A 72089-nucleotide genomic window follows, 5' to 3' on the forward strand; every position below is an offset into this window, starting at 1 on the left:
CGAGACCTATTGCATTTACACACACACACACACACACACACACCGAGCCCCACACACACAATCCTTTGGTGAATATGTAGTGTTGGAAGGGGTCCACAGGGGGCACAGTGGCGGGGAAACGAGTGGGACAGAGGGCAAAAGGGGCACAAAAGCGAAAAAAACGAGTGGCACAGAAGGCAGAAGGGCACAGAAAAACGAGAGGAACAGAGGGCAGAAAGGCACAAAAAACGAGGAAAAACGAGTGGCACAGAGGGCAGAAGGGCACAAAAAAACGAGTGGAACAGAGGGCACAAACAACGAGAGGAGCAGAGGGCAGAAAGGCACAAAAAAAGAGGGAAACGAGTGGAACAGAGGACAGAAAGGCACAAAAAAAGAGTGGAAAACGAGTGGCACAGAGGGCAGAAAGGCACAAAAACGAGTGGCACAGAGGGCAGCAGGGCACAAAAGACGAGAGGAGCTGAGGGCAGAAAGGCACAAAAAAACGAGTGGAACAGAGGGCAGAAGGGCACAAAAACGAGAGGAGCAGAGGGCAGAAAGGAACAAAAAAAGAGGGAAAACGAGTGGAACAGAGGACAGAAAGGCACAAAGAAGAGGGAAAAACGAGTGGCACAGAGGGCAGAAAGGCACAAAAACGAGTGGCACAGAGGGCAGAAGGGCACAAAAGAGCCACACACCGAGCCACACACACACAATCCTTTGGTGAATATGTACTGTTGGAAGGGGTCCACAGCGGCGGGGAAACCAGTGGGACAGATGGCAAAAGGGGCACAAAAGGGAAAAAAAATGAGGGGCACAACAAAAACGAGAGGAACATAGGGCAGAAAGGCACAAAATACGAGGGAAAAACGAGTGGCATAGAGGGCAGAAGGGCACAAAAAAACGAGTGGAACAGAGGGCAGAAAAAACGAGAGAAGCAGAGGGCAGAAAGGCACAAAACAAGAGGGAAACGAGTGGAACTGAGGACAGAAAGGCACAAAAAAGAGGGAAAAACGAGTGGAACAGAGGACAGAAAGGCACAAAAAAGAGGGAAAAACGAGAGGAGCAGCGGGCAGAAAGGCACAAATAACCTGTCTCGGTGAGGAATCTAGCTGGGCGTGCGGGAGATGGTCCACTCGTTCTCCGGATGGAGCTGAAGCGCCAGTTACAGGACATGCAGCCGGACCCCTACTCTGCGGCCCTGTAGAAAACAGCGCGTGCAAGAGATGCCATGAGCGAAAGACTCGCCACGGCGTGCGCGCAACACTCACCCAGTCTGTCTGTGCGCGTGCACCTGGCCTGTCTCCTTCTTCCCAGTTCTCAGCAAGGTATCTAGCTGGGGTTATATACAAAACCCTAATCTGTGGCTACTCTAGTGGTGGGCAACGTCCCCTTCTACAATACGCCCCGTTGAACAGTGGGGAAATGCCAAGCTGAGACATACAGAAAAGCCATCAGCATAGATATGGGAAATACATTGTCAGAAAACACATGCGTTGAACCTACTGGAAAGCAAAGGGTAAGGCAAGTGATCAGGTGTGGTGGCTGACTGGCAGGGGTGGAGGCAGCATAAGCTGTGTTTTTCCATATTAGGTTTAAGTTACTATAAGAACCCCTCCATTAACCAGAAACACTACCAGCACCCACACCCAGTGCATTTACTCCCACTTTCACGCACCGCACCTTCATTGTATTTGCCCTTCAACCAGGTACATATGAAAAAGAAACCCTGATGCAGGGCCTGCGGGTGGCGGGCGATTCATGATACAAAGTTAAATTAACCAGTGCACTGCTACCAGCAGTGGGGGCGAGGGGTCCACCTGCACGCAGCGTTGAAACGAGGAATCCAGTCAGGTTTTTTTTTTCCAATGGAAGCCTAAATATAGCGGCGCAGCGCGGCATCTCCTTGGTGACCGGCGGCTCCTCACCTCATCGTGGCTGCTGCTGGGAGTCCGGGCGGGGGTGGCGGATCCTCTGGAGTCCGACCCAGGGTGTCGGTGGTCCCGGGCGCCGCGCCGCTACCAGGCGGGGGCAGCCCCGGGCCATTAACCGGCTGCAGGGGGTGGCGGAGTGCGGGGCACCTGCATGCAGCTGTGTCCCGGTGGGCTGGGGCTCGCGCTCCTCGGGCTCTCGTGTCCTGCCCCCGCGGCGGCCTCCTACTCCTGCCACCAGCTCTCTGGCTCCTGCTCGCTCTCCTCTCGGGCTCTGCGGGATGGAGAGGAGGAGCAGGGGCGCGCGCAGCCGAAGGGATGGAGAGTGGGAAAGGGGGGCGCGCCGACGGTCCCCGGGGATGGGCTGACAACACGGCGTGCGCGCAACAGTCAACCAGTCTGGGCGCGTGCACCCGCCCTGTCTCCCTAATGAACGCACTTGGAAGGCAAGGCATCACAACACTCTGCGCGTGCCCCGGTCTGTCTCCCTTGAGAGGCATCTCAGCGACTATAGATCTCGCCTGAGCGAAGCAGCGCGCTAACACCAGGCTCGACCTAAAAAAAAGGGAATAGCTTCTTCTGTTGCCTTTAGCGAATAATTATCGAAAAATGTGGAATAAAAAAACTTGCAGAGCTTGTGATCTGCTCCCAGTCTCTTCCCAAAGCACGCATTGGACATCCGAGCAAGGGGGCTGCTATTGGCTGCCCATGTAGCAGGCGGCTAGTGATTGGCCCACGCCTGCTGCCGGGGTCTTGCAATTGGACTGTAGAGTCACACGTGACCAGGGGGAGTCATGCGCTTTCCGGGAACCCGTCAGGTAGGATATAAACAAAACAAACCCAAGGAAAGAAGCATGGAGGGTCCGGGGCAGCGGAAGCAGCAGCGGAGGGGGTGAAGAGCATTACCGGAGAAGGGCAGACCAACAGCAAGTGAGTGCAAGGGGGAAGAAACAGAAAATGATATTTTGGGAGGGTGAAAGGGACCTCCAGACTCCCTTTGCGGGCTGCAGTGGGGCGAAGATCCCTTTCGACCCCACAGCTAGAAATAGTGCTGTTGGAAGGAAATGGGCGAGTTAAAGGTGTTGAAAAGCAGGAAGAACGCCTTGTTTCAAGTGCAGATCCCGCCACACCCCCTTAGGCTTCACAGAGCTCTAGAAAAGTCCAGGTAGCCTTGCGGAAAACAGAGGATTGTGGACACAGTCTCCGTATTATGCTTCGGGGTTGTAACTGCTAACTCCTCCTCTGCTTCCCCATCCGGAAGAGGTGTTAAATAGAGGAGTACATTTGTGGAAAAGTTAAAATAGATGCAAAGGAGGGCAGACATAAATTTCCCAATACCCCACCCGCTGGTGATAGGGCTGCTGCACTGCCAAGAGAACACGTGAGGCATCAGACAGACTGGGGCACGCCCACACCATGGCACTGTACTTCATAAAACAGCCCTCTGCCGGGACAACCACTTACCCAAAGGCATCAGAACATCTTCAGCGATGGCAAGGTGCATGGAGGAGGGAGTATAACTTTAGTTCGGAGTGTAACTCACAACTTATCACCTATAATAGAGAACCGACAACAGTCCGCTCTCGCGCTTGGTTTGTGCTATAAGACTTTCTGTCGCTTTGTAAGAAATGTAGTTGCAGCTTTTTAACATTACGAGGCCCCGTCCTACTTTGGGGGTTTGGGGATTGGCTTCCGTGTAGGCTTCTCTTTGAAAGGTGAGGCCCAGCCTCGCCACTCGCTAAAGAGTGCTGTAACTCCGACACCTTGTTTTCGGCGCAGTCATTCTACCGGGTCTGCAGGAATAATCAGGATCCGGCAGGTTTTATTACTCGCTCCCTAATTCACAGGTTGCTTGCAGCCACATACCCATTTCTGGAACACTAGCGACCATCTCAGCCCTCACAATTAATGGTGTTTCGTTCTTCTGACAGCAGGCACCCCGCCCGCTGTTATTTCCAATCCTCAACTGCTGGCCCTTGCCCTGTCTAATGCAATAGATTTGTCCTGTCTTGCTGTCGAATGCTAGAGAAATGTTTTCAGAGACAAAGTACGCCGCAACAGGGTACCCACAGTAAGCATGTCTAGCACCTCATGATACCACCCCCCCAATGACAAAGAAGAGGTGAAAGGGACGAGAACTACATTAAATCATGTGGTTTCCCTATTGCAAGAAGGTGGATGGGAAACAGTGCCTGGATTTCTTTGGGGATAGTCTTACAGTGAGAGAATTCTAAAATGTTTTTAATTTGTCTGCCCATGCAAAATACGTTATTGTAGGTAAAATATACTGTGGTATAATAAGTGCTCAACTGATGAGGGGGCATAGCATGAAAATAGTTTTTCCTTGGTCCTTTTTGCATTTTGCTATAAAGGGGGCGTGGTTGAACCAATGGGAAGCGGACTGCTGCATGCCAAGAGTGGGAAATCGACTGTGGGAATGAATGAGCTGTTTGACAAAGAGCTTTGCAAGTGGACATGGTGCTCATTTAGTGGTTTTGCAACTACGTTATTTTGTAATTTTATGATGGGGCGTTGGGACCCGAGCCAGGCACAGGTGTATTATTAAATGTAAATCAGAAAGATTTTTAAGTAACGGACTACCAAAGGTAGGGGCTCTTAGAAGGTAGGGTGGGTGGTAAATCGCCATCAATGATAGTAAGGATGCACCACCCATCATCCGTAGGAGTCAAGGAAGAAAAGTATGGATCCTTTTACTGGTGGGATGACTGATCAAGGGTCGTGCGGGGGAGTGGGGTCTGTATAGTGGAGTAGTGACTAACCAGTGGTAAGAGAAGCAGCTAGGAAGGCGATGTGGCATCTATAGATGTAGCATAGATGTGAACATTTCAGAAAAGTAAAGTGGAACATTTTAAGGAAATACTCAGAATAATGTATTTTCCTCATTGACTTTTATTGTATCGGGCAATTTCAGGCAGGATACAGACAAAATTAAAACCTTTTTACTTACAAAACCGGGAGTCTGGCCTGAATTAGGTCTAATGGCATGTATAATGTAGCTGGGGGGGGGTGGTGGTCCAGCAGTTGAGCCCCTATGTTAGGGACATCTGTTGTGAGAAGAGGACGATAACTCCGAAATCGGATCACGCTGTTGGTTATGAATCCTCCTCACGCTGAACTCATATTCAGGCACTGTTGTGGTACATCCTTGGACCTACGTACCCTATCAGCCCCCAATGTTCCGGGCACGGGAGGGGGCTGGGCCTTGCCTGGGAAATGTTTATGTGTTGCCTCATACAAACCTGAAAGGCAGAACATCCTGGGACCCGGGCGTTGCTGCTCGTAAGCGGCAGCCAGTGCGGCCAATGCGAGAGTGAGGACATCAAGGAGGCAGCCAGTGGCAAGCCGGAGCGGTAAGTGTGGGTGGGGCCTGTGGATTGTGTAATGCTAGGCTGCGCTCCTCTAGGTCTGACGGCCATGTTGGATTTTTGTGGTGAGGAGGAGAATGTCAATGGAGCTCGATGGGCCGCAAAGCGAGGGTCTAGGGGCTCATTTTTAAACTCTACTCCATTTCGGGGAGCTCTTGCCTTCAGACTCTTAAAGAAGTACTGTGGCGGTCTGAACGGCCCATTCATTTCCTGGAGTCACATCCCGGGGTTCCCACCTCAGGATATAAATGCATATTTTCATAATATTTGGCCTCTCCAAAAACAAGCTAGAATTAAGTAATAGTAACGCCTACTCGCCTCGCATTTTACTTGTAATAAGATACTATTCCCGAAGATGTCGCAGGAGGTAGATAAACTCAACCAAAATGAACAGTCTATATAACGTTAATAAGTGACACTCCTTTCGAATTGCAACTAGAATATACAAAGAAAAAAGTTAATAGCGATCCACCATCGAGATTCATTTAATTCTTACGTGTAATTAAAACATTCCCCGTTTACTGCCACCCAGTACCTTCGGAATATACACATTCACCTGAGAAAAACGTGTATCATCTTCCTGATAAATTTAATATACACATTTAATTATGAAACATTGATAGCATCTTTACGATTACAAATCATTGGCAAAGTCTGCAATGCCCAGGCTATAGAGCATGATTCAAAGGCAATGGATGAGCCAATAGTCTCAAAGGCGAGACCTATTGGCTTTGCCAATGCTTGTTGTACAGGGGGGGGCGGCGGCGGTGGCGAGGTGTGTGCGCGTGCGTTAGGCAGCTGCGGATGCGGTAAGGGGGCGGCAGCGGCGGGGTGTGTGCGCGTGCGTGTGTCTGTGTGTGCGTGTGCGCAAGCGCGTCCCAGAAGCGCGTCCACAGACCCCGACCCCAATCGCTATCGCTGCGCGTGCCCCGGTCTGTCTCCCTTGAGAGGCATCTCGGCGACAATAGGTCTCGAGAGCGAGACCTAAAAAACCGCACACCTGAGGACCATAATAATGAGTGAAGCACGAAGGGAAGCTGTGGGAGCCTGAAGCTGGTGCACTCTGAACTTTGCCTCTGATGAAAGTGCGAGAATGCACTGAAACGCATAAGGCATAACAAATGGACAAAATAAACAGAGCTGTAACCCTGTTCCTTTGGAAAAATAAAGGTGATACCTACCAATTGGAGGAGTGCGTCTTGAATGCAGGGGCATTTTTGGGTGAGATTATATGCGGCGAGTCCAGCCGTACAAGTTCGTACCGCCCTGAAAGCAATGGAAGGGATCGTCGGACCTGAACACTCAGGTTGCAAAAGGACGGCGCAGCTGGTTCCATGCACTGTAGGAACAAGTTTACAGCCCTGTAGCCCACTGGAGGGCTGTTAATGGTCCATGGAAATTGCTTCAGAGACACACAACCACTGGAGGTTTTGATTTGGCAGAAATATGACTACAGTTCCCAGCGTGCCTTGAAACAGATATTAAAAAACGGCACACCTGAGGCCCATAATAATGAGTGAAGCACGAAGGGAAGCTGTGGGAGTCTGAAGCTGGTGCACTCTGAACTTTGCCTCTGATGAAAGTGCGAGAATGCACTGAAACGCGTAAGGCATAACAAATGGACAAAATAAACGGAGCTGTAACCCTATTCCTTTGGAAAAATAAAGGTGACACCTACCAACTGGAGGAGTGCGTCTTGAATGCAGGGGCATTTTTGGGTGGGATATATATATATATATATATATATATATATATATTAATATATATATATATGTATATATATATATACACACACACAGTAAAAACGGCAGTTGGTGACATCGCAACCCACTTGGGATATAAAAAGTGTTTACTGTCAGTGATTGCATGGCGACTCACATGAGAAAACCTAGGCACTACAGTTACCAACAGGCCACGTGGGTGGCCATGCCCACCTGGGCGGGGTGAAAACCTTTGAACTGCTGATATCAGAAACTGTCAAGCCTTCACTGTGCACGATGCCCTGAGCCCCTGAGGAAGTGCTGTGAAAGCATGAAAAGCTTAGGGAAGGACTTCAACATTTAGCGAGGCATGTCTGCTGTTTTGGACTTTGCTTTCCTCCATCAATAAAGAAAGCACATAAAATGTACCTGTGTGAGGCCCTCTTTCTGCAGGCAACTGTTGGTTGAGAAATATATATATATATATATATTCACTGAAAAAACCATAGGTTTCACACATGTTATAGTTAGCTGGACATTTCACTCGTGAAAAACCAATGAAATTCCCCCGTTATAGTTAGTTCAGCTAACTATAACTCGCGCCCCCGCAATGCACTGCTGATGACGTCACATATTACATCACTCATGACATGGTCAGTGACATCACTCATGACATCACTGATGACATCTCAAATGACATCACTGATGACATCATCCAGTGAATGTGTATTTTTCTGAAAATTAAATATGTTTTATATATGTATATCTCACGGACGATGGAAGAATAAATGGGTATATAAGTGTCTAAATGGATGATTTGTTTTTGAAAAATTGATTGTATAACTGACTGATTAAGTGTATCTTAGTGAATACATGGCTTACTGAGTAATGTTTAAATATGTAAATATCTTTATCAGTCTCTCACTTTGTGTATAAGTTGCTGCATGGGTTGGTGAGTAGCTACATGGGTGTTTATATAGGTTATTAGTTGTTTTTTTTAGTATCAGTGTGAGTGTGTGTATGGTTCGGTGGGGGGTATTACGTACTGCATAGGTACATGAATGAGTGACTCACTGTTTTTATGTGTTGAAGACAGCATGTCTGCAGGACTGTATGGGTGGATGAGTGTGTGCATGGGTGTGTTAGTGAGTGAATGACTGTCTCAATAGTGTCTCTATGAGTAACTACATAAGTTTTAAACTAGTATATGTGACTATTGGTGTATATAACTGAGTATATGTGAGAGTGAGAGATTGAAAGAGTTCCTGTATGAATAAGTATGTGTTTCTATAAGTGATTGTTTAAAAGACTAAGTATGTGTAAGTTCCCGTAGAAGTAAGTGTGGTGGTGTGTGTATAAATGTATATGCAAGCAAATGTATGTTTCTTTCTTTATTTTCATGAGTGACTATGTGTGTCAGTAACTCTGTGGATGAGTGGCATTGTGTAACAGGATGTATAGGTGTATGAGTACATATGATGAGTGAGTACATGTATGAGTGACTGTACAGGACTGTTGGTGAATGAGTGGATGTGTATGTGGATCTTAGAATTACTCAAGAGGTTGTTGTAACTGGTATTGGTATGTCCATTTTTTTGAAAATTTTAGTATTTTTGAATGTGTGTATCAAAGGTTATATTAGGGTGAGTGGAGGTCTGCCACTCTGTCACAAGGATGATGTCATCAGTGATGTCATTTGAGATGTCATCAGTGATGTCATGAGTGATGTCACTGACCATGTCATGAGTGATGTAATATGTGACGTCATCAGCAGTGCATTGCGGGGGCGCGAGTTATAGTTAGCTGAACTAACTATAACGGGGGAATTTCATTGGTTTTTCACGAGTGAAATGTCCAGCTAACTATAACATGTGTGAAACCTATGGTTTTTTCAGTGAATTTGCAAGGTTTTTTAAATGCTAATTCCTAACTATAATGTGTGTGAAACCTTTGGTTTTTTCAGTGAATTTGTACGGTTTTTTAAATGCTAATTTTTGTATTATTTAATTAAAAAAAAAAAATGTTATATTAAAAATAAAATTCCTATGTATTCATTTATATATTATCTGTATCTTTTTTGTTGTTTTTGCTTTTTTAAAAAAATTTCTATTAGGATAAAGTTGAACAGTTTTTTTATTTTTTGCAATTAATTTTTCTCCACTTTTTTTTTTTTTTATATAAATTCTTGGAGTGCGTGCTCTGAGCGCGCTCCTAGTACAATTTCGTAAGTTTTTTATGAATACCGCTGTACGTTATTTACGTACGCAAATATACGTTATAGTGCGCGCTGGGAGCGCGCACCCAGTACATATGCGTACTACGTACGCATGCGTGCGTGCGTCCTACACGCTCCACGTGGTTTACTTCTGCATACGCTAAAATTACGCGCAATAACGGTCGCGTATACGCGTGTTCAACGTATGCGCGCTACGTACGCGCATATGACGTATGCACATGCGCTCCTACGCGTTCGCGCATACGTAATCACGAGGTGCGCGCTCGGAGCTTGCGCAGTGCGCGCACCTCGGGTATATGCATAATAAAACAGCACTTCTTATTGGTTATCATTACTTTCAGTTTCTGATTGTTTCAACACCACACCCAATCCCCTCATGGCAAGTCATGTGATCAAGAATCATCACTTTTGATTGGTTTGAAGTACTTTCAGTTCCAGATTCTTCCCAAACCACACCTACTACCCTCATTATTAGTTCTGATTCCTTGGGAGAAGGAGCTATTATGTTGTTGAGAGACAATGGCTGAACAGCAACCATCTTCAGACAGTGACCAGGACACTCTTGAGAGGCAGAGGAACAGGAAGCAGAAAGACAGCTTTATATGGCAGTTTTTCACTTTTCCAGAGGGACAAAAAAAGGTAAATGCACCTAAAGTTACATGTGTACTTTGTCAAAAAGTCTTGTCACGTGGGAATCCTAACAAGAAATATTCTTTTAGCATTCACACTATGTTGAGGCATGTTGACAAAATGCATCCAGTGACTTTTCGTCGAGCTTCTGGAGCAAACCCTCCACCTGCTCTACCGACGACATCTGCAGCAGCTCAGCCGAGCACATCTTCGGCAGCTCAGCCGAGCACTTCTTCTGCAGTGGTGCCTTTGCCTTCTTCCACACCTCTTTTTGGACCACCTTGTTTTGCTAGGTTGTCCACACGCTGCACTGATTGCGGTAAACTTATTTCTGTGGGTGAGACCAGTCTTGATCTCATTCAGAGAAAATTTGATGCCCATGAGTGCAAGTAGGCCATAGATGTTTTTTCTTTTTTTTCGTTTTTCTCTTCCTGTTTCCCTCCATTAACTCAAGGGCTCTTTTAAGAGCCACTTATAAACTAAACCCCCCAAAAAATTTTTTGAGGGATTTATTTAATTTTTTTTTTGCGCGCACCCAAAGGTTTTTTTAATTTTTTTTTTTTTTAATTTAATGTACAAAAAGAGGTGAAGAAATGGAAGCATGAAAAGGGAGGATTGAGTAATACTAATATTTTTCACTTATTTTTTAAAAAAAATAAATTGTTTCTAAAAAAAATTTTTTTAAAGTATTTTGCAAGGGAACAGAAATTTTTTTTTTCTTTTTTCTTTCCAGTTCTGCAAAAAAAGAAAAAAAGTATTAATATTCAAGTATACATTACAAAAAGCATTACATGTTTTTACATATTTTACTAAGCAATTTTTTGCCCTTTTTTTGCTGTTTTCAGAATTTTTTATTTTTCACTTAAAATAGTGAAAACAATTGTATTCATCATTTAACAGCGGGCAAAAAAAAAACAATCTGAAAGATTGCTTAAAAAAAGCCCTAAAACTTTCCTCACTAAAATATACCTTGTTAGAAATATTACATATATATTACAAGTACTTCTCTAGATGAATAAAATTTTTCTAGACAAACCGTCTTTAAACCTTGTCGCAAAAGCACACATGCCAAAATAATTTCTGTCAAAGGAGTCCACAATTGTTTTTATTACTTTTCCTTTAGGCCAAATAGTAATTTCAAAATCCTTTTTAAGTGATATCTTCAATTATAATCCTTTAAAATTACAAAAAATGCTTTCTTCAGATGCAGTTTTTAGTTTTCAAAATTTAGGTTTCAGAAAAATTAAGTAAGAATTGGGTAAATCATAAGGCAAACGTTGCTTGAAAATCAATTGGGAATCATTACACAGTGTCCAGCCTTTTTCACATTTAAGATAAACTGTGTAATGCCCAGAAGTTATAGTAGGTCCTTCATGAAAAATTATTGCAACTGTAACAAAAGTTTTTCCAGAAATTGATAATTGCTGTCCTGTAAACTTCTTTATTAAAGTGTCCAATTTTGAACCATCAGCTCTACAACGTTGCATCATTAAAATTACATACTGACCATATTTCTGTAAAAATAATGTAGAAAACATGTCTGATTTACATTCAGAACATTCCATGTTGTGATTGGCATCTTTAACTAATTTACTAAAAGTCACTGATTTACTTTGTGGTAATGGTAAAATTATGAACCTTTCTGAATCAAAATTACTACTACATGTGTTCATACAGTTTTCACAGCAATGTTCCCATTTGTAAGAGACACCAAATAAGTTTTCTACTTCTACTCCTTCATCTTCTAGTACACTCAAAATATATATTAAGAATTCCTGAGCATCTTGCTGGACATTTTCTTTAAACTGTGTAGAACCACAACATACATCTAAAAGATTTCTAACATCAGTAGCACTTTCTATTTCAGTTTTATCATTACTCAGCTTCTCATAAAGGAGACTCAGCAGAGAACACAATCTTTTTCCATGATTTACTATTATCTGTTCTAGCAACTTTTCAAGATAAAATACAACATTCAGCACTACATTTGCATAGCAGTTGACACCAGAGCTATTTTCAAAATGGCAACCAACAACCTCTTCAACACTGTCCTTTTTCTTTTTCCTTGCTATCACATCACTGTCCTTTTTTTTTGTTCTGTTCATCCACATTACAGATATTCTCAAATCTCCTTTTCCGACAAACAACATGTTTTTCAATCACAGGATACTGACCTAAATGAGGAGCATAGGTTCTTCTTAATCTGTTATACTCCTTTACACAGTTTGTATCAGCACTAACTTTTGAGTCATCAAAGTCTATCAAAAATAAACCAGATAATGTTTTCACTCGTGACAAAGCAACACATGCCATACCTTCTTTGAACACAGTAGAACCAATGTTTACAAAAGCACTATCTACAGTCAATCCTTGAGACTTGTGAATAGTTACAGCATATGCTAGAGAAAACGTAAACTGCTTCCTACGTACATATAAGTCTTTCACAAGCATGAAACGAACTGAACAACGACAAATGTCTTTAACTTCTTCTATCTGATCAAATTTTATTTTTAAACATTCAATTCCATCTTTTTTCTGGTAATTAATAAAACCCACAACTCTTCCCATAGCTCCATTCACTAAACCTTTTTCTACATCCAAATTTCTCCTTAAAATCACTCGACAATTCATGCAATCATATAGATTTTTTTCTAATCCAGCTGTTTTGGAAATATTCTTCTCTAGTGAATCCAATTTATTTTTCAGTTTGCCTGTTAATGTAAAAGTAATTCTTTCATGCTGAATTTTGTCCTCTGCTTCCATTTTCTTAATCTCTTCCTTTTCCAATTTCAAAAGTTCCTCATTGAATATTGAGCACTCACGTAGTGTTGACATTAAGCAGATTACAATATTTTTTTCTGCAATGTTCTGGTATATTTTCTCTGCAACTATTTCTTCATTTGGAAATAAGTTATGTAGCAACCGACTCTGTAATGCTTTTTTGCCAACTTCTGTGAGTAGTCCAATTCTGATATCTTTCAGAATACTTGCATAATCTTCGTCGTTTGCTTGTCTCATATTGGTAGTGAGTTCTTTGTACTCAAAGAACGACCAAATATTCGCATTACCAATGCTTCCTAATGACTTCTTCGTGTCTTCATGTGTCACAGTATTAAACACTGGTTGTCCTTTAACTGGAGTGAGCTGCAGAAGATCCCCAAAAACTATGACATGTTTTCCTCCAAATAACACGTCATAGTCTCTCTTAAGAATTTGTTGCATTCTTAAATGCACAAAGGCAAGCATTAAATTTGAAACCATGCTCACCTCATCAATAATGAGAACTTGCATCTTCTTCAACACTCTTGAAACTTCGAGGCATGCTTCTCCAGTTAGCTTGTGGTATTATATTTTGTTCTCATGCTCCACTGGTAACATTAGCAAGCGATGTAAGGTAATTCCTTTTATGTTATAGGCTGCTAACCCAGTTGGAGCAGTTACCACACAAGACAAATTTGAAGCTGTTTTTTGCTGTAGGTAGCTTCTGATGACTTTTATTAAGAAACTTTTACCAGTTCCAGCTTGTCCACTCACATACATCCTGATTGGTTCAAATGATGTGCATGAGCACTCTTTCTTTTCATGTAGTAATCCATGATCAATTTTTTTGATGACTTCTTCATAAATTTCTTTTTGTTCTTCATTCAGTTGTTGTTCCAGATTTAGTAAGTCGATTGAATCTTCCTGTGCTTGATTCATAGCCGTTTCTACTTCAGTCATGGCTACTGCAGCTTCATTTTCTATGATTGGTTGTCCTAGGGGATCTTGACTAAGTGTTCCTGAACTTTGGCTGTCTTGAGAACTGTCTCTAGCTACTTCAGCTGCAATTTTTGCTTCCTGTTCATTTTCTTCATTTAACATTTGGACATAAGTTGTGAAAGTACTGCATTCTATACTGTCTTTGCTAGCATTAAAATAATCTTCATAGCTTTGAAATTCTCCCAGTAGTTCGTCCTCTGAACGCCATGGTTTAAACAGCTGTAAAAGAGCCAAGTAGTAAAATTCCTTTTTGTCAGTAGTTTCGCAACTGAGCTTCCTGTGATTTATCAAACTTCCTTTTGTTTGCTTCACCAAACATCCTTCCTCACCAATGACTTTATATTTTCCATTGTTGATGTCTTCTGTGGCTTTCCGTGAATAAATGTAGTTCTGCAGCACTTCATAGAGACACATGTTCTCAAGATGATGACTTCTCTTTGGGTAATATGTGTCCAACATATTTGATTTCAAAATATCTGTACTTTCTGGGTCATTCTCGGCCAAATATTCAATTTCTCCAACAGATTTCAGTACCCGATTTCTCATTCCTGCAAGGCCTAAGCTTACCCAAATTATTCTTCTGGATTTCGAGTAAAGACTTGCAGATGATAACCTATCTGAGCATTCGTAGGATCCAATTTCTCGATGCGATAACATCTTTAAACTGAAACTGTACAGCTTCTTACTGACAGTCTTCTCGTGAGAAATCTCTTCCCACATTTCCTTCAATTCTGTTTTCTCAGATTTAGTGATGTAAGATGCCACATACCGAGCAACAGCAATAGAATTGTCTGCCACATACTGAATATCCATGTTAGCATTCCACATGGATAAAATGACTGGGTTGAAGTCATTTATAAATTTTGACTCTTCATTTCTTTTTAGGTTGTAGGTATTTTTGGGAGATTTTCTGGTTATAGTATGTCGCACAGCTGACATAAAAGTGTTGACTCTTCCTTTTCAAAGAACAGGTCTAGGAAATCCAAATCGACACTTTGTGTAGAATTTATCTTTCGTCTTGTACTTCCGTCGACAGTATTTTCCACACCGATGACTTTGGAAACGTAAAACTTGCTCTTTTAACTTTTTCTCTTCTGTGCTTTTAGGTATAGCACATGTTGCATATTCTTCAATGAAAGATAACACTGCTTCATCAGTATCTGTTCCAAACTTTGGGGCATCCTTGATCCACAACAGCATATGAATATGAGGAGCACCTCTTGCCTGGTACTCTTTTCTCCAAAAGAAATCCACTACTTCTCCAAGAGGTGGATTTTTTTATTGCAGATGAAGGACATCATAGCCTCAAATCTATGATTGAAATATCTGCAAACATTAACTGGATCCAATGAGCACAGTTCTCCAGCTGTCTTGTATTCAATGTTTTTAATGTTTGAATTTGCCTCTCTTAGAAAATCCAGTAAATCATCCCAAGCGTACTCGGCACAGCTTAGGGTTAGAAACCATGTAGGAGTTCCTAAACTCCGTAACATGCATTTTAATTCCCCATGGCGTCGGTACCAATATTCATTTGTCCCACGCTGACAAGCCATCAGATTGATCAGTTGTGTTTTCAAATGATCATCTCGGTGCTGCACTTTCTCCATAAAATCCTTAGCAGACACATTTTGTAAATGTACTCCACTTTTTAAAATGTGATTTACTGCATAAGATAATGCAGACAAGTCGCTTTCAAATAAAAGATGGAACAAATAAGGAATACTTTGACGAAATCTTGGATCTTCTGCATATAGTCTTGTAGTCCGATACTCAGAAGCTGGAATCTGTTCTGGACGTTCATCGTATCGTCCTCCTTTTCCTGTAGGAAACAGCTGGGGAAAACATCGAGCTTCCAAGCTCTCCTCCCATACACTCACGGGAGTTCCTTTTGCTTTCTTCATCTGAAAGAGATCAATAGTGTCTCCAATAACTTCTTTTGAATGAAGAGGATGTATGCTAAAATGTTCATAAATTTCTTCTTCCTTTGACTTGTCCACTTTTTCAATTTGACCAGTTGGTGTTTCTGTGTCTTCTTGTAAATCTTCTTCTTCTTCTTCTATATAAATTGATTCATACCATTTATTATTTTTTTTCAAATACAAATTTGCTCTTTGTACTTTTCGTACATCCACCAGCTCCTGCCAAATCTTCTTATTCTTTGTAGGTACACCATTAACCAGAATTACTAATGGTTCAGTTTCCAAAGTATCTGCATCAATAGTTTCCATATTTTTTTTCAAATCCAAGGGCAAATATACCACTCTTCCTTTTAAACCTCTCAGTATATCAGAAGGAGGTAATTTACCAGTTTTGGGCTCCATACGTACTATGGTCTGGAACGGATGAACACATTGAATGAGTATAGACTCATATGTATTTAATTCAGAAAGTTCGGCAGGAATAGCATCCAATTCTAAATTATTATGTACAGCTCTGGTCGGCATTCTATTTTCTTCTAACTTATTATAACAGTATTCACAAATTCGCTGATCTTCACCCAATTCAAAACAATTTTCAAGAAATATATATGTTGCAAAATCCTTCCACTTATAATTATCTTCATTTTCACTTTTTTTATACAGATCAACATTCCTTGTTTGAATTTTATAATGACTTCTGCGGCAACAAATACAAGTAATATTTGGTCTTTCATTAGAGGTGATAGTAAATTTTGTCATTTCATCCTCAAAATTTTTAGTAATAATGAGTTCTACATTCTGTTCCTCATTTTCCTCATTTACTGTGTCCTTTTCTGCACTTTCTTGTTCTGGACCAAAGTAACAAAACTGAATCTCATCAGTAACCTTCACTACATCTGATACAGATCCACGGAACAGAGCATTATTCAACTCATTCAACTTTACTGCTGGACTTTTAGCAAAATACAATGTTCTCACAAACTTTCTCATTTCAGTATGATGAACAGCCAGCATCCTAAAATGATGAAAAACACTTTTACACACTTTTCTAGATAGACAAGCCAGAGAATGTCCCTGCAAACCAGTATTTTCTCTCACTCTGCATGGATCTAGTGTTTGAAGCACCTTCATCTTCGGTTTTACACTCTTTTTACTATGTTCTCTTAGAAAGTCACGTAATTTATCAATAGATTCCTGACGCACAGTACAAATACTACTACAGTTCCAAGTGTACACTGGGGCTTTTGGACGTCTCCCCATAGCCTCAGCAGCCATTACTTCTTCCTCATTTCTTGGGACCATTTTCTCTTTTTGCATCACACAACCATCCTTAACTTCATATGCTCTACCATTGGTGTCAACTGCATGCAAGAAACTATTACTTTGAAGATAACTCTCTTCATTAAAAAATGGTTCAGTACTTGAACTGTGTTTCCATTCTCCCAAGAACACTTTACAAAAGTTACTTTTTTTCACTTCTCTTTTCCTTTTGCTTTGTGACTTCATTGCATTCACTAATTTTTCTAATCTACGCATCCTATTCAAAATTAGAATAAAAAGTTTTCTTTTTATTTCCAAAGCCTTACTTACAATATTTTCTATAAAAAAAATTCTTAATAAATTTTGTTTTTTTCTTATATTTTTTCACATCCTTTAGCAAATTTAACATCACTCTTCTATGAAACATTTTTCGACTAATGTTTTTAAAATCTAATTTTCGTGTTAAATCAGTTTGACATATTTCTGATTGTACATTAGCTTTTTTTTTTGCTGTTGACTGTGTTGTTGCTTTGTACATAAAACTCTCTTTGTTTTACAGTTATTTTTGCCATTTTTTTGTTTTTTGAAAATCTTTTTTAAGAAATCTCTGCTCTGCTTACCAGTAGACTTTTTCTTTTTGCCATCACCAGCTTCTCCTGCTATTTTTTTTTTCCCAGTTTTGTCCAGATATACTTGTTGTTGCTTTTCTTTCCTCTTTCTTGTCCTTAAAGGCATTTTTTTGTCACTGTTGCTCAGCAATACCTGCAAGGAACTAAAAAAAAATCCTTTTTGTAATTATAATTCATTAAAATATTTTTTTTTTACTTTTCATTTATTTAAAATGTTTTTCCATTTGTCTCTCATTTGTGATTTACTAATTTGTGCACAGTGCTAACCACCACAGTTGAAAAAAACCAAGCTGCCCCTTTCCTGCAAGTGCATTTTTTAACAGAACAACTGCAACACAACTTATATCTGTGGCCACAATTCCTGTGCGCACACAGCCTCATGGTGTGCTTCTAAGCAGAAAACAGAATTTGATTTGCAAATTCAAAGCACATTTACTACTCTGGTAGATGAAGTGATAATTGCTGTTACAGCCTTACACATTTTCCTTGTAGATCACAGAGGCAGAAAAGAGCACATTTCCTAACAGCTACTTCATACCATAAGTATCTGCAACCTGGGTGAGTGTTTAGAGTAGAGCAAAGAAAATGAGGCCTTGGTGACGTTGAATGTATTTGCATTACACACAGTCCTGAGTAGTACGCATGGGAGTGTTGGAGAAGCTGCTGCGTGTGTCCCAAGAGTGTGTTTCTGCAGAGTATGTATTGTCAGCTGCAAGAGACATGAGCAAGGAGATTTCCAGAACTGCGTGAAGACTGCAGCGATGTACGTAACAGTGCATGTGTGCTAAGGGATAATTTGTGTAAACACAACAGGCTGCCCCTTTCCTGGGACTGCAATTCTTACTGAACAACAACTTCACAAACAAAATCTCTGCCCACAATTCCTGTGCGCACACAGACTCATGCTATGTTTTTTCGAACAAAACAGTGGGGCACATGCATCAACAATGCCATTTGCGATTCCTTATTAGCGAAAAATAAGGAATCGCTAATAAGGAATAGCAAAAGGCTATGCATGTAGGAATCGCTATTCAAATAGCGATTCCTCAACTTTCCTTAATTGCTACTAGCAAATTGCGAGTAGCAATTAAGGAATGCCATCCCAATCATTCCTATGGGCCTCCAGGCCCATAGGAATGAATTAGAGATTGCATGAGCAAATAGCGAGTACCAGTAGGTTCTCGCAAATTGCTCATGCAATTTCAAGGGTGCAAGGGTGTCAAAATGACACCCTATTGCACCCCTGAAATTGATATGTGCACATATGTTGCACACACACATGCTCTAAGGGCATGTGTGTGCGCATCATGAAACTTTGAAAAATGCACTAAAGTGCATTTTTCAAACTTTTAGCAAATTACCATGCAGTTCATCTTCATGGTAATTTGCTCCCCCTATTAGTGAATTCGCTAATTTTTTAACTTTCATGCATTGCATTTAAGGAATCCCAAATTGAGATTCCTTAAATTAAGGAATCTCAATTTGGGATTCCTTAAATGCTATCGCTATTTAAGGAATCGCTATTTAAGGATTCCTTAAATAGCGATTTTTGCTTTTGAGTTGATGCATTGGGATTGGGTAAATACCGGGAGCTATTAGCGAATCGGTATTTTACCGACTGGATTTTGGCTTGATGCATGAGGCTGAGTGTCCCTGAATAGTACCAAATTACTGTTACAGCCTGACACATTTCCCTTATCATTTACAGAAGCAAAAAAGAGCACATGTCCTAACAGCTCCTTAAGACCATGACCATGTGTTATAGGGTGAGTGATTAGACTAGATCAATTTAAATGAGGCCTTGGTGATGTTGAATGTGTTTGCATTACACAGTGCTATCTGAAACAGCACACAGAGCTGAGTACTACAAATGAGAGTGTTGGAGAAGCTGCTGCGTGTGTGCCAAGAGTGTGTTTCTGAAGACTGTGTATTGTCTGGTGCAAGACAGATGAGCAAACAGACTTCCAGAACTGCATGAAGACTGCAGGGATATATGTAACAGTGCATGTTTGCTAAGGGATAATTTGTGTAAACACAACAGGCTGCCCCTTTCCTGGGACTGCATTTCTTACTGAACAACATCTTCACAAATTAAATCTCTGCCCACAATTCCTGTGCGCACACAGACTCATGCCATCATTTTACACACATAACACAGGCTGCCCCTTTCCTGGGACTGCATTTCTAACTGAACAACAAATTCATAAATTAAATCTCTGCCCACAATTCCTGTGTGCACACAGACTCATGCCATCTTTTTACGCACATAACACAGGCTGCCCCTTTCCTGGGACTGCATTTCTTACTGAACAACATCTTCACAAATTAAATCTCTGCCCACAATTCCTGTGCGCACACAGACTCATGCTATGTTTTTTGGAACAAAACAGTGTCCCTGAATAGTACCAAATTACTGTTACTGCCTGACACATTTCCCATATCATTTACAGAAGCAGAAAACAGCACATGTCCTAACAGCTCCTTAACACCATGACCATGTGTTACAGGGTGAGTGATTAGACTAGATCAATTTAAATGAGGCCTTGGTGACGTTCAATGTGTTTGCATTACACACTGCTATCTGAAACAGCACACAGAGCTGAGTACTACACATGAGAGTGTTGGAGAAGCTGCTGCGTGTGTGCCAAGAGTGTGTTTCTGAAGACTGTGTATTGTCTGGTGCAAGACAGATGAGCAAAGAGACTTCCAGAACTGCATGAAGACTGCAGGGATGTATGTAACAATGCATGTGTGCTAAGGGATAATTTGTGTAAACACAACAGGCTGCCCCTTTCCTGGGACTGCATTTCTTACTGAACAACATCTTCACAAATTAAATCTCTGCCCACAATTCCTGTGCGCACACAGACTCATGCTATCATTTTACGCACATAACACAGGCTGCCCCTTTCCTGGGACTGCATTTCTTACTGAACAACAACTTCATAAATTAAATCTCTGCCCACATTTCCTGTGTGCACACAGAGTCATGCCATCATTTTAGGCACATAACACAGGCTGCCCCTTTCCTGGGACTGCATTTCTTACTGAACAACATCTTCACAAATTAAATCTCTGCCCACAATTCCTGTGTGCACACAGACTCATGCCATCATTTTAAGCACATAACACAGGCTGACCCTTTCCTAGGACTGCATTTCTTACTGAACAACAACTTCACAAATTAAATCTCAGACAACAATTCCTATATACACACAAACTCATGCTGTGTTGGTAGGCATAAAACACAGGCTGCCCCTTTCCTGGGTTATCAATTCTTACAGAACTAATGCTTTTTTCAAATGTGCTGCCATTTTCCTCTCTTTTCTTTCAAAGTGATTTCTGCTAAATGCTAACCATCACAATTAAAAAGAAGCTGTCCTTTTCTTTCAACTGCAAGTCTTACTTTTCAACAGCAACACAAATTAAATCTCTGTCAACAATTCTTCTCTGCACACAGACTCATGGTTTGATGGTAGGCACAAAACAGTATTCCTCATTGTTACCAGTACACATTAACTTATTTTACATATTCAAAACAGTTAAATATCTCCCAAAACAGAAAATGTAAATCACAACTTCAAACAAATAATCACAATTCTTTTTTTTATATCTAAATTAACCACAAACACCCCCTCTCAAACTCATAACTCACCTGTAAAATTAGTTAGTTGTGAAAGAAATGTGGCAGTCACACAGCAGTTTATCAGACCAGAATCTCTGAGCTGAACACCTCTCTCCTCTCAGCAGAACCAGTTAATGGCACAGTTTCCCTCTCTTTTTTCACACATATACATGTTAATTTCAAATCTCAGTGCTTCCCACATTTTTTCAAATGAAATCACACATTTCTATTGGTTGAAAACTTCAACCCCTTTCCAAATGTACCCTTCCCCCAACTTGACTTCTGCCTGCTACCATAGCAACAGGTCCTGGAACACAGGTGTGAGCAGAGAGGTCAGAAGTTCAGCAGACAATGTTTCATTTCCAAAGAGCAAGAGTGCTTGACTTTTCAAACCTAACAGCAAATCCAAACTAATGTTCTTTGTTCACACATTTTTCTGAACCAATACAAAACATGCTTTTTAAAATTTAAACATACAGCCTAGTTTTTAGTGTAGAATGGGTTGAAACAGCCAATGAGTTCTTTTTATAAAAAAAGTATGTGTGCCCCCATTTTTCAACTGTCTTTCATTTCGTTTTGCCTTTGTACTGAAAGACACCTCCTGAGTGCATCCAGATCTCCTTTGAAGATGTTCACAGTGTGGATTGTAGGTCACAGCTATGTCTTCTGGAGTGAAAAATTTGCAGAAAAAAGAGGTATGGTGAGAGACCTTGCTTTGTCAAATGTAGACATTAAATGGATTGGTCAGAGAGGGTTAAAGTGGCACCAATTAATGCCTTTGGTGAAAACCTTTCTACATCTCCCACAGCCTAACCTTATTATTGTGCACTGTGGTGGAAATGACCTAGGCACTTTAACTGGGGTAGGTCTGGAAATGCTTATTAAGGACACCTTTGTGCAATTGATGTCGCTTTTTCCTCAATCTGCCTTTGTATATTCTAACATATGCCAAAGGCAAAAGTGGAACTGGTCCAACCAATTTTGTCCTCAGATTGACAAAGCAAGGAAGCACGTCAACAAATCTATTTCTGCTTTCCTCAGAGACTATGGTATGGGTTCTATATACCACAACAACTTGCGTTACAACATGCAAGACATTTATAGAGGAGATGGTGTACACTTCACTGATGAAGGCAACAGAGTCTTCCTCTTGAACTTTAGACTCTGCATCGGTACTTACTTGTAGGTACCAAAAAACAAACAATAAACACAAGGGCTCTCGGCGATATTTTTTTTCAAAATATAAATCTTTTTTTTTTTGCCCTACAAGGTCCTACTGTGACCCCCTTACAATGCCTAGTGGGTCAATATCTCCCCACTCTGCCCCCTTTTCAAGTTCTCCCCCTTTGTTTATCACCCCCTCTTTATGCGAGAGCCAAAATGGCGGCCGCCGCTTCCTGATTTCCACCGATTCGAATGGTTACTGACATCTAAGAACCAATCAGAAGTGCGCTCGCGATCGGCAAGGTGCGCGCACAGGACTTGCTCAGTGCGCGCACGGTACGCGCGTACAGATATATATATTGATTTAAATGCTAATTTCTCAGGAAATACTGAACAGATTTACACCAAACCTGCAAAAGGCACTTCATGGACCTTATGGCTACCTCTCTGCCAAATTTCACATAATTCTGTTTAGCCGTTCGGGCTGTAGCTGCGACTAAAGTCCCTATGGAAAAATGCATGGGGAAAACGCGTTTTTGGGACCCCCCTTTTTTCTCAGCCCCCGCTTGATGAATCCCCCCGAAACTTTCAGGGTAGGAGCTGAGCAGAGCGCCCCATTAGTTTTGAAAATTTCGCGAGGATTTGTCAACCGGCGCCAAAGTTATTCAAAATAGAATTTTGAGATTTCCTATGGAAACACGGTCCTAAGTATAACTACCTACTGGCGACCGCCAGTAGGTAATATATATATATATATATATATATATATATATATATATATATATATATATATATATATATATATATATATATATATATATATATACGAATCACTCTCCCCCAGCATGTAGAGGAGTAGAACATACGCGGGACTCAAGGCAAATTGCAAAGTTCCTTCTTTATTTTGGAGTTAGCATGACGCGTTTCGTTTTAACATAAACTTCTTCAGGTGCCGCCAAGGAAATGGTAAGTACTGATCCCGCCCTCTATTTAAACAGGATACCTCGCTCCGATTGGTTGAGCATCCCTGGTGTGTAAGCACTGGGAAGGGCGCAGACCCTGGACTGGATTTTACTTGGAGCAGACACCATGCGTTAGTACTGGCCCCAGTGGGCGGTGTCTGCTCCCTTCTCCCCAATGCACACCGAGTCCTCTTAAGTTGGCGGTATTGCAGTTCACCAAGTCCCTCACCCCGCCGCTCTGCTTCCCAATAAGAGCTTGTGCTTGTCGCCTCACTAGGCAGCATAGTCCCTCATGAGGTCGTGGTCCACCGATAGTGGCTGAGCTGATCACAGGTAAGCGGCGTGTCCGGACACTACCACAGAGCCTGTAGTTTCTTCAAAAAGTTGCCACTAGAATCGCCGGACTCTGAAGGGGTGGGTGCTCTTTATGACGCTCGTGGCTGCATCCCCAAACATACGAACCACTCTCCCCCAGCATGTAGAGGAGTAGAACACACGCGGGACTCAAGGCAAATTGCAAAGTTCCTTCTTTATTTTGGCGTTAGCATGACGCGTTTCGTTTTAACAAAAACTTCTTCAGATGCCGCCAAGGAAATGGTAAGTACTGATCCCGCCCTCTATTTAAACAGGATACCTCGCTCCGATTGGTTGGGCATCCCTGGTGTGTAAGCACTGGGAAAGGCGCAAACCCTGGACTGGATTTTACTTGGAGCAGACACCATGCGTTACTACTGGCCCCAGTGGGCGGTGTCTGCTCCCTTCTCCCCAATGCACACCGAGTCCTCTTAAGTTGGCGGTATTGCAGTTCACCAAGTCCCTCACTCCGCCGCTCTGCTTCCCAATAAGAGCTCGTACTTGTCGCCTCAGTAGGCAGCATAGTCCCTCATGAGGTCGTGGTCCACCGATAGTGGCTGAGCTGATCACAGGTAAGCGGCGTGTCCGGACGCTACCACAGAGCCTGTAGTTTCTTCAAAAAGTTGCCACGAGAATTGCCGGACTCTGAAGGGGTGGGTGCTCTTTGGGACACTCGTGGCTGCATCCCCAAACATACGAACCACTCTTCCCCAGCATGTAGAGGAGTGGAACACACACGGGACTCAAGGCAAATTGCAAAGTTCCTTCTTTATTTTGGCGTTAGCATGACGCGTTTCGTTTTAACAAAAACTTCTTCAGATGCCGCCAAGGAAATGGTAAGTACTGATCCCGCCCTCTATTTAAATAGGATACCTCTCATCGATTGGTTGGGCATCCCTGGTGTGTAAGCACTGGGAAAGGCGCAAACCCTGGACTGGAATTTACTTGGAGCAGACACCATGCGTTAGTACTGGCCCCAGTGGGCGGTGTCTGCTCCCTTCTCCCCAATGCACACCGAGTCCTCTTAAGTTGGCGTTATTGCAGTTCACCAAGTCCCTCACCCCGCCACTCTGCTTCCTAATAAGAGCTCGTGCTTGTCCACTCAGTAGGCAGCATAGTCCCTCACGAGGTCGTGGTCCACCGATAGTGGCTGAGCTGATCACAGGTAAGCGGCGTGTCGGGACGCTACCACAGAGCCTGTAGTTTCTTCAAAAAGTTGCCACGAGAATCGTCGGACTCTGAAGGGGTGGGTGCTCTTTGGGACGCTCGTGGCTGCATCCCCAAACATCCGAACCACTCTCCCCCAGCATGTAGAGGAGTAGAACACACGCGGGACTCAAGGCAAATTGCCAAGTTCCTTCTTTATTTTGGCGTTAGCATGACGCGTTTCATTTTAAAAAAAACTTCTTCAGATGCCGCCAAGGAAATGGTAAGTACTGATCCCGCCCTCTATTTAAACAGGATACCTCGCTCCGATTGGTTGGGCATCCCTGGTGTGTAAGTACTGGGAAAGGCGCAAACCCTGGACTGGATTTTACTTGGAGCAGACACCATGCGTTAGTACTGGCCCCAGTGGGCGGTGTCTGCTCCCTTCTCCCCAATGCACACCGAGTCCTCTTAAGTTGGCGGTATTGCAGTTCACCAAGTCCCTCACCCCGCCGCTCTGCTTCCCAATAAGAGCTCGTGCTTGTCGCCTCAGTAAGCAGCATAGTCCCTCATGAGGTCGTGGTCCACTGATAGTGGCTGAGCTGATCACAGGTAAGCGGCGTGTCCGGACGCTTCCACAGAGTCTGTAGTTTCTTCAAAAAGTTACCACCAGAATCGCCGGACTCTGAAGGGGTGGGTGCTCTTTAGGACACTCGTGGCTGCATCCCCAAACATACGAACCACTCTCCCCCAGCATGTAGAGGAGTAGAACACACGCGGGACTCAAGGCAAATTGCAAAGTTCCTTCTTTATTTTGGCGTTAGCATGACGCGTTTCGTTTTAACAAAAACTTCTTCAGATGCCGCCAAGGAAATGGTAAGTACTGATCCCGCCCTCTATTTAAACATGATACCTCGCTCCGATTGGTTGGGCATCCCTGGTGTGTAAGCACTGGGAAAGGCGCAAACCCTGGACTGGATTTTACTTGGAGCAGACACCATGCGTTACTACTGGCCTCAGTGGGCGTTGTCTGCTCCCTTCTCCCCAATGCACACCGAGTCCTCTTAAGTTAGCGGTTTTGCAGTTCACCAAGTCCCTCACCCCGCTGCTTTGCTTCCCAATAAGAGCTCGTGCTTGTCGCCTCAGTAGGCAGCATAGTCCACCGATAGTGGCTGAGCTGATCACAGGTAAGCGGCGTCTCCGGACGCTACCACAGAGCCTGTAGTTTCTTCAAAAAGTTGCCACGAGAATCGCCGGACTCTGAAGGGGTGGGTGCTCTTTGGGACACTCGTGGCTGCATCCCCAAACATACGAACCACTCTCCCCCAGCATGTAGAGGAGTAGAACACATGCGGGACTCAAGGCAAATTGCAAAGTTCCTTCTTTATTTTGGCGTTAGCATGACGCGTTTCGTTTTAACAAAAACTTCTTCAGATGCCGCCAAGGAAATGGTAAGTACTGATCCCGCCCTCTATTTAAACAGGATACCTCGCTCCGATTGGTTGGGCATCCCTGGTGTGTAAGCACTGGGAAAGGCGCAAACCCTGGACTGGATTTTACTTGGAGCAGACACCATGCGTTACTACTGGCCCCAGTGGGCGTTGTCTGCTCCCTTCTCCCCAATGCACACCGAGTCCTCTTAAGTTAGCGGTTTTGCAGTTCACCAAGTCCCTCACCCCGCTGCTTTGCTTCCCAATAAGAGCTCGTGCTTGTCGCCTCAGTAGGCAGCATAGTCCACCGATAGTGGCTGAGCTGATCACAGGTAAGCGGCGTGTCCGGACGCTACCACAGAGCCTGTAGCTTCTTCAAAAAGTTGCCACGAGAATCGCCGGACTCTGAAGGGGTGGGTGCTCTTTGGGACACTCGTGGCTGCATCCCCAAACATACGAACCACTCTCCCCCAGCATGTAGAGGAGTAGAACACATGCGGGACTCAAGGCAAATTGCAAAGTTCCTTCTTTATTTTGGCGTTAGCATGACGCGTTTCGTTTTAACAAAAACTTCTTCAGATGCCGCCAAGGAAATGGTAAGTACTGATCCCGCCCTCTATTTAAATAGGATACCTCGCTCCGATTGGTTGGGCATCCCTGGTGTGTAAGCACTGGGAAAGGCGCAAACCCTGGACTGGATTTTACTTGGAGCAGACACCATGCGTTAGTACTGGCCCCAGTGGGCGGTGTCTGCTCCCTTCTCCCCAATGCAAACCGAGTCCTCTTAAGTTGGCGTTATTGCAGTTCACCAAGTCCCTCACCCCGCCGCTCTGCTTCCCAATAAGAGCTCGTGCTTGTCGCCTCAGTAGGCAGCATAGTCCCTCACGAGGTCGTGGTCCACCGATAGTGGCTGAGCTCATCACAGGTAAGCGGCGTGTCCGGACGCTACCACAGAGCCTGTAGCTTCTTCAAAAAGTTGCCACCAGAATCGAAAGACTCTGAAGGGGTGGGTGCTCTTTGGGACGCTCGTAGCTGCATCCCCAAACATCCGAACCACTCTCCCCCAGCATGTAGAGGAGTAGAACATACGCAGGACTCAAGGCAAATTGCAAAGTTCCTTCTTTATTTTGGCGTTAGCATGACCTGCTTCGTTTTAACAAAAACTTCTTCAGATGCCGCCAAGGAAATGGTAAGTACTGATCCCACCCTCTATTTAAACAGGATACCTCGCTCCGATTGGTTGGGCATCCCTGGTGTGAAAGCATTGGGAAAGGCGCAAACCCTGGACTGGATTTTGCTTGGATCAGACACCATTCGTTAGTAGTGGCCCCAGTGGGCTGTGTCTGCTCCCTTCTCCCCAATGCACACCGAGTCCTTTTAAGTTGGCGTATTGCAGTTCCCCAAGTCCCTCACCCCGCCGCTCTGCTTCCCAATAAGAGCTTGTGCTTGTCGCCTCAGTAGGCAGCATAGTCCCTCACGAGGTCGTGGTCCACCGATAGTGGCTGAGCTGATCACAGGTAAGCGGCGTGTCTGGACGCTACCACAGAGCCTGTAGTTTCTTCAAAAAGTTGCCACGAGAATCGTTGGACTCTGAAGGGGTGGGTGCTCTTTGGGACGCTCGTGGCTGCATCCCCAAACATACGAACCACTCTCCCCCAGCATGTAGAGGAGTAAAACACACGCGGGACTCAAGGCAAATTGCAAAGTTCCTTCTTTATTTTGGCGTTAGCATGAACGTTTCGTTTTAACAAAAACTTCTTCAGATGCCGCCAAGGAAATGGTAAGTACTGATCCCGCCCTCTATTTAAACAGGATACCTCGCTCCGATTGGTTGGGCATCCCTGGTGTGTAAGCACTGGGAAAGGCGCAAACCCTGGACTGGATTTTACTTGGAGCAGACACCATGCGTTAGTACATAGTATTATCTACTGGTGGTCGCCATTAGATAGTTATAGTTAGGACCGTGTTTCCATAGGAAATCTCAAAATTCTATTTTGAATAACTTTGGCGCCGGTTGACGAATATTCAAAACTAATGGGGCGCTCCGCTCAGCTCCTACCCTGAAAGTCTCGGGGTGATTCGTCAAGCGGGGGCCGAGAAAAAAGGGGGGTCCCAAAACGCGTTTTCCCCATGCATTTTTCCATAGGACCTTTAGTCGAAGGTACAGCCCGAATGGCTGAACAGAATTATTTGGCAGAGAGGTAGTCCTCAGGTCAGGGAAGTGCCTTTTGCAGGTCTGGTGTCAATCTGTTCAGTATTTACATAGAAAATAGCATTTAAAAGCATATAAATATCTATACGCGCGCACCGTGCGCGAGCGAAATTCTGATTGGTTGTGAGAAGTCAGTCAACATTCGAATCGGTCAAAATCAGGAAGTGTCGGCCGCCATTTTGTCTCTCGCACTGAAAAGGAAAGGGGGAAAAAAGGCGGAAAACTTGAAAAGGGGGCAGGGAAGAGAGTACCTGACCCCCTAGCCTTTGTCACAGAAGGACTCCCATGGGTGAAATAAATTTTTTTTTTTTTTTATAAAAATCGTGGGGTGCGCACACGGTGCGCGCACGTTGCACGGTGTGCGCAGCGACCGTGCGCCCAAAGCGCGCGCATGGTGCGCGCACGGTGAAAAACCTTAAAAATAATATATATTAATAAATACATAACTTAGCATTTAAAAACGTACAAATTCACTTAAAAAACCATAGGTTTCACACACGTTATAGTTAGGAATTAGCATTTAAAAAACCTTGCAAATTCACTTAAAAAACCATCTGAACTAACTATAACGGGGGAATTTCATTGGTTTTTTACGAGTGAAATGTCCACCTAACTATAACCTGTGTGAAACCTATGGTTTTTTAAGTGAATTTGCAAGGTTTTTTAAATGCTAATTCCTAACTATAACGTGTGACAAACCTATGGTTTTTTAAGTGCATATATATATATATATATATATATATATATATATATATATATATATATATATATATATATCTTGCTCCTTGGGGTGTCCAACATGCGGGTCGCACTCGATCCAGCGTGCGCCTTCCCCAAAGCGTTCAGTAGCGTGGGCAGCTGTACGTCTGAATTTAAAAGCACCTGGTCAGCCCGACGCGTTTCGAAATTTTCTTCCTCAGGGGCCGTCAGTAAAGTGCATGAAGGTTACTTTCATCCCACATTTCACACATCGGCAGGGGCGGATGAAAGTGAAAAGACGCTATTAAAAGACCTGGAAAAGTACAAGCGCTTGGAAATCACCAAGTGGTGGGAGCATTGCTCATTAACCAAATATGCAGAAGTTGGACGGGTCCCGAGGGGTCTACGTATCCTTTTAGCCCCAAGTTATGATAATCCCAACCCTGTAATGTTAAAAGAGTGGGCGCAAAACAACCTGGAAGCTTCCATGACCTCAGTCCGCATTTTAATTAAATATGCAGCAATAGACCGGGTGGATATAATCAAAAAAATAGAAAACATCGAAGAGGAGCTTAAGAAATCTGCTAAAATTGATTATATCAAAAGTGCTAGAACTGCCATTGAAGAAAGACTGCGCAAGCATGAAGAAAAAATAAAACAACGTAAAGCACATAAATTTGCCAGGGACGAAGCAGATTATAACAACGGGCAAATCTTCACATTCGCCCAAAAATACAATAATGAAAACCGCAAAAAATTTGGGGAACAGAAGGGTAAAAGTAATGTGGAGACCAATGTGCAGAAATCTGCTGTAACAGGAGGAGCAGCGGCAGACAGCGCTAGTTTTGACTCAATTTCCATCTCAAGTGAATCCAGCATAGAAAGCGGAGAGAGGCCCACGCCAGCTATAGTACTTGATGCAGGAGAGGAATTGGATTTTTTAGTAGCAGAGAGACTGCGGTCACTGAGACCGAGAAAGGACAGCAAACAACAGCAAAAAACACAAGAAAAAACAGACGAAGAAAAGAAAGAAGAAAAATCAATAAACAAAAGAGGAAAAAACAAAAAGAAGAGCAATTGGACACGGAAGAAGTAGACTTGGATAAAACCATAATCAATCTGTCCAAAGTGCCTTTGTCTAATGCTGAAAAAATGTTGCTGTCTTTAGGTCTCAATTTTTGCGGGGGCTGAGAAAAAGGGGGGTCCCAAAACGCGTTTTCCCCATGCATTTTTCCATAGGACCTTTAGTCCAAGCTACAGCCCGAACGGCTGAACAGAATTTCTTGAAATTTGGCAGAGAGGTAGTCCTCAGGTCAGGGATGTGCCTTTTGCAGGTCTGGTGTAAATCTGTTAGGTATTTCCTGAGAAAATAGCATTTAAAAGCATATATATGTATATAGGCACGCTCCGTGCGCGTACAGTAAAATTTACCGTACGCGCATGCTGCCGTGCGCGAGCGCGATTCTGATTGGTTGTTAGATCTTAGTAAACATTCGAATCGGTCGAAACCAGGAAGTGTCGGCCGCCATTTTGTCTCTCGCAGTGTGAGGGGATAAAAAACAAAGGTGGAGAACGTGAAAAGGGGGCAGGGTGGACAGTTCCTGACCCCCTAGCCTTTGTCAGGTGGTCCCAGAAGGACCCCTAAGGGCCAAAATGTATTTTAATTTTTTCACGAAAAATTCGCGGAGTACGCGTAGCGTGCGCGTACGGTATAAACGGAAAAATTCCGCGAATTGCGCAACGTGGGCGCTCGGTGCGTGAAGCGCACCGAGCACCCACAGCGTGCGCATGATGCGCGCACGGTGAAAAACCTTAAAAAAATAAATAAATACATAACTTAGCATTTAAAAAACCGTACAAATTCACTGAAAAAACCATAGGTTTCACACACGTTATAGTTAGGAATTAGCATTTAAAAAACCTTGCAAATTCACTATAACTCACGCGACCGCAATCCTCTGCTGATGACGTCAGATATTACATCACTGATGACATATGTGTGTAATATATGTATAGCTAAAAATTAATGGAAGAAGACATGGGTAAATAAGTGTCTAAATACAGTGATGTAATATCTGACGTCATCAGCAGAGGATTGCGGTCGCGTGAGTTATAGTTGCCTGCACTAACTATAACGGGGGAATTTCAATGGTTTTTCACGAGTGAAATGTCCAGCTAACTATAACATGTGTGAAACCTATGGTTTTTTAAGTGAATATAGATATAGATATAGATATATAGATATTATCTACTGGCAGTCGCCAGTAGATAGTTATAGTTAGGACCTATTTTCCATAGGAAATCCGCAACATTCTATTCCCAATAAGTCTGGCACCGATTGACGAATCTTCGCGAAAGTTTCCAAACTTTTGGCCAGCTCCACTCCGCTCCTACCCTAAGAGTTTTGTGGTGATTCGTCAAGCGGGGGCCGAGAAAAAAGGGGGGTCCCAAAACGTGTTTTCCCTATGCAATTTCCCATAGGATCTGTTGTTGCAGCTACAGCCCGAACCGCTGAACGGAATGACAGCAAATTTGGCAAAGAGGTAGTCCTCAGTTCAGACTCGTGCCCTTTGCATAAATGGTGTGAATCTGTTCAGTAGTTCCTGAGAAAATTAGGGTAAAAAAGTTAGTGATATCTATGGCCGGGGAGGATCCGCGGACCCTACCCGCACCGTAAGCACACCCTCCCCGAACCAAGCGCGCACCCTCCCGATCGCACGCTGAATGCTAATTGGCTGTCGAGTCTCTCTCTACATTCGAAACCAGGAACTGTTGGCGGCCATTTTCTGCCTCGGTAGAAGCGAGGCTGAAGAAGCAAGGTGAATAAGTGTGTAAAACATATAAAGGGGGCAGAGTGGAAATACTCTGACCCTTTAGAGGTGCTTAGGGGGTCCCAGAAGGACCCCCTGGGGCCCCCTTTTTAAAAAAAAACAAAACATTGAAATACGCGCACGGTGCGCGCATCCTAACGCGTTGGGTGCACGGATTCTCACGCGTTGGGTGCGCGGATCCACGGCAATGTTTTTTGAAAAAAGACAGGAAATCATTGGTTGTGTGACTACTTTCTACACTGAAAGGTAGGGTGTATATTTCTGTTTTTTAAAGGTATTATTCTTATTGGTTAACAAAAACAGATTGTAAGGAACATTATATATGATAAGCTGATATGTTGAAAAGTCAAGCACACTTCCTGTCTTGTTTAGTAATATTGTGTGCTGAACTTGTGACCTGTGAGCTCAGTGCAGTGTTCCATGACCTGTTTCTATGGTAACAGGCAGAAGGCAGATTCGGGGAAGGGTTGAAATGTATTTCAGTTGGAAAGGACTGAAATGTTTAACCAATTGAAATGTGTGTTTGCTTTTGAGTTTATGTGTGAAGGATTGTGATTTGATGTTTACATGTATATGTGTGGAAAATGAAAGGGAAACTTTTCCATTCTTTGTTTTTGCTGAGAGGTGAACAGTGCAGAGATTCTGTAAAAGAAAATATGGTGAGTGATTGATATACTTCTTAATCTACAAAAGAACTTGAAAGATGAGTTATTTAATTGTGAGGGGATGTATGTAGACTATTTTGATTTTAATCAGACTAATGTATTTCTCCTGCTAAAGTGTAGGGAGTACTTTTTTACTCTACAATGTGTGTGCATATAGAAACCATTCTGTGATAAGCATTTGTGTTTTTCATGTGTTTGTAGACAGATAACTGTGCTGTTTTTATATTCTGGTAGAATAAGAAACCAGTCATTGTTTATGAATTAGTGAAATTAGTTATGTTATGTTTCTATACTAAAATGTAGTACTACTTCTAGATGAAGAAATGTGTTTTGGTTTAGTGCAAGGGATAGTGTTGTTTGTCTAGAATCACACAGTGAATCTGTGTGCATTTGGAAACCACTGTGAGAGAAGCATTTGGTAACATCATGTATTTGCTGTCAGATAACTGTTTTAACTTGTCATGTTGTGAAGTTTTAGTAGCATTAGAAGACAGTTATGGCTTATGCGTTGATTAAATGAGTCATGCTTTGACACTGATGTGCTGTACTTAAATATGTAGATTGTGTTCAGTACCATTAACTCTTCTAGACTAGTGAATGAGTTTTGGTAAACTCTTAGGATAGTGTTGATTGTCTAAAATCACACTGTGAGTCTGTGTGCATTTTGGTAAGGATTGTGAGAGAAGCATTTGGTAACATCTTGTATTTGCTGACAGATAACTGTTTTAAAACCGGTCATGTTGTCAAGTTTTAGTAGCATTAGAAGCCAGTCTTTGCTTATGCTTTGATTAAATGAGTCAGGCTTTGACACAAAAGTGCAGTCCTGAAATATGATGATTGTGTGCAGTTCCCTTATCACTTCCACTGTAGTGAATGATTTTTGGTAAACTCCTCGGTATAGTGGTTGTTGTCTAGAATCACACTGTGAGTCTGTGTGCATTTGGGACCCACTGTGAGAGAAGCATTTGGTAACATCGTGTATTTGCTGACAGATAACTAATTTAAAACCTGTCATGTTGTCAAGTTTTAGTAGCATTAGAAGCCAGTCGTTGCTTATGCGTTGATTAAATGAGTCAGGCATTGACTGTAAAGTGCAGTCGTGAAATATGTAGATTGTGTGCAGTTCCCTTACCACTTCCACTGTAGTGAATGAGTTTGGGTAATCTGCTAGGGATCGTGTTGTTTGTCTGGAATCACACTGTGAGTGTGTGTGCATTTGGGAACCACTGTGAGAGAAGCATTTGGTAACATCGTGTATTTGCTGACAGATAACTATTTTAAAACCTGTCGTGTTGTCAAGTTTTAGTAGCATTAGAAGCTAGTCATTGCTTATGCGTTGATTAAATGAGTCAGGCATTGACACTAAAGTGCAGTCGTGAAATATGTAGATTGTGCGCAGTTCCCTTACCACTTCCACTGTAGTGAATGGGTTTTGGTAATCTGCTAGGGATAGTGTTGTTTGTCTAGAATCACACTGTGAGTCTGTGTGCATTTGGGAACCACTGTGAGAGAAGTGTTTGGTAACATTGTGTATTTGCTGACAGATAACTGTTTTAAAACATGTCATGTTGTCAAGTTTTAGCAGCATTAGAAGACAGTTATGGCTTAGGCGTTGATTAAAGGAGTCATGCTTTGACACTGATGTGGTGTACTTAAATATGTAGATTGTGTGCAGTACCATTAACTCTTCCAGACTAGTGATTGAGTTTTGGTAAACTCCTAGGATAGTGTTGCTTGTCTAAAATCACACTGTGAGTCTGTGTGCATTTGGGTAAGGATTGTGAGAGAAGCATTTGGTAACATCGTGTATTTGCTGACAGATAACTGTTTTAAAACCGGTCATGCTGTCAAGTTTTAGTAGCATTAGAAGCCAGTCTTTGCTTATGCTTTGATTATATGAGTCAGGCTTTGACATAAAAGTGCAGTCCTGAAATATGAAGATTGTGTGCAGTTCCCTTACCACTTCCACAGTAGTGAATGATTTTTGGTAAACTCCTAGGTATAGTGATTGTTGTCTAGAATCACACTGTGAGTCTGTGTACATTTGGGAACCACTGTGAGAGAAGCATTTGGTAACATTGTGTATTTGCTGACAGATAACTAATTTAAAACCTCTCATGTTGTCAAGTTTTAGTAGCATTAGAAGCTAGACTTTGCTTATGAATTGATAAAATGAGTCAGGGTTTGACACTAAGGTGCAGTACCATTTACTATTCTGTTTACTGTGGCAGATCTGAACATTTAAAAGTTTTACCTAAGCACTGTCCTAGAAGTAGTCTGATTATTTAGTCAATTTCTAAGTACCAAATATATTGCTTCAAATGTCTATGCAGTATGCATGTAGTGTTCTAACATACTATACACTTGTCTTTTACACCTTCAATTCCCTAGTCAGTATCCATACACTTCCAGGAAACATCCTGTCACTTCCTTTGCAGTCCTCTAGAGACCCATTCAACAGCATGTACTAATCCATTCACTGTGTCAAAACCCAAACACTTATAAATTCAACAAGACACTCTCTTTCCAGTACTCTAATGATTCAGTCACTGCCTAAGTATTCATGCACTGAGCCAGGTCTTAGCACATGGACTTCTTCAAACCCCTATCCACTATGCATGCAGTCCTCTAACCACCTACACACTTGTCTTTCACACCTTCAATTCCCCAGTCAGTATCCGTTCACTTCCAGCAAACACCCTGTCACTGCCGTTGCACTCCTCTAGTGACCCATTCAGCATCATGTACTAATCCATTCACTGCACCAAAGCCTAATAAATTTACCCAGGCACTCTCCTTGCAGTACTCTAATCATTCAGTCAGTACACAAGTACTCATCCAGTGACCCAGGCCTTAGTATATGGACTGCTCCAAACCCTTATCCACTATGCATGCAGTCCTCTAACCACGTACACAATTGTCTTTCACACCTTCAATTCCCTAGTCAGTATCCATACACTTCCAGGAAATACCCTGTCACTCCCTTTGCAGTCCTCTAGTGACCCATTCAGCACCATGTACTAATCCATTCACTGTGCTAAAACCCAAACACTTATAAATTCACCAAGATACTATCTTTGCAGTACTCTAATCATTCAGTCAGTGTCTAAGTATTCATACACTGAGCCAGGCCTTAGCACATGAACTGCTTCAAACCCCTATGCACTATGCATGCAGTCTTCTAACCACCTAGACACTTGTCTTTCACATTTTCAATTTCCTAGTCAGTATCCATACAGTCCAGCACTTGTCACTGCCTTTGCACTCCTCTAGTGACCCATTCAGTACCAAGTACTAATCCATTCCCTGTGTGAAAAGCCTAGCACTTATAAATTCACCTAGGCACTCTCCTTGCTGTACTCTAATCATTCAGTCAGTACCCAAGTAGTCATGCAGTGAGCCAGGCCTTAGCACATGGACTGCTTTAAATGCCTATGCAGTATGGATGCAGTCCTCTAATCACCTACACAGTTGTGTTTCACACCTTCTATTCCCTAATTAGTATTCATACTCTTCTAGCAAACACCCTGTCACTCACCCAGTGTGTCTCCTTATAGTACTGTAATCATTTAGTCAGTTAGCATGTAGTCTTTTATTGAGGTAGGCTTTAGGGCACGAACTGCTTCAAAGTAGTATGCACTATGCATGTAGTGTTTTAACGATCGTCACACTTGTGGTTCAGGGCTATAGTTTCTTAGTCAGTTTTTATATAAAATGTGTTTGTACAGTAATGGAATAGTATAAATTTGAAAGTTATTAATATACATTTATTTGTGATTCTTTTTTACAGATACAGAACAGGAGTGTTTCTCATCTGTTTGCACTCTTCTCGTGCAAGATTGTTTGGATGAAGGGTCCTTAGGTGTTTCATCATACTTGCTGTGCCGCACGAGTATCTTTTGTTAGGATCCCTTCGTAACAGAACTCTTTGGCAAATCTTGCGAGTGACGAAGGTGGCATTGGTCTCTGTTTGCCCCTTGGGAAAAGTAAAAAATGTCCTCACCACTGAAGAAAAACGTTGTGGGCGTGGTGCCTTCTGCAAAAAAAATTCCTCAGATTCGGTAAATATTTTAAAGCGGCAACATTTACAGTTTTTGTAAGTTAAACTTATAAAATTTTGTTAGCTATATGCTTTTTTTACATCTGTGACTTATTTCTTGTGGTATTTTGTTGAGAATACCATGTTGTTTGTTTTTTTTACAATCTTTCTGATTTTCCAGGTCTGTCGTCGACATCCATGGTCCCCACAGGAGTGTTCCGCCTTGTTGTTTTGTATTATTGTTGTTACATTTTGTTTATTAGTTTCTGGTTCATATATATGTTAATAAAAAAATAAAGTTTGAAAATAGTTTATCGTTTATATATTTATTATTATAAAAAATAAAGTTTGAAAAAAAAAAATAATAACGTTTTTGGTTGTTCTCTTAACTGCTGTGTGACTCTTTCTTGTTCTTATTACTGTTATTTGATGGAGTCCACCATGGTGTTACATTTTGGGGCACTTATTGCTGGAATACTGGTGATATCTGCAGTTTGCACCAACTTCTGAATAGTGTGTTAGATTTATCTCAACTTTACTTCCGTTAAAGTGCTGATAATGAAATGGAGAGTAGCCGTTCCCGTGCAAAAAGACACGAGGTGCACCTTTCCGATTTATTCTAAATACTAAAATCCTGTATTGAATTGCACTGAGGTATTGGCTGCACTTACAGTGTACACACAAAATCTATTAAGAAATCTCATTGCATTTATATTGATTGGGAATAGTGCGTCAGGTGCTGGATCTTGACGAGATACACTGCTCAGTTCGTATATTGTTCTGCACACGAAACAAATCACATCACAACTTTCACACCAATTGCAATGCGAAACAAATTCCGGTGATAAGACACGTTAGCACCAGGGATTTTACACCTGCTTTCTGCTGGTGTTATTCAGGACAACTACCAGCACCATGAAAGGGAACACAGCCAAGAGCCACACCAGAACACCCATAGGTGCCATAGAGTCAATGAGCATGATACAGGGATACCCATGAGGGCCAGAAGACTCATCTCAACAACTCCAGGACCGCCAATGCCCCCCAAACCCACATCTTAGTAAGTGTGTCCCTGTGGTCATTGTCTTAGCATGATAGGCACGAGCCCTGCAACATCACAGTGTGCTGTCACCTCAGCGTTGGCAGTGAGCCTGCATGTGTAGCTACGTACGCATCCTCCTGCATGCACAACTGGTGTGTGCTGGTCTGGGGTTCACAGGTCAGTGCAAAGGTGTGCCTATCCGACAAGGGGAACGGGGTGTCTCGGACATGTCCGTGTACAGGAAGTGCGGTAAGTGTGTCTCTGTGTTCTGGTGTGGCCTGCTACAAGAGCCGCAGCAGTCGATGTTGTAAAGTGGCATGCAGCACCTCCAAACGGCACTGTGATGTTGTAGTTGGATTGTAGCAGGACATGCGCAAATAGGCATTACAATGGTGTGCCGTACGAGTGCACGAGATACAACAGCGCACCGTACAAAAGTGTGGGGGCTCATGGGAGGGAGGGGCAGCCGTTTGGCAACATAACACACAGTGAACTCAACCATGTGCCACATGCTGGGCATCTCATCCATGATGACCACGGTCGCAGACATCCCACAACACCAACGACTGGCCTTTGTACACATCCTGTATGAATGCGGCGTGGTTTTCACTTCTATGCTCGTTCAGTGGTGTGATGTTGGCGGGTTGTGTGACTTGTGCTCCTTGTTGGTGTGTTTCATTTTGGCCATTGCTAGTCTATATGTGTGTTGTACCTAATTTTGCATGTGTGCCATTCTGCCCATCTCCCTCCTCCCCCCACTACCTGCTTCTTGCTCTTCCTAGTGCTGTTGTGTCTATAATTTTGTTACGCATTAACCACCACAAGGGCAGCCCAAACCACCTGAACCAGGGGCATTCAGTAGTTATTCCAAACAACAGGTTCAGAGTGTACAATTCACAATAAATTTAAACAACAATTAATGAGACATGAATTATATGTATAACAATGCACTCATTGAAATACAAAAAAAAAAGAAGAAAAGAAAAGAAAAGAAAAAAGGACAAAGAGGCCCTAATAGAAAAACCATACAAAATGTATTCAGTGAGACATATCAACAGGGCTCAGTGTTGTAAGCTGGTACACATAACATATAAAAACATATACATAATAACCAGACAAGTGGCAGACAAGGAGATGATTACATAAAAAGCGGAGTTTCAAAACTTTACGTAAAACTCCAACAAACAAAAAATGTGTCCTCCAATAGTTGCAGCCACAATAGCGTCGACGGCGTTTCGACCTTTGGCATTAATCCACGGTCATCTTCAGGACATAAAATTTACTGAGCATCCCAAATGAGCAATCTAAAATTGCAAAAGATAGCATAATAACATTAAGTACATTTAAAAAAAGGGCCCAAAGAAACATTGTTTTAGAGAGAGTGCTTTCCAAAAGAAAGGAGAAAATAGGGAAGAGAAAGAAGGCAAAACAAAATAAAAAGATTAAAAGGAAAGAAACCATCAACCATACCAAGTTAGTAATTATTAATAAATGGCAACCAGTGCTCAATAAATTGTGCTAGCCGTATAGAAAATATATACTAGCCAGCCAAAAACATATGTGTGCATTCAATTCCAGCACCATGTTAGCTTAGAGGCTTCAAGAATGACTTACTAATATCTCAAACAAATTGGATATTGCTGTAAATTCAATTCAGCAACAGAGGCTTCCAAGTCCGATTAAAATAATGGCGATTTCATGGGGCCACAGAACGAGTAAATCCTCTTCAACTTGTGCCCGTACTAGATCCAAGCTGGACAACAAAAAATATATAAGGGGCAAACTCATTTTCAGTACTAACCAATGTAACCATTACAAAAGCAATAATTAGTTCGCCTTAATACCTAGTTTAAGTTGCACGAGCTGTGCTGACTGTGTAAAAACAGTCATGCAGATGTAACAAATTCAATCAATCAATCAATCAAGACATATGTATAGCGCGCTACTCACCTGGAGGGTCTCAAGGTGCTGGGGGGGGGGGGGGGGGGGGTCCGCTACTGCTCGAACAGCCAGGTCTTGAGTTGCTTCCTGAAGGAGAGGTGGTCTTGGGTCAGACGGAGGTGGATGGGGAGGGAGTTCCAAGTCTTGGCTGCCAGGTAGGAGAAGGATCTTTTTTCCTTGGTGGCTCTTCGGATGCGTGGAACGGCGGCGAGGGCGTGGCTGGTCGATCGTAGCTGGCGGGTGGGAGTGTAGAAGGTCAGTCGGTTGTTGAGGTACCTGGGGCCCAGGTCGTGGAGGGCCTTGTGTGCGTGGGTGAGGAGTCAGAACGTGATTCTCTTGTTGACGGGGAGCCAGTGCAGGTCTCTCAGGTGTCCGGAGATGTGGCTGTATCGGGGGATGTCAAGGATGAGTCGTGCGGAGGCGTTCTGGATGCGTTGGAGTCTTTTCTGTAGTTTGGCTGTGGTTCCGGTGTAGAGGGTGTTTCCTAGTCCAGTCGGCCGGTGACGAGAGCCTGGGTGACCGTCTTTCTGGTTTCGGTGGGGATCCATGGGAAGATCTTTCGGAGCATGCGTAGGATGTTGAAACATGATGATGAGACGGCGTTGACTTGTCTGGTCATCGAGAGGGAGGAGTCCAGGATGAAGCCCAGGTTGCGTGCGTGGTCCGTAGGTTTGGGTGCGCTGCCCAGGGCAGGGGGCCACCAGGAGTCGTCCCAGGCAGAGGGTAATGATCCAAGGATGAGGACTTCCGTCTTGTCTGAGTTCAGTTTCAGGCGGCTGTTCATCATCCACTGGGCTACGTCTTTCATCCCTTCGTGTAGGTTGGTTCTGGCGGTGGCTGGGTCGTTGGTGAGGGAGAGGATCAGCTGGGTGTCGTCGGCATAGGAGATGATGTTGAGGTTGTGTTGGCGTGCGATGGCTGCGAGGGGGCTCATGTAGACGTTGAAGAGGGTGGGGCTGAGTGATGATCCTTGTGGTACGCCGCAGATGACTTCGGTGGCCTCGGATCTGAACGGGGGAGGCGGACTCTCTGGGTTCTTCCGGCGAGGAACGAGATGATCCAATCTAGTGCCTTCTCTTGGATTCGGACGTTGCTGAGGCGCTGCACTAGGGTGCGGTGGCAGACAGTATCGAACGCTGCGGAGAGGTCCAGGAGGATGAGGGCCTCTGTGTCCCTGTTGTTGAGCAGGGCTCGGATGTCGTCAGTGGCTGCGATGAGGGCGGTCTCGGTGCTGTGGTTGGCTCAGAAGCCGGACTGCGAGTGGTCAAGGGATCCGTTTGTCTTGAGGAAGGCGGCAAGCTGTCTGTTGACGGTGTTCTCGATGACTTTGGCAGGAAAAGGTAGGAGCGAGATGGGGCGGTAGTTCTTGAGGTCGGAGGGGTCTGCTGATGGTTTCTTCAGTAGGGCGCTGAGTTCGGCATGCTTCCAGCTCTCCGGGAAGGTGGCGGTGTCGAAGGAGCAGTTGATGATGTCCTGGAGTTGGGGTGCGATGACGTAGTCGGCCTTGTTGAAGACGTGGTGGGGGCATGGGTTGGTTGGTGATCTGGAGTGGATGGTGTTCATCGTGTGGATGGTGTCTTCGGTGCTGACCGGGGTCAAGGCGCGGAGGGTGGTGGTGGGGGGCGTCGGTTCGGTGGTTGGGTGCGTGGTCTGTGCGCCGAAGCTGTTGTGTATCTCGGCGATCTTGCGGTGAAAGAATGAGGCGAGTGAGTCGCAGAGGTCTTGTGAGGGAGTGATGTCGTTGTTTCCGGCGCTGGGGTTGGAGAGCTCTTTGACGATGCTGAAGAGTTCCTTGCTGTTGTGTGTGTTGTTGTCTAGTCGTTCCTTGAATGCTGTCCTCTTGGTGGTGTGGATCAGCTGGTGGTGTTTGTGGGAGGTGTGCTTGAGGGCGGTCATGTTGTCAGTAGTCGGGTTTTTTCGCCAGGCTTTCTCGAAGGTACGGCAGTTCTTCTTGGAGTTCTTGAAGTCGTCGTTGAACCAGGAGGCTTTCTTGCTGCCAGGCCTGCTGGGATGGTTTTTCAGAGGTGCGAGGTCGTCAGCGCAGTTGGTGATTCACTGTGTGAGGTTGTTGGCTGCTTGGTTGGGGTCCGTTGAGCTGGCGGGAGGGTTCTGGCTCAGTGATGTGGTGAGCTGGTCGGTGGTGATCTTGTTCCAGCTCCTGCGGGGAGCCTGTTGCGGGTGGTGGTGAGTCGTGGTTCTTCTGAAGCTGAAGTGGACGCAGCTGTGGTCTGTCCAGTGGAGTCCGGTGGCGTGGCTGAAGGAGATGTACTTGCTGGAGGAGAAGACTGGGTCAAGCGTGTGTCCGGCGTAGTGGGTGGGGGTGTTCACCAGTTGCTTGAGTCCGAGGTTGGCAAGGTTGTCCAGCAGGGTGGTGGTGTTGTTGACGTTGTTGTTCTCCAGGTGGAAGTTGAGGTCCCCTAGGAGGATGTAGTCAGCGGAGGGGAGGGCGTGTGGGCTAATGAAGTCTGCGATGTCTTCGCTGAATTGAGTGCTGGGTCCTGGAGGTCTGTAGATGAGGGTGCCTCTGAGTGTGGTCTTGGGGTCGGTGTGTATCTGGAAGTGAAGATGTTCGGCGGCTGTGAGGGTGTCGTCGGAGTTGGTCGTGATGCGGATGGTGTTCTTGTGGACGATGGCGATGCATCCTCCTGTCTGGTTGACGCGGTCCCTCCGGGTGATCTTGTATCCGTCCGGGATGGCGATGGCGATGTCGGGTGCTGAGGAGGCGTTCATCCGTGTTTCTGTGAGGAAGGCGACGTCTGGAGATGTGGTGTCGAGCAGGTTCCAGAGTTCCACGGCGTGTCTGTGGACGGAGCAGGTGTTGAGCAGGATGCACTTCAGGTGGTTGCTGCTGGTGCTCGGCTTGGCAGGTGCGGTACAGGTCCGGATGCAGGAGAACTTGCAGGATTGGCAGGTGAATGGTCCATGGGTGCGTCTTGGGGTGGCTCGGTAGCAGCCGGGGATCCGGCCAGTGTTGAGTGCGATGAGGGTGGCGGCGTCATAGGTCCAGCGGGTGGGCTGGCGTCTGCGGGGGCCAGGGGGTCTGGCGCTGGGCGCGGTCCAGGCGCGGACGGGCGCAGACGGGCTTGCCTCTGGCGCGCCAGCGGCGCGCTAGCGGCGCGGCTGCTGCGCGGCCTCCATATGAGGGGGAGAGGGAGGGAGGAGCAGCTGGGAGGTGGGAGCGGGGCGGCCAATGGGATGCAAGGGGGCGGGGCAATCGGAATGCGGCGGCGGGAACGAGTGGCGAGGAGAGTAACAAGGCGCAAACAAGGGTACAGAAGTAAAAGGGGGGCAATATTCAGGGCACAAGATGCAAAGGAGGACACAGGCACTCGGGATACAAAAGCAAAAAAGGACACAGGCACTCAGGATACAAAAGGCAAAAAGGCACAGGCAGTCAGGGCACGGAAGAGAGAGAGGCGGGGAGAGGCACAGAGACGGTAGTAAAATTACCAAGCAGAGGGCTAGTGCGAGCGGTAGCGAGAATTCAGGTCACACTGGGGGCTGCGTGGCAGTGAGGGGAGCGCAAAATCATGTGAACCAAATATTCCCGCCTTAAGCCTCATAAAAATCGGATGTTGAAAGTTACATAAACGGACACAAAGGAAAGAAAAAACGCTTGGCCTTAGTACCTAGTTTAAATTACACGCACTGTTTAGGCTGCATAAAAAACAGTCACTCAGATATTACAAAAACTTGTAAATCATCCCGCCCTACGTCTCACAAAAAGAAATTAAAGTCGGATGTTAAGAGTTACATAACCAAATCAGTGGCGATATAAGGCACTTAACAAATTGCGTATATTGCAAGGCTAAGTCCAATATAAATCAAAAACGCTTACCGGGAGTCAAATACCGCGCGGCAAGCTAAATGCCGGATGACAGCGATTTCGAAGCACTGTTTCACCGATGCCGAATTTAAGGAACGCCATGAGAAAGGTATAGAAAGTGAAAGGGGACTTCGCACCTACCATATCTAAACCTTAGCGCCATCTTGGAACAGGGTAAAGCGAATCAATAGTGGAGATACATACAAAATTACTAAAGACTATATAGTGAGTATTAGTACCACCCCCAAAAATAAAAAGAGTAATTTCACTTATATTATTTAGACTTGATCATTTGGATAACTCGAAACAGTCAAATCATCATGGTACACTCTTATGGCAGTATATAATTGTACATAATTCACATCCTCAAAATTCCATTAGTTAATTACAACGACGTGATTTAGCCTCCATCACTACATATAGATAAGATGACATTTGCACTTTTATATCGCAATATATTGTTATACAAAGCCTACAAACTCAAAATAAAAATAAATTCCATTAATTACTTGAAATGGCATGGTTGAGACTTCATCGTTCCAGTAGTTTAGGTGACGTTTGCCAATAGGTTAAACGTTACAAGACATTATTATCATGTATTATTTATTCCATCACAATATAATAACTGCAAACAGATGCAAGTAACCATTACACCCAACAACATTGCGATCCTAAATAAAAAATTATATAATAACAATACAGGACAATACATGTGTTTACATAGTGATAAAGTTCACCTCATCATACATCAACAATGTATAAAAGGAATACCTAGAGAGACGACTAAAGGAAGGCGATATTGTTAATGATGCCAAAATAGCTCTTGAGAAAGTCAATAAGACCATTGCTGACTTTGAGAAGTTTGAGAGAAATAAAAAACGACTAAAATTCAAAGGGATATAGCAAATTTTAGTCAACGTAAGGCTCATCCATATTTACAGGATGAGTTTTATTCTCAGCCAAAATCTCAATATAATGAAAATTACCCAACTTGGGGTCACTTTAAAAATAGGAATGCGGTTACGTTCTCTGAATCATCAGCGAGTTCTGGCGACGATGTTGAGGCAGAAACAAACTCCAGACCTGGTCCATCAACTGGAGGTTACAACTCGCCTTTTTTAGAACAACGTGGGAGAGGAGGGAGGGCACGAGGGAGGGGGATGCCACCTCCTCAATCACGTTGGAACTTTCAGTCGGGGGAACGTCAGACCCGTCGCAAATTTTATCAATGGGGCCCTCCCCAGCAATAATTAGCCCAATTCAGGTCAATCATGGCTTGTTTGAGGCTTCTTTATCCAACCCTGATTCAACTTCTAAGAACAGTACACCCATTCCTATTTTTAACTTATCGAGTCATCTTTTGTCTATGGATGAAATTTCCCTTTTAAGTAAGGGACTTAGTTTTGTGCCCACTGAGATATCTTCTCTTTTTGAGGTCCAAATGGAACTTTTGCAATTTTTTCTAAAATTGCGCTTAAAGACTTGTTTCTTGAACAATACGAGCAATGATTGCTTTAATCCCTCTGGATTGAGACCTTTGTCCACTTTTAATCCACCGACAAGTAAAATGCCTGTGGAATTGTTGGCTTTTGAAGCTATGGTATTAAAGGAAGTTACTGACCTATATAACATTTTTTTGAATACATACCATATAACATCTCTTTGTCTGAACGCCAAGCCCTTAAGACACTGAAACTGAATCAGGACATAATCATAAAAAGTGCGGATAAAGGCGGTGGGATTGTGGTTCAGTCTATTGATAAATATAAATTGGAGATTAAAAGACAACTTGGCAATGCCGATCATTATCGGATGCTTAGAACCAATCCCCTTGTTGAGATCCAGAAATCAATATTAAATGTGACAACTGATGCCAAATCGGTTGGTTTTCTTAGCAATAAGGAATTTCTTTTTTTAAACTCAAAGAACCCTAGGACTCCCTTATTGTACACCCTTCCGAAGGTGCATAAGAGTATGGAAAATCCTCCAGGCCGGCCCATAGTTTCTGGCTGTGGGTCGGCTTTGCAACCTCTTTGCAAATATATTGATATTTTCATCAAAGATTTGGCAATGAACACCACAAGTTATGTACGCGATAGTAGTGATATTATTGTGCAACCTGAAATAATGACTTTTTGTCCGGATTCTGAGGTGTTGGTGTATTTGGACATCGAGTCTTTATACACCAACATCCCCCAAGCACAGGGAATTGAGATAATCAGGAGGATTCTTGATACGGGTCCAGCCCCGATGACAGTACCAACTGAGTTTATTGTTGATTTGCTGACAATTTCTTTAACTAAGAATTATTTTGAATTTGATGGACGGTTTTATTTAGAGACCGAAGGTACTTCTATGGGGGCTTCTTATGCCCCCAATTTTGCCATTTTATTTGTTGATGATTTTGAACAAAACTTTATTTATAACTGTACACACAATCCTTTTCATAGTAGCGTCCGCCATTGGCGACGCTACATTGATGATATTTTCTTTATTTGGACCGGGACCTGTATGGAATTAGCTGAATTTTTGAGTTGGCTAAATTCTTGTTCTTCTGATTTAAAGTTTACTTCTCATTCCAGCAAGACTCACATTGATTTTCTGGATTTAACTATTTTTCCTCATGAAGGAGGACTGACAACTAGACTTTTTACACAACCCACGGCCCGAAACACTTTACTTGAATATTCGAGTAATCACCCTAGAGGCCTGAGGGACGGTTTGCCCTTCGGACAATTTTTGCGTATACGTAGAAACTGTTTTTTCAAAAGTGATTATTTTTTAGAGGCATGCAAATTGGCTGAGAAATTGCGACAACGTGGTTATCCACGTAAATTGGTAAAGAGATCAATGAAAAGAGCGTGGTATAACCACCGGGAATTTTTGCTGATACCTAAAGCCAAAAAGCAGATGAATCGGATTCCATGTGTCACCACTTTTGGCACTCAAAGTAATCATATTTCGGCCATTATTCGTAAACATTGGCCTTTGGTCAAATCCACTGGCATTACTAATGAGGAACCTCTTTTTTCCTTTAAAAGAGGAACGAATTTACGTGATCATTTGGTTAGGGCAGCTTTGCCTTTTGAAAAAACACCCAGTTTAACAACTCTGTGGGGTCTAGACAGAATTGTGGGACACTATAAGTGTGGCGGCTGCCTCATGTGTGATTCCAGTCTGAATACAAAACAATTTATTCATGCCAACATCTGTCATGATTTACGAGAACATTCAAACTGTAATACTCAAAATGTGATATATGCTGTTTGGTGTCCATGTGACCTTATTTATATTGGTCAAACAACTCAGAAGATAAAGATACGTCTGGGTCAGCATAAGAGTCGAATTCGATGCAAAACTGAGAATGCGCCTTTGGTGGCGCATTTTCTGGAATTTAATCATGCACCTACTGATATTCGTTGGCAAGTAATTGAAGTGGTGCATACTCCTCTAAGAGGAGGCAGCATTACTAATATTTTGCATAAATGCGAATGTCATTGGATTTTTCGTTGCAACAGTATAAACCAGGGCCTAAACACCATGGAGGAATGCCATTCCCTAACTGCTGGGTAGGATGTATTCTCAAGGGCTTTCCCTGTTTAGGTATTGTTGATCATGTATATTGGTAAAATAATTTTTGGATGTCATAATTTGTTGTAATACTTTTTATGATTAAAATTGTGTAAAGTTCCCCCCCCCTCTCCCCTTCCCCCCCCCCCCTTTTCCCTCTCTCCCCCTTTCCTTTTCTCTCCCCCCCCATCCCCTTTTTTTGGATACTATGGAAAAAGAAATCAGTTTTTGCCTATTATGTAAACAAAGGTATTCCGTTTATACATTGTTGATGTATGATGAGGTGAACTTTATCACTATGTAAACACATGTATTGTCCTGTATTGTTATTATTTAATTTTTTATTTAGGATCGCAATGTTGTTGGATGTAATGGTTACTTGCATCTGTTTGTGTAACTTTCAACATCCGATTTTTATGAGGCTTAAGGCGGGAATATTTGGTTCGTATGATTAATTCAATTTGTTACATCTGCGTGACTGTTGTTTCTGTGGCCCCATGAAATCGCCATTATTTTAATCGGCCTTGGAAGCCTCTGTTGCTGAATTGAATTTACAGCAATATCCAATTTGTTTGAGATATTAGTAAGTCATTCTTGAAGCCTCTAAGCTAACATGGTGCAGGAATTGAATGCACACATATGTTTTTGGCTGGCTAGTATATATTTTCTATATGGCTAGCACAATTTATTGAGCACTGGTTGCCATTTATTAATAATTACTAATTTGGTATGGTTAATGGTTTCTTTCCTTTTAATCTTTTAATTTTCTTTTGCCTTCTTTCTCTTCCCTTTTTTCTCCTTTCTTTTGGAAAGCACTCTCTCTAAAAAAATGTTTCTTTGGGCTCTTTTTTAAATATACTTAATGTTATTATGCTATCTTTTGCAATTTTAGATTGCTCATTTGGGATGCTCAGTAAATGTTATGTCCTGAAGATGACCGTGGATTAATGCCAAAGGTCGAAACGCCATCAACGCTATTGTGGCCGCAACTATTGGAGGACACATTTTTTGTCTCTTTGTCTGAACGCCAAGCCCTTAAGACACTGAAACTGAATCAGGACATAATCATAAAAAGTGCGGATAAAGGCGGTGGGATTGTGGTTCAGTCTATTGATAAATATAAATTGGAGATTAAAAGACAACTTGGCAATGCCGATCATTATCGGATGCTTAGAACCAATCCCCTTGTTGAGATCCAGAAATCAATATTAAATGTGACAACTGATGCCAAATCGGTTGGTTTTCTTAGCAATAAGGAATTTCTTTTTTTAAACTCAAAGAACCCTAGGACTCCCTTATTGTACACCCTTCCGAAGGTGCATAAGAGTATGGAAAATCCTCCAGGCCGGCCCATAGTTTCTGGCTGTGGGTCGGCTTTGCAACCTCTTTGCAAATATATTGATATTTTCATCAAAGATTTGGCAATGAACACCACAAGTTATGTACGCGATAGTAGTGATATTATTGTGCAACCTGAAATAATGACTTTTTGTCCGGATTCTGAGGTGTTGGTGTATTTGGACATCGAGTCTTTATACACCAACATCCCCCAAGCACAGGGAATTGAGATAATCAGGAGGATTCTTGATACGGGTCCAGCCCCGATGACAGTACCAACTGAGTTTATTGTTGATTTGCTGACAATTTCTTTAACTAAGAATTATTTTGAATTTGATGGACGGTTTTATTTAGAGACCGAAGGTACTTCTATGGGGGCTTCTTATGCCCCCAATTTTGCCATTTTATTTGTTGATGATTTTGAACAAAACTTTATTTATAACTGTACACACAATCCTTTTCATAGTAGCGTCCGCCATTGGCGACGCTACATTGATGATATTTTCTTTATTTGGACCGGGACCTGTATGGAATTAGCTGAATTTTTGAGTTGGCTAAATTCTTGTTCTTCTGATTTAAAGTTTACTTCTCATTCCAGCAAGACTCACATTGATTTTCTGGATTTAACTATTTTTCCTCATGAAGGAGGACTGACAACTAGACTTTTTACACAACCCACGGCCCGAAACACTTTACTTGAATATTCGAGTAATCACCCTAGAGGCCTGAGGGACGGTTTGCCCTTCGGACAATTTTTGCGTATACGTAGAAACTGTTTTTTCAAAAGTGATTATTTTTTAGAGGCATGCAAATTGGCTGAGAAATTGCGACAACGTGGTTATCCACGTAAATTGGTAAAGAGATCAATGAAAAGAGCGTGGTATAACCACCGGGAATTTTTGCTGATACCTAAAGCCAAAAAGCAGATGAATCGGATTCCATGTGTCACCACTTTTGGCACTCAAAGTAATCATATTTCGGCCATTATTCGTAAACATTGGCCTTTGGTCAAATCCACTGGCATTACTAATGAGGAACCTCTTTTTTCCTTTAAAAGAGGAACGAATTTACGTGATCATTTGGTTAGGGCAGCTTTGCCTTTTGAAAAAACACCCAGTTTAACAACTCTGTGGGGTCTAGACAGAATTGTGGGACACTATAAGTGTGGCGGCTGCCTCATGTGTGATTCCAGTCTGAATACAAAACAATTTATTCATGCCAACATCTGTCATGATTTACGAGAACATTCAAACTGTAATACTCAAAATGTGATATATGCTGTTTGGTGTCCATGTGACCTTATTTATATTGGTCAAACAACTCAGAAGATAAAGATACGTCTGGGTCAGCATAAGAGTCGAATTCGATGCAAAACTGAGAATGCGCCTTTGGTGGCGCATTTTCTGGAATTTAATCATGCACCTACTGATATTCGTTGGCAAGTAATTGAAGTGGTGCATACTCCTCTAAGAGGAGGCAGCATTACTAATATTTTGCATAAATGCGAATGTCATTGGATTTTTCGTTGCAACAGTATAAACCAGGGCCTAAACACCATGGAGGAATGCCATTCCCTAACTGCTGGGTAGGATGTATTCTCAAGGGCTTTCCCTGTTTAGGTATTGTTGATCATGTATATTGGTAAAATAATTTTTGGATGTCATAATTTGTTGTAATACTTTTTATGATTAAAATTGTGTAAAGTTCCCCCCCCCCCTCTCCCCTTCCCCCCCCCCCTTTTCCCTCTCTCCCCCTTTCCTTTTCTCTCCCCCCCCATCCCCTTTTTTTGGATACTATGGAAAAAGAAATCAGTTTTTGCCTATTATGTAAACAAAGGTATTCCGTTTATACATTGTTGATGTATGATGAGGTGAACTTTATCACTATGTAAACACATGTATTGTCCTGTATTGTTATTATTTAATTTTTTATTTAGGATCGCAATGTTGTTGGATGTAATGGTTACTTGCATCTGTTTGTGTAACTTTCAACATCCGATTTTTATGAGGCTTAAGGCGGGAATATTTGGTTCGTATGATTAATTCAATTTGTTACATCTGCGTGACTGTTGTTTCTGTGGCCCCATGAAATCGCCATTATTTTAATCGGCCTTGGAAGCCTCTGTTGCTGAATTGAATTTACAGCAATATCCAATTTGTTTGAGATATTAGTAAGTCATTCTTGAAGCCTCTAAGCTAACATGGTGCAGGAATTGAATGCACACATATGTTTTTGGCTGGCTAGTATATATTTTCTATATGGCTAGCATAATTTATTGAGCACTGGTTGCCATTTATTAATAATTACTAATTTGGTATGGTTAATGGTTTCTTTCCTTTTAATCTTTTAATTTTCTTTTGCCTTCTTTCTCTTCCCTTTTTTCTCCTTTCTTTTGGAAAGCACTCTCTCTAAAAAAATGTTTCTTTGGGCTCTTTTTTAAATATACTTAATGTTATTATGCTATCTTTTGCAATTTTAGATTGCTCATTTGGGATGCTCAGTAAATGTTATGTCCTGAAGATGACCGTGGATTAATGCCAAAGGTCGAAACGCCATCAACGCTATTGTGGCCGCAACTATTGGAGGACACATTTTTTGTCTCTTTGTCTGAACGCCAAGCCCTTAAGACACTGAAACTGAATCAGGACATAATCATAAAAAGTGCGGATAAAGGCGGTGGGATTGTGGTTCAGTCTATTGATCAATATAAATTGGAGATTAAAAGACAACTTGGCAATGCCGATCATTATCGGATGCTTAGAACCAATCCCCTTGTTGAGATCCAGAAATCAATATTAAATGTGACAACTGATGCCAAATCGGTTGGTTTTCTTAGCAATAAGGAATTTCTTTTTTTAAACTCAAAGAACCCTAGGACTCCCTTATTGTACACCCTTCCGAAGGTGCATAAGAGTATGGAAAATCCTCCAGGCCGGCCCATAGTTTCTGGCTGTGGGTCGGCTTTGCAACCTCTTTGCAAATATATTGATATTTTCATCAAAGATTTGGCAATGAACACCACAAGTTATGTACGCGATAGTAGTGATATTATTGTGCAACCTGAAATAATGACTTTTTGTCCGGATTCTGAGGTGTTGGTGTATTTGGACATCGAGTCTTTATACACCAACATCCCCCAAGCACAGGGAATTGAGATAATCAGGAGGATTCTTGATACGGGTCCAGCCCCGATGACAGTACCAACTGAGTTTATTGTTGATTTGCTGACAATTTCTTTAACTAAGAATTATTTTGAATTTGATGGACGGTTTTATTTAGAGACCGAAGGTACTTCTATGGGGGCTTCTTATGCCCCCAATTTTGCCATTTTATTTGTTGATGATTTTGAACAAAACTTTATTTATAACTGTACACACAATCCTTTTCATAGTAGCGTCCGCCATTGGCGACGCTACATTGATGATATTTTCTTTATTTGGACCGGGACCTGTATGGAATTAGCTGAATTTTTGAGTTGGCTAAATTCTTGTTCTTCTGATTTAAAGTTTACTTCTCATTCCAGCAAGACTCACATTGATTTTCTGGATTTAACTATTTTTCCTCATGAAGGAGGACTGACAACTAGACTTTTTACACAACCCACGGCCCGAAACACTTTACTTGAATATTCGAGTAATCACCCTAGAGGCCTGAGGGACGGTTTGCCCTTCGGACAATTTTTGCGTATACGTAGAAACTGTTTTTTCAAAAGTGATTATTTTTTAGAGGCATGCAAATTGGCTGAGAAATTGCGACAACGTGGTTATCCACGTAAATTGGTAAAGAGATCAATGAAAAGAGCGTGGTATAACCACCGGGAATTTTTGCTGATACCTAAAGCCAAAAAGCAGATGAATCGGATTCCATGTGTCACCACTTTTGGCACTCAAAGTAATCATATTTCGGCATTATTCGTAAACATTGGCCTTTGGTCAAATCCACTGGCATTACTAATGAGGAACCTCTTTTTTCCTTTAAAAGAGGAACGAATTTACGTGATCATTTGGTTAGGGCAGCTTTGCCTTTTGAAAAAACACCCAGTTTAACAACTCTGTGGGGTCTAGACAGAATTGTGGGACACTATAAGTGTGGCGGCTGCCTCATGTGTGATTCCAGTCTGAATACAAAACAATTTATTCATGCCAACATCTGTCATGATTTACGAGAACATTCAAACTGTAATACTCAAAATGTGATATATGCTGTTTGGTGTCCATGTGACCTTATTTATATTGGTCAAACAACTCAGAAGATAAAGATACGTCTGGGTCAGCATAAGAGTCGAATTCGATGCAAAACTGAGAATGCGCCTTTGGTGGCGCATTTTCTGGAATTTAATCATGCACCTACTGATATTCGTTGGCAAGTAATTGAAGTGGTGCATACTCCTCTAAGAGGAGGCAGCATTACTAATATTTTGCATAAATGCGAATGTCATTGGATTTTTCGTTGCAACAGTATAAACCAGGGCCTAAACACCATGGAGGAATGCCATTCCCTAACTGCTGGGTAGGATGTATTCTCAAGGGCTTTCCCTGTTTAGGTATTGTTGATCATGTATATTGGTAAAATAATTTTTGGATGTCATAATTTGTTTTAATACTTTTTATGATTAAAATTGTGTAAAGTTCCCCCCCCCCTCTCCCCTTCCCCCCCCCTTTTCCCTCTCTCCCCCTTTCCTTTTCTCCCCCCCCCCATCCCCTTTTTTTGGATACTATGGAAAAAGAAATCAGTTTTTGCCTATTATGTAAACAAAGGTATTCCGTTTATACATTGTTGATGTATGATGAGGTGAACTTTATCACTATGTAAACACATGTATTGTCCTGTATTGTTATTATTTAATTTTTTATTTAGGATCGCAATGTTGTTGGATGTAATGGTTACTTGCATCTGTTTGTGTAACTTTCAACATCCGATTTTTATGAGGCTTAAGGCGGGAATATTTGGTTCGTATGATTAATTCAATTTGTTACATCTGCGTGACTGTTGTTTCTGTGGCCCCATGAAATCGCCATTATTTTAATCGGCCTTGGAAGCCTCTGTTGCTGAATTGAATTTACAGCAATATCCAATTTGTTTGAGATATTAGTAAGTCATTCTTGAAGCCTCTAAGCTAACATGGTGCAGGAATTGAATGCACACATATGTTTTTGGCTGGCTAGTATATATTTTCTATATGGCTAGCACAATTTATTGAGCACTGGTTGCCATTTATTAATAATTACTAATTTGGTATGGTTAATGGTTTCTTTCCTTTTAATCTTTTAATTTTCTTTTGCCTTCTTTCTCTTCCCTTTTTTCTCCTTTCTTTTGGAAAGCACTCTCTCTAAAAAAATGTTTCTTTGGGCTCTTTTTTAAATATACTTAATGTTATTATGCTATCTTTTGCAATTTTAGATTGCTCATTTGGGATGCTCAGTAAATGTTATGTCCTGAAGATGACCGTGGATTAATGCCAAAGGTCGAAACGCCATCAACGCTATTGTGGCCGCAACTATTGGAGGACACATTTTTTGTTTGTTGGAGTTTTACGTAAAGTTTTGAAACTCCGCTTTTTATGTCATCATCTCCTTGTCTGCCACTTGTCTGGTTATGTATGTTTTTATATGTTATGTGTACCAGCTTACAACACTGAGCCCTGTTGATATGTCTTACTGAATACATTTTGTATGGTTTTTCTATTAGGGCCTCTTTTTCCTTTTTTCTTTTCTTTTCTTCTTTTTCGTTTTTTTTTGTATTTGAATGAGTGCATTGTTATACATATAATTCATGTCTCATTAATTGTTTTTTATATTTATTGTGAATTGTACACTCTGAACCTTTTGTTTGGTATAATTTTGTTGCTGCACACATAAATACATGTAAAGAATAAATTAGAATAGTTCCGTGATTCTTTTAGGTCTCAAAACTTCTATATTGGTTTCTTTTTAATTTTCCATATGAACCGTTTTTTAAATATTCAACAACACATAGAAGTCAGAAGTGCAACGTATTCTATCAACACACTTTCAAGAAAATTCTACAACACGTGCAGGTTAAAAGTTCATCAATTTTTAAAAACTTAACGATATTTTTTTGTAACATTTTCTTGAACATTTAACGACACGTGCAGGTTAAAAGTTCACGATTGTTTTACGTTCGAACAGTGCCTTGCAAATGCAAGTAGCAGGTGTGGTTGAGCTGAGCAAATTTTATCCTATGATATGTACTCCACGTTGAAACTGCTTTTTCTTAACCAATCACAAAGATGCTTTTCCACAAAACTAATGTGCACCCTACTTTTATAAAAGATTGCTTTCCATGATATCTTTAGACATAAGTTATAGATAGGAATTAGCATTTAAAAAACCTTTGAAATTCACTGAAAAAACCATAGGTTTCATGCACGTTATAGTTAGGAATTGGCATTTAAAAAACCTTTGAAATTCACTGAAAAAACCATAGGTTTCAGGCACGTTATAGTTAGGAATTAGCATTTAAAAAACCTTAGAAATTCACTGAAAAAAACATAGGTTTGAGGGGTGTTATAGTTAGCTGGACATTTCCCTTGTACAAAACCCTAGAAATTCCCCTGTTATAGTTAGTTCAGCTAACTATAACTCGCGCCCCCGCAATGCACTGCTGATGACGTCACATATTACATCACTCATGACATGGTCAGTGACATCGCGGGGTACGCGTACGGTAAGCTTAACGTACGCGTACGGTAGAAAAAAAATAAAAGAAAAGAAATGAAATGCAGATTTAAGAGTTTAGATATTAGGGGGCTCTAAAAAGAGCCGTTGTGTTTATGAAGTGATTTTTTAGTGGTACCTACAAGTAAGTACCGATGCAGAGTCTAAGGTTCAAGAGGAAGACTCTGTTCCCTTCATCAGTGAAGTGCACACCATCTCCTCTATAAATGTCTTGCATGTCGTAACGCAAGTTGTTGTGGTAAATGGAACCCATACCATAGTCACGGAGGAAAGCAGAAACAGATTTGTTGACGTGCTTTCTTGCTTTGTCAATCTGTGGACAGAAATGATTGGACCAGTTCCATTTTTGCCTTTGGCATATGTTATAAAACACAAAGGCAGTTTTAGGGAAAAGTGAAAACAGTTGTGCAAAGGTGTCCTTCATAAGCATTTCCAGACCTACCGCAGTCAAAGTGCCTAGGTCATTGCCACCATAGTGCACTATTATGAGGTCAGGGTGTTGGATTTGCATGAAGGATTTCACCAATGGCATCAATTGGTGCCACTTTAACCCTCTCTGACCAATCCATTTAATGTCTACATTTGGCAAAGCAAGGTCTCTCACCATATCTGTTTTCTCTGCATACTTTTCACTCCAGAAGACATAGCTGTGCCCTACAATCCACACTGTGAACATCTTCAAAGGAGAACTGGATGCACTCAGGAGGTGTAATTCAGTAGAATGGTAAAAAGAAATGAAAGACAGTTTGGAAATGGGGGCATATATATTTTTTTTATAAAAAAAAAGAACTGATTGGCTGTTTCATACCATTCTACAATAAAAACTAGGCTGTATGTGTAAATTAATAGAAACATGTTTTGTATTGGTACAGAAAAATGTGTTACCAAAGAACAGTACTATGGATTTGCTGTTAGGTTTGAAAAGGCAAGCAATCTTGCTCTTTGGAAATGAAACATTGTTTGGTGAACTTCTGACCTAACTCCACACAGCAGTGTTCCATGAGCTGTTGCTATGGTAGCAGGCAGAAGTCAAGTTGGGGGAAGGGTACTAGGCAGAAGTCAAGTTGGGGGAAGGGTACTTTTGGAAAAGGGTTGGTTTTCAACCAATAGAAATGTGTGATTACATTTGAAAAAAAGGGGGAAGCACTGAGATTTTAAATTAACATGTATATGTGTGGAAAAAGAGAGGGAAAGTTTGCCATTATCTGGTTCTGCTGAGAGGAGAGAGGTGTAAAGAACAGAGATCCTGGCTCTGATAATCTGCTGTTTGAGTGCCACATTTCTTTCAAGTCAAGTCAAGTCAAATTCCACTTTATTCGATTAATTAAAATCATAAAAGCATTCTACAATAAATATCAAGAGTTCATCTAAAACAGTATTAAACAATTGATAAATTTAAAAAGCAGAATAAAAAGGCAATAATTGCATAAAATACATTAAAAGATGCACTTGAGTGTGCAGTATATATGGATCCAAGTTTCTATTGTTCTTCCAATCTTAGCCTTACTCTCTTGCATCTCACAGATGCGGCTAAAAAACTAGCAGTGCAGTACATAATTAGTGGAGAGGGCAACATCTGTAAATATAACAATGCAGGCTTATACTGGATAAAACCCAGGTCCTTCAAAATAGACTTTAAATATCTAGTGCGAGGTTCATGATAGAAGGAACAAAAAAACAAAAAGTGGGCTTTATCCTGTACAGAGAAGCCATCACATTTGCATGGGGACGATTCCTCAAGCTTGCACCAGTCTTTCTCATCCCACAGCACCATATAAGTTTGATTAAACCGAAATTTGGATAAAAGGCATCTATGAAAAGGGTTGGTTACCGTTATTAAATAAGGAGCCAGCACACAAGATGGAGATATCAGAACATGAGCCCTCACAGAGGGTTTATATAAATCGTGGGCTTCGCGCTCGGCCATGCGAATTCTCAGAAAATTTGTTTTCACCCACGGCAGGTCAGCTCTACACAGGGCTTCAGGTCTACTAAATATTTCAGGGCGTCCCAAAAGCGCTGTCATAGTTTCAATATAAGACAGCCACTGAATATCCCTCCTGTGATCAAGTTGGAGGCAATCTTTGATGATCCGATGATTAAGGCTAAGGTTTGGGTTAAGCCAAAGCTTTATCCACATCAATAGTGGAGCTAGATTTATTATGTCTAGGATGTAACCCATTCCCAACTCTAGGTGTACTGAGTAGGTAGCCGTTGACTGGGGTAAACCCAGCAGTGAGCGAAAAAATTTATTTTCCTCAATCTGGATAACTTTAGAATTAACGTAACCCCAGACTGCTGCACCATATCTAGCAATTGCAATTGTCTTGGCTTTATAAACAGCCATAATAGCCTCCATAGGTTTCCCCCCCAATCTCTTAGCAAAACCCAGAATTGCAGCATATGAACTTCTTACCGCATTCATTTTAGATGTTAGCTGCGGTGTCCAGGTTCCCCTCTGGTCAAAAATCACACCCAAGTAGGTAAAGACTTTAACACTAGTAATCACCTCTCCATCACAGAAAAAAGTTTTTTCTTTACGCATACCACATCCTACTGACATGGTATGTGATTTGCTTTTGTTGATCACCAGGTCGAGACTAGTCATAAAATTGCCAAAGGCATCAAGTAGCTTTTGTAAGGCAACTGGGGTTCTAGCTATAAGTACCGCGTCATCGGCATAGAGGAGCACCGGAATTGGTGCACCCCCCATGCTCGGGAAATCCTTTGTGGCAGACGTTAGGTAACCCTCCAACGAGTTCACGTAAAGCGTGAACAACATTGGCGCCAGGATGCATCCCTGGCGGACCCCTCTAGTGGATCTAAAACTCTCGGTACACTTTCCGTCGGTGGTCATTCTAATCCGGGCCCTCAGATCTTTGTGAAGCTCCGCCAGAAAGTGTACCAAGGAACTGTCGAGGCCCATCTCCAGCAACATTGCCCACAACTTAGATCTATTAACAAGATCAAAGGCTGTGGACAGGTCCATAAAAAAGGAATAATCTTCCCCCTTTTGCTCTCGTATATTTGGAGAGTATGAGGTGGAGGTTGAGGCATTGGTCCTCAGTACTCCTCCCTGACCTAAAGCCAAATTGTGCCTCGGACAAGATGTTATTCCCCTTAGCCCATGCAGAAATCCTCGCCAGGACAACCTTGCCTAAAATTTTTACCGAGGAGTCCAGAAGCGATATTGGTCTATAGCATTTTGGGTCTCCTCTCTGCCCTTTTTTGAAAATTGAGACGATTGTAGCTAGAGACCAGGACTGAGGGAAACCCACTATTGCGGCGGCTTTAAAAACTCTGGTTAAAATGTTTGCCCAAAACAGTGGATTTGCCCTAAACATGTCCGCTGGCACTCCATCAGGGCCCGGGGCCTTGCGACCTGCTGTCTCCTCTATGGCTCTAAATACCTCACTGGTTTCAAAACTCACAGGCTCCATGGTGCTCTCATTTACGGGGATTATAAAAGGGTCCGGCTCCCTGTGACTGTCATAAATTTTTTCGAAATGGCATAGCCAATCGTCCTCTGAGATATTTAATTCCTGTGCTGAGTTTTGAGCGCCTGTAAGTAATGGGGAATTTATTATTGTCCAAAACTCAGCGCTATTTTTTAGAGTGGCTTTATCCCTTAAGTCCTCCCAAGCTTTGCTTTTTAATTCATTTTTACGCAGAGTAGTGGCCGTGTTGTAATCCTTTCTTAAACGCGCCACAAGCTCCTTATCCCTTGGGCGAGTATTAAGGGCTTTTTTAAGGCGGTTATGAGCTTTACTGCAATTTTTATCGAACCAGCCTTTAGCCGGCTGTTGTTTAGCCCCCTGCCCTTTGGCTAAGAGACTGCTAGACACAAACCGGCAAATATCTTCAAAGGAAGATATGATATCATTGTGCCCGGCTGATGGAGTGGCACACACTAATAACTCTTCCGCGACTGAGTTGGATAAAGTTGTAAAAAAAATTTCCGGTACAACCGTCTCCCATTTAAGTCTTCTCCCCTGATCCTTTTCCTTTACAGGCAATATAGTTCGATGGAGAACAACAGATTTTGACAAGAAGGCACTATTTGTTAACACCAGTCCAACAGGATTATGATCACTCATGGGCATAGCAATTGCATTATATGAAATCACATGATTAAGAAAATATCTCGAGACAAAAATAAAATCAATTATCGAGTCGCTAGCCCTTCCCGTGTAGGTGGCAACCCGTGTACTATTATCATAAAATTCAGGTTCAAATAGCTCATTTTCCTGCAGTACATGTTCAAGTGCTCGACCCTTCAATGAGTGTTCTAAATGAGGGGGTGACACACTGTCTGGCCCCTCCGATTCCGCCATAACACATTTTGAACACAAATGAACATTAAAATCACCCATTAAAATGAATCGATACAGAGTGGAATGCTTGTCTCCGTAGAGAATTAAAAAATCAGATAATCAATTAAAATGCAAGGATTCAGGGTTGCTGTTAGGAGCACTATAACAGTTAATTAACAGTAGTTTACCACCATCCTCTAAAGTTAACTCCAGAATAATAAAGTTATTGGAAGCGCAGTCTATCATGATCAATTTGCCTTTCAAATTCACCGAAACCAGCATCATAAGACCTCCTTTGTTCCGTCCGGCAGGGGAAGGCAAAGCAGGGACAAAGAAGGATGTGAAGCCATCTATCCAGTAATCACACTCCAAGTCCCAAGTCTCTTGCAAGGCGATAACATCATAACGTTTTACAAAGTTTTCCCAATTGGGGTCTCCCTTCTTAGCCCGCAACCCAGCAATGTTCCAAGATAACACCCTAACCGTGTCCCCGTTGTCACTAATAATCTCTGGTGAACTGTTCTTAACCGCCTCAGAAGAAGGTACATGGACCACTGGTGTTGGGGCCGCTATGGCGGCGTCCTCTGTACCCTCTCCCTCACCCCGTCACTCACAGAGGTCGAGGCCTGAGAGCACATTAAACCTGTTATATGTTGTAATGGGTGGACCAAATGTACTAGAGTTATCAAGGCCCTGCAACGAACTTTCATGCGCCCGACTGGGCCCCACCGGGGTAAATGGATTTGATCTTGGTCTGGGCAAGGAGGGAAAATTGGCCTGGTTGTAGAAGTACCCAAGTGGACGAACTCGGATACTGTTACTGTCCTCCAACAGGGATGCTGCCCTTAGGAGGACTGTGACCACATATTGTGGGCATTTGAAATTCACAACCACGCAATCCCCTCTACATGATTTCCTTGATGGGCCAATCCAATTCACTCTCCTCGTCGTAATAATATCTCCAGCATGTTTGGAAGGGAAACCACATTTAACACCTAACCAGGCCACCACTTTGTTTTTGAGAGAATCGTGCGCTTCCTCTTGCGGCTCATTATTACCTGCGCAAAACAACGGAACATTTGCAAGTACGATGACATAAGAGCGCAATCCGGGGGCAAATTAATAGTATTGACGCGTCTACTTTGTGCAACGTTAATGTTATATAAGGGGCCAGGTCTCTGCAATCCCCTAGCCTGATCAGCATCCAAATCTGCTGGTGGGGGGCAGATGGCTGGGGGAACAGTAGAGTTATTAACCGGGCAACTAACCGGAGGGATCGAAGAAGGAGGGTTGGGAGCTTTTGTAGCACTATCTCCCGTCACTTCAGGACTTACTGAACTAATTTGAGGGGGTAAGGGATTCACCTGAGAAAGTTTGACCAGCTGTTGGTCCAATAGACCTCCTAGTCTTTTAAGCTCCGCATTTGCGGTGTCCAATTTGACTGTAAGACAGTCAATGGAAGCCTTAAGTTTTAGGTCAACAGCCGCCTCAATACGTTTAATTAGTAAATCAAACTGCTCTGGGCTCAGTGTAATACTGGGTTCCTTTATGATCTCTGCATTAGGTTTAGATTTGGGGGAGATGTAACTATCCGGCCGGTGATTTTCCCCTCTTCTCCTGTGGACGGTCTTACCCCCCCTCTTGCTTTGCTGCCTTCTGCATGATCTAAAGGGTCTCTTTCCCCTGATTTCTTCCAATATTTCTGCCTCTTCCTCAGAGTCAGGGCATAATGTATCATTCATTGTAGAGACCATTAATACAGTGTCAGGCTCCTGGTGGATGGAAGCTACTGTATTACTTATTGACTCAGTAGCGTTTTGTTCATCTAGCGTATAGTCCAAGTTTCTTTCGCCATCTTGGAAATCCTCCAGTGTAGCAGCTCTAGCTGGGGAGGGGACGTAATCTAGAGCGTCTGCTTTACCCAAAGAAGCCCTCCTATCCTCGTTGATTTTGGTCACCCTCTTCACAAGAAAATTATTCATGGAACCAGCCCCCGTGACCACCTTGTTTTTCTTAGGGCCAGACATAATAGGATATGGGCCGAAATTGAATGTTGGCTATAACTTAGTCCAGATTACAGCCAATGTACACTAACGCTGAACAACTCCACAGCAACACTCATGGAGCAAGAATGTATATGTGACAGACAACAGCAGTACCTGATGTGGGGCAGATGTCCTGGAATCCGATGTCAGAGGGATGGCCCAGCCCTGCCTCCTCCTGCCCCGGACGGCCACAGACGGCCCGCCCTTTGCCTGGGCTTAGCCCGGCGCGGTCCCGCGCGCGTCCCGCGAAGCGGGTCTGCCCGGTCACTTAAGGCGTCTCCTGGCGCTCACAGCGCGTCAGCTGTAGGCGCCGCCGCTGGGGCTGCCGGGAGTTGGAGTCCCGGGGCGGCGACGCGGTGTTAATGCTCCTCTGGTGCTTGCTGCCTGCTTCGTTGGCCCCCAAAAATGACTCCTGGCGGTGGCGGCGTAAGGTAGGTAGGATCTCCTGCTCTCCCCCCTGCTCCGCCGGTCTGCCCGGTCACTTAAGGCGTCTCCTGGCGCTCACAGCGCGTCAGCTGTAGGCTCCGCCGCTGGGGCTGCCGGGAGTTGGAGTCCCGGGGCGGCGACGCGGTGTTAATGCTCCTCTGGTGCTTGCTGCCTGCTTCGTTGGCCCCCAAAAATGACTCCTGGCGGTGGCGGCGTAAGGTAGGTAGGATCTCCTGCTCTCCTCCCTTTCACAACTAACTAATTTTAAAGGTGAGTTTAGAGTTTGAGAGGGGATGTATATGGTAAATTAAGAAATGAATAATAGAAATGGAATTCCTTTTGTTGAAGTTGTGTTTATCATTTTCTGTTTTGGGAGAAATTTAAATGTGAGGAACATGTAAAATAATATGGACTATGTTTTCACGATAAATTAAGGTGTACTGGTATAAATAAGGAATACTTTTAGGGTTTGAGGTTGCACTCAGTAATGCAAATACATTTAGCATCAGTAAGGCTGGTTGCCCTTGCTGGAGTGTAGTCAGTCACCCAGGTTACACATGTTGTTGGTCTCAGAAAGCTGTTTGGTATTGCTCTGGTGATTTTACATTTGCATTAGATGGAAAGGGGGAGGTATTTTTTTATGCAGAAGCAGACTCTTAGCACACAGCCAGCTGCTTACCCTGTGGAATCATGCACAGTATTCACAACCGAGTGGGGTTTGAGGTTTCCGTCAGTAATTATTTCCCCAACTGAAAACGCGCCACAGGACGTGTTTGCACACGTCACTTCAGCCCCGTCCCCTCCCTTCACCACTGTGTAAACACGCCCTGTGGCCGTTTTAAGTTGGGAGATTAAGACCCCTTGAATCCTGAGGGTCTCTAGGGTCCAACTAGCCCACTAGGTACCTTCAGTAAGCGCCACAGAGCTATGTTACAGAGTGGTGTAAAAAGGGGCATGGCCTGGGCCACCTCTCTGCAACGCAGCGCAGTGGCACTTACTGGAGGTAAGTGGTGGGCTAGTTGGCCCCCAGGGACCCTCAGGATTGAAGAGGAATTAATTCCCCAACTTACAACGTGCCACAGGTTGTGTTTGCACACATGTCACCTCAGGCCCAGCCCTCTCCCTTCACCACCGAGCAAAAATGCACGTTGTGGTGCATTTTGAGTTGGGGGATAAAGTCCCCTTGAATCCTGATGGTCCCTGGCATCCAACTAGCTCACCAGGTACCTCCAGTGATCGCCACAGAGCTGTGTTGCAGAGAGGTGTAAAAAGCGGCGTGGCCTCTGAACACCTCTCTGCAACGCAGCTCCCTGGTGCCTACTGGAGGTAACTGGTAGGCTAGTTGGCCCCCAGGGACCCTCAGTATTTAAGGGGAATTAATTCCACAACTTACAACTCGCCAGGGAGCGAGTTTGCACAATGGTGAAGGAGGGGGCAGGGCCTGAGATGAAATGTCTGCAAACACGCTCTGTGGCGCGTTTTAAGTTGGAGAATTAATTCCTCTTCAATCCTGAGGATCCCTTGGAGCCAACTAGCCCACCAGGTACCTTCAGTATGCGCCAGGGAGCTGTGTTGCAGAGAAGTGTTCATAGGCCATGCCCCTTTTTATAACACTCGTCCTATTTTACTGCCCTTGGGACCCCATCCTCCAGGGCCTGAACCCAATTTTATTTTTAAAAAAAATAAATTGGAAGGGGGCCATGTGGCCCCCCTCCTGAGGCCATAATCCACCAAGGGGACCCCCGGGGCATGGCCATTTTTTTTGTTCCTAATTTATCTGGAGGGGGGCTACGTTGCCATAGCCCCCCACAGTCACGCGGGCTCCCTGCGTCCTGCGTGAGCCGGCATTGCTTTTCCACATGGAGAGCTGCTAAGATGCAGCTCCCCGTGTGGAAAAGCAATCGGCTTTGGTTTTTGGAAGAGAGAGCAGGTTTCCTGCTCTCTCTTCCAAAAACCAAAGTAGAGTTTGCTATGACAGGGCAGGTGCCGCGAGGCTCCCTCCCTGCCATAGCAAACTGCAGTGTCCCAGGGGTGGGCACCCCGTGACACTGCAGGAGCCGGCACTGAGGGGTGGCGGCCCCCGGGGCCATCGAGGGCTCCAGGAGGGGGGCCGCGCAGCCCCCCTCCCACCATTTACAAAGCCCCAGGGAAGTGGTGGTCCCCAGGGCTGGAGGGGGGTCATGCACCCCACACAGGTTTGTTTATTTTAAAGAAAAACAAGCCCTGGGGGTGGTGGCCATGTTCCCCCGCAAATATTATAGAAAAGCCCTGGGGTGGCAGTCCCTGGGGCTTGGGGGGCCTTTGAGCCCCCCACCCATGGCGGTCCCCAGGGCTGCGGGGGGCCATGAGCCCCCCTGCAAATGTTTTTGAAAAGCACCGAGGGGTGGCGGTCCCCTTTGGGCCCCCCATTACAATATAAAGTTTGCCACCGGAACTTGGCCCACACGGGGGCTAAATTATAACGAAGCGCAGGAGCCCGCGCTTCGTATTTGGTTTTATTGCGGCTGGATCCGCAGATCCTCCGCGCATCCCGTGATTTAAAAAAATATTATTTTTTGGCCCTGGGGGTCCTTGTGTGACCCCCTGAGCAGGCCTAGGGTGTCATGGTGTTTCTACCCTGCCCCCTTTTCGTGTTTTGCACGTTTGTTTTTCTCTTTTCTTGTGCCTCGGTTCTACCGCGCCACAAGTTGGCTGCCAACACTTCCTGGTTTGGAGTGTTGACAGCCAATTAGCATGAAGCTCGTGATCGGGAGAGTGCGCGGATCCTCCGTGCCTCTAGATATCACTATCTTTATTCTCAAAAACTACTGAACGGATTTACACCATTTTTAGAAAAGGTCGCTTTCTGAGACTAGCAGTACCTTTTTGCCAAATTTGGTGTAATTCCGTTCAGCAGTTTTTGCTATAACCGTGTCTAAAGTTTCCCATGGGAAAATGATTTTTTTACCACTATTTTTTGAATATCTTAGGAGCTACTAAACGGACTTACACCATTAAAAAAAAAAAAGCGCTTTCTGAACCAAGGGCTACCTTTTTGCAAAATTTGGTGTAATTCCGTTCAGCAGTTCGGGTTGTAGCCAGTCATGAGTTATAGTTAGCTCAACTTACTATAACAGGCGAATTTCTCTGGTTTTATATGAGTCAAATGTCCAACTAACTATAACGTCCCTGAAACCTATGTTTTTTCTGTGAATTTCTAAGGTTTTTTAAAATGCTAATTCCTAACTATAACGTCCCTCAAACCTATGGTTTTTTCAGTGAATTTCTAAGGTTTTTTAAATGCTAATTTCTAACTATAACGTGCCTGAGACCTATGGTTTTTTCAGTGAATTTCAAAGGTTTTTTAAATGCAAATTTCTAACTATAACGTGCCTGAAACCTATGGTTTTTTCAGGGAATTTCAAAGGTTTTTTAAATGCTAATTTCTAATTATAACGTTCATTAAACCTATCTTTTTTCTGTGTTTTTTAATTATCATCCCATTCTCAACTTGGTGAAAACTGCAAATCTCACCACTCTTACTTCAATACCTTACACCAACACAATCTCCACAAACAAGAGCCAGATCTAACGCTAATGAAATGCACAGTAGGTGATCCCACGCAAAAACGAAACACCACTTCCCCATATTTTCAATGACCAGCCAAATCTGCAATGCGATCCAAAAAGCAGGCGATAAGCCGAGTTAGCAGTAACAAATTAACATCAACCTTTAACTGGTGTAAGGAGGTCGAGTAGCTACTCCATTATTTCGACCAAACTCACAGCCACATCTAAAGACCAACACGTGATACAGCTACTGATCATGCAGCTCTGACAACCAACAACGCCACAACATCCAGCCCCACCACCACCAGAACCTCCCCCCCAGACCACCCCCCCTACTACCACTGAGGCAGCACAAAACAGAACAACGGACCTTCCCAAAACGCCATGCCCCTCAGCCACACAATAGCTGAATGTTGGGAGATGAGCAACCAACTATATATGAAGGAGGCAAGCCACCCACCACTGATAAAGCACACAATGCCAAGTGTAATGCTCATGTGCTGCACAAACCATGTGGAGATATACTATTGATACTTGTGTGTAGTGCACAGTGGACGCAACCATGTTACCTCAGGCAGTGGGGAAGATCTCGGTCATGTAGCTGTGTTGTACCCCCCTGGAAGCAGAAGGGGAGTGGGCTGCTCCAACGTACGCCACTCCAGCATAGGAGTATGAATAAATAGACCAGGCCATAGGCGTGGTTCACTTGTGGGAAGACCAACGAGTCTATCAGAACGGCAGCCCTCACCCTGGCACATGGCAGCCCCCATAACCGCGAGCCTCCTCGACACAGGGCCCCTGCAAACCTAGCGGCACAGCACCGCAGACTTATGTGTGTACCGACTACTGCCTTCGATCTACACTATGGATAGCATGGCTCACAATTCAGATGTAGGGGCGATTGCAGATATCGCAGTCCAGTTCGCAAGACACGCTGCTCCCAGTGTGGCCCACCCAGACCACACATCATTGCAGGGTGCGCACACGCTGTGTGCTTCAGGTACTACTAGCTCACTGCACCATAAGTCATCGCCACATGGCCTTATCAACGCAGAATTCTTTAGACAAAGCACATTGCTCCCAGTGCGGCCCGCCGGGACCACGTCTCATCACAGGGTGCGCACACACTGAGTACGCCAGGTGCCACTAACTGTGCAGCTCAACTCAACGCCACGTGGCTGTGCGCCCATCCTGACCGCTGCCTCCGCCCTGCACTGGAGTTACATGCTTCACAATTCAACATTAGTAGTGATGCAAATTTTGTAAGAGATTATAATGGGTTAAGAAGACCAAATCTTCCCAATCTGTGCAGCTCAAGTCGTCACCTGCCTGTGGGCCTTTGCTGACCTCTGCCTCCGGCCTACACTGTGGAAGACCGGGGACACGTGGTGCCAACTAACCCTGTTCAACACAAGCCGATCCCACATGTTTAACTGTGTCCTGAGTCCTGAATGGCAGTGACCACAGCACCAGACTCTCTTTGATCAGTGAGGGGTACTTCCATATGGAAGGCCGGCGACACGTGGTGCCACTAAACCTACACTACGCAGGCCAGTGGGGCCACCAATGTATGCACCTGCCTGTGGGCCTTTGCTGACCGCTGCCTCCAGCCTACACTGTGGAAGACCAGGCACACGTGGTGCCAACTAACCCTGTTCAACACAAGCCGATCCCACATGTTTAACTGTGTCCTGAGTCCTGAATGGCAGCGACCACAGCACCAGACTCTCTTTGATCAGTGAGGGGTACTTCCATATGGAAGACCGGTGACACGTGGTGCCGCTAAACCTACACTACGCAGGCCAGTGGGGCCACCAATGTATGCACGTGGCTGTGGACCCTAGCTCACCGCTACCTCTGCCCTACACTGTTGGCGACCAGTGACAAATGGTACCACTAACCTTCTTCAACACAAGCCGATCCCACATGTGTAACTGTGTCCTGAGTCCTGAATGACAGCGACCACAGCACCAGACTCCCTTTGATCAGTGATGGGTATTTCCTTATAGAAGGCCGGCGACACGTGGTGCCACTGAACCTGCACTACGCAGGCCGGTGGGGACACCAATGTATGCACGTGGCTGTGGACCCTAGCTCACCGCTACCTCTGCCCCACACTTTGAGCCCCGAGGGATATTTCCACATGGAAGACCGGCGACACGTGGTGCCACTGCACCGGTACTATGCAAGGTTTGTTTGGGTCACCAACGTATGCACGTGGCTGTGGACCCTAGCTCACCGCTACCTCTGCCCCACACTGTGGGCGACTGGCGACAAATGGTACCACTAACCGTCTTCAACACAAGCCAATCCCACATGTGGAACTGTGTCCTGAGTCCTGAATGGCAGTGACCCCAACTTGCCAGGGACCACAGCACCGGATTCCCTTCGATTAGTGTGGCGTATTTGCATATCGAAGTCATCAATGTGGAAAGTATTGCCGATGAAAAGATAACGCAAAAGATACATTTTACACAAACTGTCGATTTCCCTTTCTACGTCCAGTAATTTCCAAAGGAGCAGTGAACAGTTTTATGTCAGCAATGAGACATACCATCACTCGAAAATCACCCAAAAATACTTATAATTTAAAGAGAACAGAAGCATTGAAGTACAATAATGATTACAATACGGAGATTTTGAAGATGTGAAATGCAAATATGAACATACAATATTATGCACATAACTCAATTGCTGTTTCTCACTATGTCAGGTCATAAATTACGAACTCTGAGAAGACAGAATTGAAAGAAATGTGGAAAGAAATTTCACAGGAGAAGACACTTAGGAAAAGAATGTACAGCTTCAGGTTGAAGATACTTTCACATCAAGAAATTGGATCCTACCAATGTTCGAATCGATAGACATCTGCAAGTTTATATTCAAAGTCAACAGGAACCATCTGGATAAGTCTAGGTTTTCCTGCGGCACGAAATCGAGTTTTAATATAAATGTTATAAAACAAATTTATGATGATATAGACTTACGTTTCTTTGCTAGTCAAGAGAACTGTACAGAAAATAACAGTTGGATATGTCTAGGTGTTGATTAACAAATGGAAGATAATACTGTTGTGAAGTTTGAAAAAGAAATAACAAAGTTTAAAGTAGTTTCTGGTGAAAAACCCAACTATGTTTATATTTATTGCCGACGTACTAATTATAATATTCAAACTAGGAATGTAGATGTACTACCACTAACCCTGTTCAACACAAGTTGATCCCACATGTGTAACTGTGTCCTGAGTCCTGAATGGCAGTCACCCAAAGTCCCTGGCTGAGACAACAGCACCACACTCCCTTCGATCACTGAGGCATATTTCGATATGCAAGGCCAGCGACACGTAGTCCCACTAACCCTCTTTAACACAAGCCAATCCCACATGTGTAACTGTGTCCGGAATGACAGTGACCCCAAGTCCATGGCAGCAACCACAGCAGCATACTCTCTTTGATCAGTTAGACATATTTCCATATGCAACGGCGGCGACACGTGGTGCCAATAACTCTGTTCAACACAAGCTGATCCCACATGTGTAACTGTGTCCTGAGTCCTGAATAGCAGTGCCCCCAACTCCGTACCACCACACTCCATATGCAAATACAGACTCCAGTAGGCAAGTAAGTGTCACAGTCCTGCACCCTACATATTATCCTTTTAGTATCCTTGCTTGAAGAACTTTTTATTACATCAGTTATAGCTTTACTACAATGACCAAATTAATCTTCAAATGAAAACTAAAATGGAATAGCAGTCTACACTGCAGGCAGTACAGCTCGCAATTCCATTTTTAAATGTAAATTTCTAACAACAAGATTGTACTCAGAAAATACAACACTTCGTCAGTGTATGCTATACTTATTTCATCATTTCATCATACGCCTACACTGCACTCACTAGGGCTCCCAATGGTAACTATTTCTTCATTCATTAACTACAGAGTCCACTAGGCAAGTAACTATTAAGTAATCTCCTTAATATACTTTTAACATCCTTTCTTCTTGACCATTTTTTATATCAGTTATACCTTTCATACAATCACCAAATTCATTTTCAAGTACAAACGAACACTCAGCAGTCTACACTGTGGGCATCAGACCTCGCAATTTGAATTTTGGACATGCGGTGCCAACTAACACTGTCCAACACAAGCCGATACCACATGTGTAACTGTGTCCTGAGTCCTGAATGGCAGTGACCCCAAGTCCATTGCAGCCACCACAGCACCAGACTCTCTTTGATTAGTTAGACATATTTCCATATGCAGTGACCCAAAACTTCATGGCAGCGACCACACCACCACACCCCCTTCGATTAGTGAGGAGTATTTTCATATTGAAGGCTGGCGACTAGTGGTGCCACTGAACCTGCACTACGCAGGCCAGTGAGGCCACCAATGTATGCAAGTGGCTGTGGACCCTTGCTCACCGCTACCACTGGACCACACCACGATCAGCAGGCCTCACAATTCAGATACAGTCATAATTCCACATGACGCAGTCCTACAGCCAAGACACATTGCTCCCAGTGCGGCCCGTCCATTCCAAGCATCATCACAGGCTCATACAGTCTCAATACTTCTGGTGCCACTAACCCTCTTTAACAGAAGCCGATCCCACATGTGTAACTGTGTCCTGAGTCCAGAATGGCAGTGACCCCAAGTCCGAGGCAGCAACCACACAACATACTCCCTTCGATTTGTGAGGCATATTTCGATATGCAAGGCTGGCGACACGTAGTCCCACTAAACCTCTTTAACACAAACCGATCCCACATGTGTAACTGTGTCCTCAATCCTGAACGGCAGTCACCCCAACTTTGTGGCAGCGCCCACAGCACCAGACTCCCTTCAGTCTTATTTGTTGTTCTTTTCTTTAAATAATTTTTTTTATATGTAAATCTATACATGTCTAAGACTCTTCTTTGTCCAACCGCACAGTGACACTTCCGGGCCCAAGAAGGTTATTGGGGGTATGATGGTAATGTGGGAAGAGGGTGCGTTACCTGCTGATGTGGGGAGAGGCAGCATCAAAGGGGTATCATTCACAGAAATATGTTTTCACAAATACCTCGGACAAATGCCAGCTGACAGACTGAATCACAAAATGATTTTTCAATACTTATGTAGTGTGAGTTATGAACAGTTCGCACCCAGGCTCGCAGACGGACAGCTGCGGCCCGTCCACTCCACTCACAGACGCAGTACTATGAGCCGTCCGCGCCATTGTAGCTATCCCTGCCCTGTTCCATTCTACGCCACGCCACTCAGATTACGTTCCGATGATGGACCCACATACCTACCAGTCGCATGCGTACTCGCTGTTGGTGTGCAGGTCAGTGGTCTAGTTCTCAACATCTCACGGCCACTCCCTGAGGGCAGGTTTGCACACACACAACACCCATCCGGCACATGCGTCACAGGCCATATGACCACGCAAATATAATAGATCGACAACGTCACATCCTTTATTGCCGGTGCTCATTAGATGCCAGACGCTCCACGTGTCTCAACAATAAAGAGTCTTTCAAAACTTGCGTAAAAGGTTACTCGCACCCTAATCTGTATAGCCCTCAGGGGCCTACCACCCCCTTGGTGCGGACTTCACATGCACAGGGTTAGTGCCACCTGAAGCTCCTATGGCCATCAGGGGCCTACCACCACATGGCACGAACTTAACTTCCACAGGCTTAGCGCCCCAAAAGCTGATGTGGTCTCCGCCATTGATGACTCAGGACTCAGCGACATGTGTGAGATCTGCCGGGCCATGGAGAAGATGATTTGGTCTCCGCCATTCATGGCTCAGGACTCAGCGACTTCTGTGCGATTCGCCAAGCACCTTATGTGGTCTCCGCCGTTCAGGACTCAGGACTCAGTGACATATCTGGGATGTGTGGAGTTTTGACGGGCACGTGGAGTGCCCACTGCTGCACACTCCGGTGGCACCAGGTAATTATTTGCTCATCGATGCACAGGGGCGGCAGTCTCTCTCTCTCTCTCTCTCTCTCTTCTTTTCCTTCTATCTCTCTAACTCTCTCTTCCTTCTCCCTTTCTCACACCATTTCTTTCCTTCCCTCTCTTTTTCTCTCTGGCTTTTTTTTTTCCTTCTCTTTTTCTCTATGTTTCTCTCCTTTGATATGTGCATTGCACACGTCCTTATTTTATGCTTTATTTTCCTGGCTCTGTCGTCCACATCCATGGTCCCCACAGAAGTGTTCTACCTTGTTATTTTGTATTTTTGGGGATAAATTTTGTTTATTACTTTATCGTTGATATATGTTAATAAAAAAATTAGTTTGAAAAAAAATGTAATAATGTGTCTGGTTGTTTTCTTAACTACTGTGTAACTTTTTTTTGTTCTTATTACTGTTAATGGATGAAGTCCACCATGGTCTTAAATTTTGGAGGACTTATCACGGGAATACTGGTGATGTCTGCAGTTTCCACCAACTTCTGAATAGTGTGTTAGATTTATCTCAACTTTACTTCCATTAAAGTTCTGATAATGAAATGCAGACTAGCCGTTCCCGTGCAAAGAGATACGAGGTGCACCTTTGCGATTTATTCTAAATACTAAAATCCTGTATTGAATTGCACTGACGTAGTGGCTGCACTCACAGCGTACACACAAAATCATTTACAAAATCTCATTGTATTTATATTTATTGGGAATCGGGCATCAGGTGCTGGATCTTGACGAGATACACTGCCCAGTTCGTATATTGTCTTGCACACGCAAAAAATCACATCACAACTTTCACACCAACTGCAATGCGAAACAAATTCTGGC

The sequence above is a fragment of the Triturus cristatus genome, chromosome 4_1 (assembly GCF_964204655.1).
Source record: "Triturus cristatus chromosome 4_1, aTriCri1.1, whole genome shotgun sequence".
Taxonomy (NCBI): Eukaryota; Metazoa; Chordata; class Amphibia; order Caudata; family Salamandridae; genus Triturus; species Triturus cristatus.